Genomic DNA, 71,227 nt, shown 5'->3' with positions numbered 1-71,227 from the left:
CTGCCCCGGCGAGGGCGAGGGGATCTGGGAGCCAGCGAGCGAGACCATGGCGGGCGGGCGGGCGGGAGGGTGGCGAGTGGTGGTGATGATGGGTAGGGAGTCTGCCCTCTGCCGTGCACAGTGCAGTCCGCAACAAACAAGCAGCAGCAGCAAGCCCGGCGGGCGAGTGCGGTATGGATCTTTGTAGCAGCTTGTGAGAGGGTAGGTTGACGGCCGGACAGGTGTCTGTCTGCCTGCGCTGCCATAGACCCATAGTGCCATGCCGGCTGCTAGCCAACCCCTAGTTATCCCAATGACACATGGGACCGGTAAAGCTGTGTGCGGAGCTGTCAGTGGGTTGGGCTTGGATTTTTTTTTTTACAACAAGTTGGGGCTTGGATCGGACTGCCAGTGCCGCAGTGAACGCTTTGGCTGGTGGGGCCCCTGGGTCTGTGTGCGGGCTGAGGTGAGAAGTGAGGACGGGGAGCGAGCAACGGAACGGAGCAAGCAAGGAATCGCTTTTCCGTTTTGTTCCTTGTTCCGTTTCCGGCCCGCGCCAGGCTAACAACAATCCGACGATCCTGCCAGGCTGCCAACGCGCGCGGCTCCGGCGGTAGCGTTCGTCTGTCGTGACTCGTGAGTCGTGGCTCCGGAGCCCGGAGTTTGGTGGGGAAGGGGACGAAACCGACGGTTGGATTGGATGGCCGTGCGCACGGCAGGGGAGATCCGCGCTCCACCTTTTTTTTCCACCGGGCAACAGGGGGCGGCGTGCCGGAGCATTTGGCAGATTTTTGTGGAGCGGTGGACGCTTTGCACGCCTCGTGTCCGCGCGTGCTCTCGAAAGGGATTCACGCGGCGTCGGCGTCAGCGTCGGTCGCGCGTCCATCCAAACAAAGCCGGGGGCGGCAACAAAAGGAGGTCAGGACTCAGGACTCAGGTCACTCAGGTGCGCCGTGCGCGTGGGGGCAATGATGAAAGCCCGGGAGAATGGCGCAAAGTAAGGCCCCGTTTAGTTCCAACCCAAAAACCAAAAATTTTCAAGATTCCCTGTCACATCGAATCTTGCGGCACATGCATGGAGTATTAAATGTAGACGAAAAAAAAAACTAATTGCACAGTTCATCGAGAAATCGCGAGACGAATCTTTTAAGCCTAAATAGTCCATAATTGGACAATTTTTGCCAAATAACAACGAAAGTGCTACAGTAGCCAAAAGCCAAAAATTTTCGGAACTAAACGCGCCCTAAAGGGAGGAACAGAACTACGGAAGATGAGATGATTGGCTGTGTCGACTGTCGAGTTCTCAATAGAAAGGAGGGGGTCGACGACCCGCAATGTGGACTGGTGGTTTTGTGGTCAGAACGTCAGGTATAAGGTGACCACACACACGACTGATGTTTTTACACTGCGAAGGAAGATGATGGCGGTGAGAACGCGCGATTTCAAGCTACGTGATTGACAATAATCGGTCGACATTGATGGCTCCGTTAGGCCCGGTTTGAATCTCTAGTACGTAGACTAAAAGTTTTAGTCCACTTTAATCCATGAACTAAAAGTAGATTAAAGTGATATTCGGTTCCTTGAACTAAAATGGACTAAAGCGGAGAGAGATGACAATAAATGAGAGGCATGAGTGTCCCCAACATCTTTTAGTCTAGTTTTGTGGACTAAAGGACTAAAGAACTAAAATATAGATTTTAATCCAAAATACTTTAGTCCATGTAAACCAAACACCTTGCTTATGCAAACCGGTCCTCCATCGGTAACGTCTGTCTACCGACTGTTGGATTGCTGCGAGAATCGGCCTTCATTACCTTGGGGTTGTTTAGTTACCCAAAATCTAAACTTTGGCATTATACAAAAAGAAGATTCTCCGTCACATCAAACTTGTGGTACATGTATGGAGTATTAAATGTTGACGAAATCAAAAACTAATTACACAGTTTGGTTGTATTTTGTGATATGAACGTTTTGAGCCTAATTAGTCAACGATTAGACAATTATTATCAAATACAAATGAAACGTTATAGTGCGCTACAGTGATTTCGACGGCGTCAACTTTGGGCAACTAAACCAGGCCCTTGTCTGTGTCTGGTACTGCAGATCAGCTCACAGTACCTATCTACTGTACAGTACCAATATGGATGGAGTAGTAGTGACTAGCGAGCAAAGCGCCACATTTTGTTTCCGTCCCTCACATGTCCCGTCATTTGTTGCGTGGACGATCCAAATCAACCTTCTTATTAAGCGAAGTCATTCTCTTCGACGGTATGCCGACAATTTCGTACTCAATGAAACGCTTTGCTTCCAGACAAGTTTTTAATGATACGACTTTTTTTTCCCCAGAGCTACCTGGCAACGCTATTAAGTCTTCATTGCCCGGCATGTAAATAGGCCCATAATGGATCCCCGTTGGGCTAGTCGGGCCTAAAATTAGCGCCCAGATTGCTTTGCCTCCAGTAAGCCAACTGAGCCCAACCCAGCCGTCCAAGAGTCCAAGCCCACGTACTCGATCTTGCAGTTTTCCAGGGATTGGCTGGCCGCAAACTCAAATGCACCCAAGTTAATCATGTTTGATTTGACTTGACCGCCAGGATTTTGTTCATGTGTTTAGTCACCCCGGTTGCTACAAGAAGGCGATCAATATCTGTACATGTACCACAAAAGCTATGGCACGCAAACCAATTTCAAATGACTGGGTTTTTCAAACGTTAGACGAGAAATGCATAACGCCAACACGCCGTTGTTCCAATGCCTTTGAGCGAACACATGATGATATCGATTTTAGCATTTAGGAAGATCGGAAGTTGGGAGCAGAAATGGCGCTTTTATTAACTACTGCAGTGTAAACAAGGAAGAAGGGGTTTCACTATGTTCACTAATCACTACACCAGGAAACTTTTGGGAATATAAATGCTTGCTTAATCAAGAGTTCTTCCTTTTTTTTGCCGGAAACAGTACACTCTCCGTTTCTTTTTCCAGAAACAGCCTTCCTTTCCCTTTTATCAAGGCGCCCGCGCTCTCTATGATTCAAACTTTTTGATTTTTGGCCTAATTGCCTACCTCGGTTTCACAATATTTGTCCGGTTCATATGCCTAGAAGGAACAAAAGCTATGTGAACTTTTACCAAAATGAGTGATTCTTTGTTGTACTGCATAAACTAATCTATCTCAAATGGACAAATTTGACTATTATGATTAGATTCATATGTCAAAGTACGATAATGTCAATTTTGTTATGATAGCAATAAAATGGAGAATACAAAAGACACATATACCCTTACTCTATTTCCTAATTAGACACTATCATCAGCATGATTAATGAAGATTGGTTGATAAATGTCAAATAACAATATAATACCTATCAAATGTGTGCTAATATTTAATGCAAAACTATCTCTTAGGTCTCCTAAAATCCCTTCCATTTGGTTAATACGGTTTTTTAATACTTAAATGCACTATATTACGAACGGAGGGACGGACTACAAGAGATATTAACGGTTAAAACTTAAAAGTGTGGCCTTGAAGACGTGTGCACTGTATTAGGATGGAGGGGGAGTACAAGAGATATTAGCGGTCAAAAAAGTGTGGGCCTTGGAGACCACGCTAGACCAAACAAAGTATTACATTTTGAAATATAAATTTGGCAAGTGTCCCTGCTAAGGTGTTTGGATCAGAGACTAAAGTTTAGGAGTTATCACATCAGATGTTCGGATACAAATCATAAAACTAATTATAGAAGTCATGACTAATTCGCGAGATGAATCTATTAAGACTAATTAATCCATCATTAGCACATATTTACTGTGGCACTTGTCAAATCCTGCTACTTCTGGAGCAGCTACTTCACAAAAGAACAGGGAAACAAATGCTGTGCAAATATGCATAATCAAGGCAAAAGATCTATAACAAAATTCCGCAAAAGAATTCGCATGGCACAAAATGGAGACAGTACATGTATATACTTTTGGTGGCTTTATTACTGGGTCTCAATATGGCTTTGTACCCCAAATAGTTTGAACAAGCCAAGCAACTCTCTAGTATACAAATGGAATGGTTAAAGAGAATAAAAACAAGCAAGCTAATGTAGCCATAAATGGGCAAAGATAATACAGCATTCCTTTGGTATACAAGTTTATCCTTCCGTATGACAGAATTCCAGCTTATGTTGGAACACTTCTAAGTATGTGCCGCAATCAACACTGCACATCTCATTCAAAAAACAAAGGCCTAATAGATGTAGAAATTAAACTAAAATCTGAAAGCTTCACAAAATGTTTGTATCCGCTCCTCTAGCATTTTTGGTGTTGTAAACCACACCTCTGGTTACCTAGAAACAAGCAACTAACCTGTATATTAATCTGACATCACCAATTCACAGTCATGCACCTGAAAGCCTGATATAGTAGCGGGTGTTTCACCTATCCCAAGTCATATAAGAATATAATAATACTCTCCCTAGGAAGTGATACCTGCAAAAGGATACAACAAATTGTAGTCAAGTTTAAAGTTCTATAGCTGTCCTAAAAAATGTTTTAAGAATATAACGAGTGTATTTCAGGCACAGATTGGTTGATGAAAAATAGCATTGCCAACAACAAACTTATCCAGTGCAACAATTCCAATTTAATTAGAAACAACACACGCATCCACTTTTCGATTTAATACAAGTGTCTTACATCACTGACTAACCAGCAAAGTTTGCAAGATGATTAGAATTCGGACCTTAATCAAATTAAATTATTGTTCATAAATAGGATTAATTTATTGTCAGAATACTGAACACATGCGACTGCAAAATAAAATGTTAGTTTGTTACAAATTTCATCAATTAACTATATGAAATGGATATTCTTTCAGTAATTCAGGATACAGTTTTACATAATTATCCAAAATAATGGTGTAGCTTCACAACTTTTAACTGCAAAGATAAAATGGTACAAAATTTCAGAAGGGGAAAACATCCAGCATTAGCTTAGTGAACCTTAACTATGATTAACATTAACACATAACCACGTAAGGGTACTAAGTTACCCTTTATTTTTATTTTTTAGAAAGGAAAGAACTTATAAATATTTAAAACATTTGGCACTGACTGAGGCATGCTCAAGTAAACCTAGCCTGTTTCCCTTGTTTTGCAAAGCATGTGATTGATGTGAAAAATAACAAAGAGAAAATGCTGTCAAGAAAATCTAGAAGAACAAGAAGCATAAGCGTTGGCATGGTCTTATTGCCTAATGGTGTGTTCAGTTGGCTCTTTCTTATTGTTAATAGCCATAGGTGGAGGACAGTTGTCAATATACATATTCAACTTGGATAGTGAATTAGTAGGAAGTGATGCGATCATCTTAAGTCAGAACATAACTCAGCTATTGATTGATCCAAAATTTGACTGTTCTCTGGATGGTTCCTGTTGTTGATTTAATAATGATTGTCTTATACGTGCAAGATAACAACTAGCACGATGATACCGCGGCTTCTCTTGATATTTGACTACATGCTATAATCCAAGATTAAAAGGTAAAACAATTAAATTGAACGCATCCAAATTGCATTTCACCAAAAGAAATATTATTGGAATGATCGTGTTGAGATTGGCAGAAAAGAGCTTGTACGCAGTCAAATATCGTTGATTAAAAACTAACCGAATTGCAACACAAGAAAACCCTCCATCTATTTTAGGGGAAATGGGAATGTCAAATTTTGGTATTGATCATCATTCACAGCTCTACAAGTTTCTGCAAGTTGATACTCTAGTGCATTGGACTGCACAACTCAATGCTAAATACAAGTGCTAATGTAACATGTGAGTCCCACAGTGTTATTACATAATCATAATATGGTACCTACTAGTGTCAATAATCTATATTTAAGTTTTTAACTGATCAACCAGGAGAGAACTCAAAAAGAATTTGTATTTTATATATCAACACACCAGAAGGCTTAACTGATAAGGTATCACATGCCTGAACCATGAATAAGGCTTTAGATAATTAGATCCCCTAATAATATTACTCTTGTTGAAGATGTATTTATTTGTTATAAGTTCTACTTTCCCTTGGCTCATGTGGGTTTCATCTCTAGGCTACCCCAGTTTGTTTGGGACTAAAAAGGCTTTGTTGTTGTTGTTGACTTGTTGATCTTGTTGCAGTAGTAAAAAAGTGCAAGACCTCCCTTGAGGCATTAATGGAAAGGGAAAGGTAGAAGATTCTCTTCTGCTGGGTCGAGAAAAGACAACGAACACCGGGTATTTAGGACATGCCACTAATGGCGAGGACGTGCCTGCGGCCGCGTATCAGCAATCTGTTATCAGATGCAAGTCCCAACGCGAACGAGAAAGAGGCTCGGTTGGTTGGGCACGCTCGGTGGAGCGCCCACCGCCCGCGTTCGAATGCTGCTCAGCGTAGGTTTTCGCACAGGGGATTTTCCCTAGTTTTCTTTGCAGCCTCAAGCTCGGATGCTCCAGAATGGTCAAGGTGTCGTGTCCGGCACGCTTGGAGTCTGATGATCTTCAAGTACCTCTCAGCCGCGTATGTCTTTAGGTATAGGTGTAGATCTAGCTTGTGCACAGTGTGTGCACGGTTGCGTGCGTGTGGGGTGTGGGATGTGAGTTTGTGCTTAAGTTCAGATACTACTATAGCTTGTACTTGAAGTATTGAGGCATCAGAAAAAAAGATGCAAGTCCCAACAAAGAAAATAGGATATATGCCAAATTTACATGATCAATCTTGTATTTGGTAATAAATGTAGAATCAAGAGTGTTAGTCAAGTACATCACTTGGAAGAATGGGTGATAAAACACAAGATTTGGTTAACGCAAACTAATAGAGTTCACAACATAAGTCCTGTGCATTGTAGTTGTCCTACAAGAAAGGTCTGTTAATGCTGCTACGTCATAATATTTATCCAAAATAGATTAAACTTTCTTTTCCAGAATCAATAGCTACATTCCAAAAGTGAGGAAATGAGGACTGCACTTTGTATATGTTTTTCAGCCCTTCAAGCATCTAACTTATTTATGCAGCACATTTCCTTTCTAAAAGAAAGAGGAAACCATGTGTAGATCATAGCACAATATTGAAATAGCAACTGACCTCTGCTTGTCTGATTATTATTAACAGTATAGTTGCCCATATAGCTTGCCGATATTTCTGATTTGATATCCGGATCAACATTTCCAAGATCATGACCAAAAGGAGGCATATCAACCTCAGATGAGTTAAACCTCCAGGTTGAGTCACCATAAATAGAGCTGCTGCCATATGCACCTGGATTGTTCGATTCATATGCATTGGCTGATGCAGAAAATGGCTCACCAATTGTACCAGTTGAATTGCTCCTCACATAGTTTCCAGAAGGCAAACCAAAGTTGTTATCTCCGGTTCCACGGACAAGGTTTCCCGATCCAAGGTTTGAAATGTTGCCCATCCCATGAGCAGAAGTAAGGCTTCCCCAACTAATTTCATCACCAGGAATACCCCCACCACTTCCAGGTGGAGCAAAAGAATTTGTGTTCGTAGGGTTGCCTGTGTAGTTCAGATTTCCATTACCCCAGACATTTCTAGACATTGAACTCAGTATTGATCCTGAATCATCATTAAGGCCAACATACCCAATTGGACTACCTAATCTGTTTGAACTACCATTGAAGTAAGAACCTATTTGCCGCCCATTGGAGCTATTGACAAAACCAGAACTTGCACCAAAATACCCACTCATTCCACCTTCAACATTCATGCCCATTCCATAACCTGGACCAAACGAAGAGAACCCATTCCGTGCACCTGTAAGGAGACCATACCTTCCATCCACCCTCATGCCATAACCACCAAGGGGGTTAGGGCTGTAACCCTGGTTGAAGCCATTTAGGAAGTTATGAACCCTGCTCATAGCATAGTTCTGCCCTCCCGCAGGTGAACGTGCAATAGGTCCAGGAGACTGCTCCTTTGGTACAGCCCTCTTGACCTCAACCATTTTACCATTCAGCTCATGGAAGTTCTTGTGCAGTGCCTTATCCACTGCGTCTTCTGAGTCATATGTGATGAAACCAAAGCCCCTAGGCCTCTGCGTGTTGTGGTCATACATCACTACCACATCGGTTATCACACCGAATTGCTCAAAGTACCTTCTAAATTCGACCTCGGTAACATTTGAAGCCAGACCTCCAACGAAGATCTTTCTAGTGCGTCCTGGTCCAGGTGACCCTATGCTGCTGCCATTGTTCTTGCTCGCAATACTCTGGTCGTCCCTGGGAACGGCCTTCTTTGCTTCCACCTAAATCACGAACAGACAATTCAGCTCGTACATTGAGAAACAGCTCCACAACAGAATTCCCAGCAAAATGCACGTCAATGCAACAGCAGAGGAGGAGGCGACAGCATAAGACAAGTACCATGCGCCCGTCGATCATGTGCTTGTCCATGGTGACGCGCTCGGCGATCCCGTAGTCGGCGAAGACGACGAACCCGAACCCACGGGCGCGACCGGTGTTGCGGTCCCGCATGATAACGGCCTCGGTGACCTCGCCGAAGCGACCGAAGTACTCGCGGAGGCGGTCCTCGTCTGTCTCCCAGGAGATGCCGCCGACGAAGAGCTTCCCGGAGTCGGCCTCCATCGTGTCCGTCCTCCCCTCCCCTCCTCCTCCCCCTGCAATCCACAAAAGCTGGCCCAGTTTCATACCAGCCAGCCACTGCCAATTGCGGACAAAACCCCGACTTATCCACAGCGTTCACCACAGAAACGCACGCGGGACATCAGACAGATCCGAGCCGCGATCGGGGCCACGAGCGCGCGCGCACACGCGCGCGCGCCCACACGGGGCAAAACGCCACCGCCCTCTCACAAGGCCACGGAATTGCGCGGCCGCCGCGAGATCCGTACCAGATCCAGCCGCCCCCGGCGCGATCCGGCACCGATCGGCGCTGCGAGGAGCCCGCTGCACGCGACAGTCGAATCGGAAGGAGGCTTACCGGTCGGTCGGTCGGCGGCGGCGGCGGCGACGGGCGGCGAGGAGGGATCGGGGGGCGCCCGCGTCCGCGTCGCCTCTCCTCTCGCTGTCCCGCTAAGATCTCGATGCGGGCATGGGAGGGAGGTGGTGGGGGGAGGAAGTTGCTTGGGTTCGGACGGCACGCCTCGTCTCCTCCTCTCCTTTTTATCGAGCTTTTGCTTCCCCCTCCGCTCGGTGGCTGGCGAGCGATGCCTTGCCTGCCGCGATGCGGTGGTGGTTGTTTGTTTTTACCTTTGCGGGAGGAGGATGCCTTTTTTAATCGCTCCCGGTGCCCTGCGATTGCGGTGCTCGGCTGGATTGGGAAAGCGGAGGGTGAGGGACGCGCAAATGTATAAATAATAATAATAATGGAGAGGCAGGTCGGCGCCGCGCTGGAGGCGACGCAAGCGGGAGGCGATGGAGGATATGGGCTGCTGGCTGCGTGTGCGGTGCACGGGGAAGGAGACGACGCAGGGGGTAGCAGCGGCTGGGCCGTGGCTACTACGTGCGCGCGTGCGTGCGCGGAAGGGAAGACCGGAATGGGGAGAAGCGAGTGAGTGAGGTGGAGCCGACGAGGCAGGCAGGCAACCGAAGCGGGCGGGATGGGTTGGGCTCCCGTGTCGCCGCGGCGCACTGGGGGGCGCGGGCGTGCGGCCCGTCCAATCCTCGCGCGGCGGAAGAGGTGCAGCAGGCGTGCGGTGCCCACCCGGCAGTGAGTTGCTGTGCTGCGGTCAGTGGAAGACGTGGAGGCACGTAAAGAATTTTTCTTTTTTTTCATGCTTTATTTACTACTCCCTCCGTAAAAAAAAAACATGTGATCATGTTGTTTAAATCTTGTCCCCAAAAATATGTAAATAGATAGATTGAAGATAGGCTTTATGGTGGGACCTACTAATAAAAAATACACATCAATTGAAAAATCATGTTAACTCTACACTTTCAGTGAAGGTTTTAGATGGTTCTTTTGAGTTCTAGGTGTGTGTTGAGGAGACAGTAGGGGCACATGTGTAATTTCATATCTTCACTAATGTGGCCTTAAAAAGCGAGATTTACATGTTTTATGGGATTGGAAGAGTATTATTATAGTGGGGGTTTTCCTCGACAATTATCTTGCTCGTTATACTCGTTCAAAAATAATAAATTATTGTGCAATTAAGTCCGTGATGTATAGGAAACTTCAGGATTTTCTAATCCGCAGACTTTCGCACATCACGTCAATATGTAAAGTACCGTTTGTGGGGAAACCAAAGAAACGGCCTACATAAATGTACAGTATTAGAGCATCTTCAATACTCCCTTGTCCTAGAAATAATACAATTCTTACACAGTATCATATTTTATTATCTTAAATTTGGCCCCCCGGAGGATGAGGACCCAGCGGTGGTCTCCTGTGAGATGCGGACACCACCCCCGCGCCCCATTCAGTGGGCAGTGAACTCATCGAAAACACACACGGAGCTCAACCACCCGCCAGGCTTCGGACCAGTCGACCTCACGGTGGATGCTGACCCTCTCAGTTCACCACCGGTGGATACCTACCGGACTGTGGACAACGACAACTCAGCCAAACGTCGTCTCGATAGCTTCATCAACAAAGTGACGCGTAAGAGAAACTCTCCGCTGATCCGTGAGCCTCCCAAGCAGCCTCCTGCTAAGGCGGTGCTGCCGTGGCAGAGCAGGCAGTTGGCGGCTCAGAGCCTCTCCCGAGTACCAGCTTCCAAACGAGGTGAGATGTTGATCATACAGCGTATGAGCTACACCAAGGGTCCATCAGCGCCATCGATGTCAGAGTTGGAGGCCTTTGACAAGCTCTTCGACGGCAACCTGACTGCGTCCAACGCCGACGCGCTCTTCCCGGCCATTAATAAGGGCTCGTCCAGGCAGCCGCGAAGACGCAAGGCCACCTCCTAGGTCGCAAAGCTGTGTTGGTATTGGTTGTTTCTTTTATGTAATATCAAAACAAGAGGTCTTTTGCTAGGATGATCCTACTTCGGTTGTGTTAGGTCGGTCTCCTTCGACGCTGGACAGAAGTGCATTATATGTTTGTTTAAACTCTTCTACTTAATAAAATGATACGTAAATCTTTTGTGTATTCGAGAAAAAAATTTGACCAATGTTGACGGTCACTAACACCAATTATAAACCATCAACATAACTTGCATTTATATTTAATTCTATCATCAAACATAGGTATAGAGGTTTAAACTAATGAATTCCATGAGCTTTGGTAAATATTTGTATGCAGGAGGATTTATCCAGAAAAAGCTCTCAAGACCACTGTCATACACTCCAAACAAGCAAACCGACGACAACAAGTGATTCAACCCGTGAAAACTGTGAAATACAACTCTAGAAGGTTTCAGAAGACACCACGCCAAAGCTTGGTGAAAGGTCCTAATATGGCTAGAGGGGGGTGAATAGCCTATTTAAAAATCTACAAATCAACTAGAGCAATTTGATTAGTATAACAAATAGCAAAATACAAACTTGCTCTAGCTCTACAAGGGTTGCAAGCCACCTATCCAATAATTCTAGTTGCTATGATCTCTAGACACACAATTTGCTATGTCACTACTCACTAAGAGCTCTCACACTTGCTACAATAAAGAGCTCCACTAGATGAACTTAAAACAATAAAGCAAGCTCTCAATTCTAATTACACTAAAGAGCTTGCTATAACTAGTTTGCAAGAATATAAATGAGTGAGTAGGGTGATTATACCGCCATGTAGAGGAGTGAACCAATCACAAAATAAATACTAAATCAATCACCGAGAGAATACCAAAGGGCAAAAGATAACCAATTTTTCTCCCGAGATTCACGTGCTTGCTGGCACACTAGTCCCCGTTGTGTCGACCAACACTTGGTGGTTCAGCGGCTAAGAGGTGTTGCACGAATCTCATCCACACAATTGGACACCACAAGAACATACCCACAAGTGAGGTAACTCAATGACACGAGCAATCCACTAGAGTTATCTTTCGGTGCTCCGTCGGAAAAGGCACAAGACCCCTCATAATCACCACGATCGGAGCCGGAGACAATCACCAACCTCCGCTCAACGATCCTCGCTGCTCCAAGCCGTCTAGGTGGCAACAACCACCAAGAGTAACAAGTGAATTCCACAGTGAAACACAAACACTAAGTGCCTCTAGATGCAATCACTCAAACAATGCACTTGGATTCTCTCCTAATCTCACAAAGATAATGAATCAATGATGAAGATGAGTGGGAGGGCTTTGGTTAAGCTCACAAGGTTGTTATGTCAATGCAAATGGCCAAGAGAGTGAGCTTGAGCTGGCCATGGGGCTTAAATAGAAGCCCTCATGAAATAGAGTCGTTGGCTCCCCAGTCCACTGAAAAACGGGACAACCGGACGCGTAGGTCAGATCGATCGGACGCTGGACCCCAGCGTCCGGTCGCGCGATGTGGGCCACGTGTCCCCTGCTTCAAACGCTGATCGCTCGATCTCAATTGGTCATCAGTATATTTAAGTTGTGACTGGACGCGCTGCTTCAAAGTGATCGGACGTAGGACCTCAGCGTCCGGTCGTTTCCAGTAAGCATCCAGAAGCGAAAAATCACGACCGGACGCGTCCGGTCATGCCCGACCGGACTCACCCAGCGTCTGATCACTCAACGTCTCCCCTGTGCGCCACATATGTTATCATACGTCATACTGACCGGATTCAGGCCCTGAGCGTCCGGTCAATTCTCGCACCAGCGTCCGTTCAAGAGACCGAGGGCGGACTTCACTACGCCACTGATCGGACGCAGGAGCCCAGCGTCTGGTCCCTGCGCCACCAGCATCCGATCACTCTGTGAACCCCTGTCTTTTCTATATAAGGCACCGGTGAAGTTTCTAACCCTTGCTCAAATGTGTCAACCACCAAGTGTATCACCTTGTGCACATGTGTTAGCATATTTTCACAAATGTTTCAAGGGTATTAGCACTCCACTAGATCCTAAATGCATATGCAATGAGTTAGAGCATCTAGTGGCACTTTTGATAACCGCATTTCGATACGAGTTTCACCTCTCTTAATAGTACGGCTATCGATCCTAAATGTGATCATACTCGCTAAGTGTCTTGATCACCGAAACAAAATGGCTCTTATAACTTATACCTTTGCCTTAAGCCTTTTGTTTTTCTCTTTCTTCTTTTCAAGTCCAAGCACTTGATCATTATCATGAAATCACCATCATCATGTCATGATTTTCATTTGCTTCACCACTTGGAATAGTGCTACCTATCTCATAATCACTTTAATAAACTAGGTTAGCACTTAGGGTTCATCAATTAACCAAAACCAAACTAGAGCTTTCACTTAGGCCAAATGGCCACAATAGTGGGTCAGCCGGCCCACTAGGGAGGCCGCTTAACTTGTCACAGAGCCCGCTCACCCTCCGCCGCCTTATACTCCTTCCTACGATCTACATCATTGATTTTAAGGCGGTTTTAGGTCGGTTTATCCAACGGTGGTCGAGGGAGTTGACGTGGATCGATGATGTGGCGATTCATTGCCCTCTACTCCACCTTGATTCCTTGCCCCCTACTCCACCTCAATTCTTGCCCCCTACTCCACCTTGGCCTATATATAGCAGCCCCTACCCCCTCCCTGGAGGCCATCCTGAAACCCTAATTCATATTCTCCTCGTCAGGATCAGAGCCAGCTATCAAGAGAAGATTAGTCCTCCATAGGATCTAGTCTTATAAATAGAAATAGTGAGATAGAGAGTGAGGGAAGAGTTTGGAGGAGGCGCCGACCAGTCGGTGCTCTCTCTATGGCTTATACCTTGGCGGATCCAAGTTCTATCTGAGCTTGTCTCTTTCTCTGATAATCAACTTCTGATTCAAGTAAGCTTCTTGTTTATATTATTTACCAGGTTCACAATTTGTTTGAGTGCTTTATTCTTTATCCAGGAAGAGTAAAGTAGTAATTGTAGTGTAAGCGTGGTGCTTAGACTCTGGTTACTTGTGGATGCATTCTGCATTCCGGATCGGTGATAGCTCGTGAGAGTGACTCTTATAGCCTCGTTGAATCATCTGTAGTCCACCTCCCATTTGTAAGGGCAAGTAGGACGCAGTTGGGAAGAAAATCATCCTCTACTGATGTTTTTACCTAGTAATGTCCTTAGTTGAATAGTAGAAGACATAGCTTACCTAAGTTAGAATTAGAGAACCTTAGTTTTTCTCTCTACGCTCCTATTTATCCTAACCTTGTTACTATCCTTAGTTAAGTTAGATCGTAGTTAGTCTCACATGTTTCCCTATGGATACGATATTTAGAATACTTTTGGGTAAAATCTACAGCAGTATCCATGCGCTTGCAGATTTATCTGTGTGCGTTAAAATATACCAACAACCAATTATAAATAAAAAATATTAATATTTATGATATCAAATAAATATCATTAAATTAATTACGAAATATATTTTTATAATAAATTAATTTAAAGCTATAAATATGAATATTATTCACTACAAACTTGGTCAAAGATAAAACACTTTACGTGACACGGAACTCATAGTCACATTCTTTTTGGGATGGAGGTAGTAGATTACCTATCTTACATCTCCAAGAATATATATAGTTGATCTTTTATTATTAATAATGTAGCTCTTTTTCTCCTCCAACAGATTACTTTGATGTATAATAAATACCATTAGAATGAGTATTGAATATACTTTTATAATAAACTTATTTGAAGATACAAATGATGATATTATTTTCTATAATCCTAGTCAAACTTAAAAAAATCAACTCCTCGAAAAACAACATGTGCATTTATACTAGGACGGAGGGGTATATAATACTTCACCTCCAGCCATGGCACATAGGGCTCAGTGCCTCCGTCCCCTTCCTTTCCTCGAGACAAGAGATGGTGTCAGCCTGACCATCTCAGTGGACGGAGCGGACGCCATCGCTGGCATCTTTGTCGGCGATGGCAATGCCACAAGAGATGGAAACGTAGTGGGTGACGGCAACATGGTGCTCATCGGAGTATCCCTGGATATCTCCTGAATGGTGAGGCTGTCCAGCGATGGCCAGCTAGTCGTGAAGGGAGCTCTCCATGGTGCACTACTCAACGTTGTCCGTGTCGGTCGCGGTAGGGTTCTCCCAGGTGCCAATGGCGACGGTGAGGGCATATGTGGCCACATTGTCCATGACGACGGTAATGTATTTGTTACCGGTGAGAGTAGGACCATTATGGTGGATGTGAGGATCTTGGAGAGGTTGACGGCCGGCGGCCTGATTGTGCACGGTGACAGGGAGGCGCTGCATGGCGACCGACGTGGCTGCTGTGCTAGCGTGGGACTGTAAATCCTATTTCGCTGGCCCCTTTGGCCTCTAAATCCAAATGGATTGAGTGGTTCGATTCCACTTTTAGAACAAGACTGAATGAAAGAAAATGCAAGTGAAACGAGACGAGAATCGAAGTGCACTGAACCCACCCACCTAAAACGAATCACAAAAAGTGTTTAGTATGTGCCAATTGGAAACGTCCTACAGTTCCTCGATGCATTTACGGGGAAAATTTGGTTTTAAGATGGTGATTAGGTAGGCTCTCGATTGTTGATGGTGTTGCAATGAATCCACTAGATGGCGAGGTCATTGGACGTCGTGTTGATGCCCCCATGATGTGAATGTTGTCGTTGATGCGAAGCAGGTGCAGAATGACAAGAAAGTGAGTTCGACGAGCTTCATCTTTTCCCATTCATTTTCTATATAAATTCCTTTATGTCTTCTCTTCCTTTTTAGCTCCTATCGAATATCCGTCTGGTCATGAGTTTCTTGTTGGTCTTGGCTGGGGTGCCTTGAGTGCATGTATTGAGCTTTCTCCATCATCAGGATTCAAAATAGTAAGTATAGTATTGAGCTTTCTCCATCATCAGGATTCAAAACAGTAAGTATTGTGCTTCTGGTTTCGTTTGTGTGCAATGGTCCAATCCTCCTAAACAAGAACAACAGTGGTTCCTCTCGAGACCAAAGGTCTTGTGCATTGTTGTTTGTTTTGCTCTTCCTATGTGTGTCTATTCCTAAGATCTATGGTTGCATCTTCGGAGTTCTCTTAGTGATGATTATGATAGTCTTTTAGGGCTACAACTACACATGTCCTAAGGTTACGTTTTTTTTCTTCCTTGTAACTCTAGTTATATTTGTTTAGTTTTTAAGCACTAACGATTCTGCACACATGCTAATTTCTCAATAACTTGATGACATGCTGCCATAACAATCGTGCTCTACTGCCACACTGAGAACAACTCGAGGAGGAGGAGGAGCAGCTGCCTGAGTGGGCAGAGGGCAACCAGCAAACCGGCGGCACTGAGGGTGACCTGCAAGATAGCGACGTGGAAGGCCAACAAGGCGGCATAGAGGGCGAACAAGAAGGTGGCGCAAAGGGCTAGCAAGACAGTGTCCACAAGGAGAACCTCGGCCAGCACCTCTAGGTGCATTGATCCCATGTGTGCAAGCGCCTACGCCGCTACGTGGCCCATCGACTAGTCCTGTCTAACACTAGTGTAGAGTAAGTATGGCCGTAGGTGGATGGGATTGTTTTTTAGACTAACGTGTCATGTCTGTTCTAGTGATTTGGAGTAGTATTAGTAATGTGTTGCAATTCAGGCTTCACTACAGGATTGAAGGCTTGACACCTTATTGCCTGGCTTGCAATGAAGCTATCAAGAAAAAGAAGTCTTCGATAAAGCAAACAGATGAACCCAAGGCCAAATTTGTTAAAAGGAATGTCTAGCATGCAAGACTCAGTTGTCGAACATCAACATGAGAGAGGAGTACAGAGTGAGAAGGAGAGGGTGACAAATGAATCAAGGGCCAAACCCCCTTCCACCTTCCCCCCTCTCCCCTTTTTATAGGGGAGGTGGGATGGGAGGTTTTCATTATTTTTTTCTAGCAGGGCTTGTATTTACAAAAGAGCCTCTAGGACCTACAAATGGACCCTAAATATTATCTCACAAGCCTCTACACTATGTAATTGGGTCATGAACACATTAGTGGGGGTCCCCAACAACTTTAGAGTAAGTAATAAAGAGGAGGTGGGTTTCCTACATTTGAGGGAGAAGGGGTGGATTTTGAGTAGTTACTTAAAGCTTATAAAACTTTTGGATATTGAGGATATGAAGAGTAATTTGTTGGAGCAATAATAATCCCTTATATCGTACTTTTGGTATTGGGGATGAGATAGATAATTTGTTGGAGATGCTTTTAGCTGTCGTCGCGAACCATAGTGAAGCTACATATTGAGGAGTCTATGCGGTTGAGTTAAATGCATCAGCGGCCCTCAAACTTGTAAGGATGTGTCACTTAGATCCACAAAATTTAAAAATACATTTTTGGGTCCCTAAACTTATTAAGTGGTGTACCGCAGCCAAATGCATGTTTCTTGCTCATGCAACATCAACATGGCATGCTTTTTTTATATTTAACCCTTCTTTTTCCCTCTTCTCTCACACTAACCCTAGTCCGTCCAATGCCACGACTGCCCACGGGCTGCAGTCGTCATGAGAGAAGAGAGAAGCAAGGAGAAGAAACGATCTATTCGTGATAGATGAGGAAAGATGAGCGCTTAAACGTAGAAAAATATATCACGCTGGTATGCCACATCAGCAAGAAATGTCCATGTGGCTAGCTTGGACTTGTAGTGCACCACTTAACAAGTTTAGGGACCAGAAATGTATTTTTAAAGTTCATGGACCTAAGTGGCACACCCTTGAAAGTTTCAGGGCCGCTAGTGCATTTAACTTGTTTTGTTTGCCAAACTGCTACAGCAAGCACCAAAAGTTACAATTCCTTCTATTTCTTTATGAAAAATAAAGGATCATATAATCATGATTCAATTAAGTTTCAGTGAAAACATGTGTATAGTATTTCATAATAAAGGTCAAAACCAAAATATTTTCCTTAAATATGGTTGGAAGCGTCCTTTTGGCTCGACTATAAGGACATGACCAGATGAATCAGGAGGATGCTTACCACGCCTCCATTGCACATGTATATAAGTACTTTGTCATGAATTGTCGATGTAACCAAATTTGATGGACAATAATTGCTAGTGTTTAAAAAGTAAGCTAAGAGTCACATGTTGTGTTCAAATGCCCTAGAACTTAGAGACTCAGGGGATTATACTGATTTGGATAGCGAGCCCTATGTTTGGTGGTGATCGGATCATGTTCCTAAGCATCGGTGCTTTATGTTTGTAGTAGAGATTACAAATGGGAAACAAAGTAGAGAATTCAGTGTGTCAAGAGAAGACGGTCCCTGTGAAAGCTCTAGTTTGGTTTTGGTTAATTGATGAAATCCTAAGTGCTAACCTAGTTTATCAAAGTGATTATGAGATAGGTAGCACTACTCCAAGTGATGAAGCAATGGCGAAGATCATGATGATGGTGATGGCATGGTGATGATCAAATGCTTGAACTTGAAAAGAAGAAAAAGAAAAACAAAAGGCTCAAGGCAAAGATATAAATAGTAGGAGCCATTTTTGTTTTGGTGATCAAGACACTTAGCGAGTGTGATCACATTTAGGTTAGATAGCTGTACTATTAAGAAGGGTGAAACTCGTATTGAAATGCGGTTACCAAAGTGCCACTAGATGCTCTAACTCATTGCATATGCATTTAGGATCTAGTGGAGTGCTAACACCCTTGAAAATGCTTGTGAAAATATGCTAACACATGTGTACAAGATGATACACTTGGTGGTTGGCACATTTGAGCAAGGGTTAGAAATTCCACCGGTGGAGTGTCCGCCCATAGAGTGTGGATAGTCCGATGGTGCCACCGGCGCCCTATACAGAAAAGACAGGGGTTCACAGAGTGACTGGACACTGTGGTGCAGTGACTGGAAGCTGTGTTCAGAGTTCGGTCAGTGACAGCAGTAAGCACACGATCTCGGTCTTGTGACCGGATGCTGGCATGTAAATTGACCGGATGCTGGTAGGGTGCGTCCGGTCAGTGCTGACGTACGCTGGCATGAGGCGCACAGAGGAAACGTGGAGTGACCAGACGCCAGGTGAGTCCGGTAGAGCATGACCGGACGCGTCCGGTTGTAAAATTTCACGTTTGGAACCTTACTAGAAATGACCGGACGCTGGGGTCCTGCGTCCGGTCACTTTCTAACTGACGCGTCCGGTCATCACTTGACCGTTGAGATCGGGCGATCGGCGTTTGAAGCCGATGACACGTGGCAAGCATCGGGCGACCGGACGCTAGGGTCCTACGTCCGGTCGAACTAACCAGAGCGTCCGGTCACCCCGAGTTGTACCCAGTGAAGGGGTACAACGGCTCTATTTCATGGGGGCTTCTATTTAAGCCCCATAGCCGGCTCAAGCACACTCTTGGCCATTTGCATTGACATAGCAACCATGTGAGCTTAGCCAAAGCCCTCCCACTCATCTCCATCATTATTTCATTATCATTGTGAGATTGGGAGAGAATCCAAGTGCATTGCTTGAGTGATTGCATCTAGTGACACTTGGCATTCGTGTTTCGCTGCAGGATTCACTTGTTACTCTTGGTGGTTGCCGCCACCTAGATGGCTTAGAGCAGCAAGGATCGTTGAGCGGAGGTTGATGATTGTCTCCGGCTCCGATCGTGGTGATTGTGAGGGGTCTTGTGCCTTCCCCGGCGTAGAGCCGAAATGTAACTCTAGTGGATTGCTCGTGTCATTGAGTTACCTCACTTGTGGGTAGGTTCTTGCGGTGTCTAATTATGTGGACAAGATTCGTGCAACACCTCTTAGCCGCCGAACCACTAAGTGTTGGTCGACACAACGGGACTAGCGTGCCGGCAAGCACGTGAACCTCGGGGGAAAAATCGGTTATCTCTTGCCCTTTGGTATTCTCCCGGTGATTGATTTAGTATTCATCTTGTAATTGGTTCACTCCTCTACACGGCGGTATAATCACCCTACTCACTCATTTATATTCTTGCAAACTAGTTGTGGCAAGCTCTTTAGTGTAATTAGAATTGAGAGCTTGCTTTATTATTTTAAGTTCATCTAGTGGAGCTCTTTAGAGTAGCAAGTTTCAGAGCTCTTAGTGAGTAGTAACATTGCAAGTTGTGTGCCTAGTAATCATTGTAACTAGAATTGTTAGATAGGTGGCTTGCAACCCTTGTAGAGCTAGAGCAAGTTTGCATTTCGCTATTTGTCATACTAATCAAATTGCTCTAGTTGATTTGTAGATTTTTAAATAGGCTATTCACCCCCCCTCTAGCCATATTAGGACCTTTCACCCTGCCATACCTTTAATAGCTTGGAGGTAGGGGTACAAACTCATAGGTCCCCTCATGGAAAGTCATAGAGCCAAAGATGACCCTCCACACCACTATCACATGGAGTCATATAGCCATGCCCTTTGAGATCCTGATGATGCCAGGATGGAGGTGTCACGGTTGCCCCTTACGTCAGGTTGGTAGAACAGAGGTGCCATAGTATCACTACAACGATGTGTAGTGGCCACCGTGGCCGCCCACTACGCACGGTATAGCTACAAACCTATAGTGCAGTTCATGGCGAGTCATGTGCACGTATCATCTTGTATGATGGTTGACCAATGGGCCCAAGCCTTGGGAAGCTATGCCAAAGCTTTATCCACCTTGACTAACAATTTGGAGCCGCCTTTGGGGCAGCAAAGAGTCAAGTCATGGAGGTCGAATGCATTGATTGAACACTCCAGTGTAGGCAAGAGAGTCCTCCCAAAGGTTCGATGCGGGCCTCCTAACCTCAGGACAATCGAGTCAATGGGGGCGCAAGCACACCCACCGAGCATAGTCCCAAAGCCCGTGCATGACTGATCTGAGTCGGGCAAAAGCTTAGTGATCCTTAGCAGTTATGCGTAATTGATGAGGGTACCCGTGGTACAAGCACACGTCAATAATCTTTACTACACTTGTAATAAAATAAAAGGTAGAGGGAAAAGTGGAACTTAATCTTTGGCATGGAGAAAATCGGATTCTAGATGAAAATGATAAGAAAATCCCACCTAAACGACTAGGTTCATCATCGATTATTTGGGCCGCAGTGGTGAAAGAAATGGCATTTCAATAATACCTTGTGTTTTCTGTACCATGAGCCAAAGCTTATGTTTCTTCCACCATGATGATTTTTCCTTTTGCTGACCGTTATTTTCAATGCTCGACTGCTCCCCTCTCCACGCTCCCCCCCTCCACTCAATATCAAAGGTAGTGGTAGTAGTGGATCGATAAAGGAGGCATAGGAAGAGGTTCTAGTGGCGAGGACAATGGGGGATGCGATGCTATTGTCGGAGCCTCAAAGAGTCAAGTATATCCATGGCAGATACATTAGAAGAAGCATTATCTAGAGTAATAGAGAAAACCTTGTCAAGCATAACATATTCCTCAACTACAATAGCAATACGTTTAGCAATATTGATGCTAGAACGAGAAACTTCAGTAAGCCCGAGGCATATTATTATCTTTTGTATTTCCTAATTAATAATAATAACATAATCAACCACACTAATGTAGTCCTCCTTAGCATTGCCAGACCAAAAATCATAAGCTAAACCAACGGAAGAAACACCATGCAACAAACACTCCTTAAGCTTATCATAATGTTCTGAGAATAACTTAGCCAAGTCTCTAGTTGTGGTTTGCCTACAAACTTTAGAAAAAACAAGGATTATGTGGATGTTGGATGTACTTCTCAATTGCATTTGTCTAACCTATTTCTAAAGGATGGTCAAGCTTAGCAATCAAGCAACACAACTCAAAATGAGCAACATCGGGTGTGTCATCCCAATCACAAACAACATCGGTAGGATTGATGAATGCAAGCATACTAGACTTTGGCAGCTTGGTCAAGACTTTTATCTATATGCCTTTTGATGCCTAAGAAAATGCCCAATACCAATATAAGAATGAACAAAGAGCTCATGCTTACAGATTTTGCATTTAGCAGAAGATCAAACTCTTTTACCTTTGATAAACTTAAAGACCTGGGTGGGGAATGAACAAGGGTTGGAGTGGGGGAGAGGGGGTATATCTCCTCGGTCGCTGGGCTGACATCAGGCCTGCCATTAGTTGGCAGTCCGGGCTACGCCATCCAATGTGCATGGGGAGCAGCCCAAGCACCGCACTACCTGTCGGGCCAAGCACACCTGACACCATGCCATGTTGCCAGACCAAAAAGGTGAGCTTTGGGGCGAGCTATCATGGCAAGGACTTTCTGTACACCTGTACCAAAGACAGACCTGACCAAAGACAAGCATAGAAAGAAGCTCAGGGAGGAGCCAAGAAGAAGATGCCCTAGGCGAAAGTGCCCTCTCCTCCGTTGCCAATGCCATCCTAGCTGCTACAGGAGCCTCCAGTGGCGGTGCGATGCGAGGAGATGAGAGGTGGCACCACTGCGTATCAAGTCCGCCCACGTCAGCCCATGATAGTGGCCACATGGGCCTACAATCATGATTTGTGAGTAATAGAGAACTTGCCTTAATGATGCCGCTGTATGAATGGTTCTTATAGGCTAATTCACTTGCAACTTCGTCTCTCTCTTTCCCAGTTTGGCAGTAAATGCTTACTCTAATCTTTTCACGTTTCAAGCAACACTCCTGGCAAAACGCCAGACCTCAATTTCAATGAGCTAAAGATACCTTTCAAGACACTATACTTTTGTCTAGCTCAATATTCAATGCAAAATATGTTTAGGAGGTGCTTGCTGAAGGAAAGCACAAATTCTTGGTCCGGTCCTTGTTCAAGCAAACATTCTAACTGTTGATAAATTGCCAGGTTAAATTTGTCCTACAACCCTTTGTGTGTCTTATGTGATCAGGGGCATAAAACAGCGACATATCTTTGCCTCTATCCATTTGCTGCAAGGAGGTTTGGACTCTCATGAGTTCATGGGTAGGATGTACACTTCTCGCGCCGGCTAGTAACGATCTTACTGTAGAGGAATGGCGTGCCTCAGTGCTGCAAGGAATGTACTTCAACTTAACAAAGAACTATCGTGGACTTCCTCATGTATACAAAGATGGAACATCTGGAAGGAGCAAAATCGGAGAATCTTTGATGGAACGACGCTTTTGCGTATCAAGTGTTTGGCTTGATCAAGGAAATTAGGAGAAGGTGGATCTGAGGAGGCGTGCGTGTGGACATCCTTGGGTAGATTAGTTGGCTCCATTACTGAGAATGTGTATCAAGGTTTATCTATTATGTAAAGTTTTTTTTTGTAAAACTATGCTTGCTTCTTCTCCTTAAATAATATGGCAGCGCTCTTGTTGTTTCTCCTACAACTAAAAAGAACAAAGTGTGGATATTTTTTTGTGCGACATTTATTTTGGTTCATCCGTCTGCCCATGCTTACGATCCCACGACATCTTAATTACTGATTGATCGTGTCATTCTCCTTGATTGAATATTGTCTGTTATGTGATAGAGGAATCACGACAAAATAGAAGTAGAAAATTATTGTGCTATCCATATACACATTGCATGTTTGCATGCACCAGCATACATGGCAACGAGCAAAAGAAAAGAGAATTAACACAAAAGGAAAGAGAATTAAGACAAAAGGAACCTCTTTGTATTTCTGAGAACCTTGTCAAATATGCCTACATTTAATTACTTCCCCTCTTTGTATTTGCAAAAGGGACAGCTTTTTCCTCCTTTCATTTGGTTTCACGCTCACGTGTTCCATCGCCCTCGCTGGTTGTTTCTTGCGTGAACCATAGTTGATGTCATCTGTCTTCCATGGCTCAGCCTCCCAATCCCAAGAGAAGGTCCCTACCTCTTCCTGATTGGAGATCCGGCCAGCCAGAGGATCTCCTCGAGTCCATTGGCCAGCGTCTCGCGTCAGGCCACGACACAGCGTCCTTTCGATCCGCTTGCTCCCCATGGCGCGCCGTCGTCCCGTTCGTGACCTTCGGGCCGCTCTTGCTGCTCCTGTTTGACCCTGACTCGGACTGCGTTGGCTTCTACTGCGTCCCGAAGAAGAAGGTCTTGTCCAAGACGCTGCCCGACATGCGCGACAAGGTGGCGTGTGGCTCCTCGTGTGGGTGGCTGGCGTTCATGGATGAGGCGGCGTTCGTGACGCTCCTGAATCCATTCACCGGTGCTCGTGCCCCCCGCGTTGAGCTCCCGCCAGCAGGCGAACACATCGTGGCGGCATCCTCATCGGAACGCGTGTCTAGGGTCCACGGCCGGTGGGTCCTCCATCCCACCAACGACTATGGAGACGCGGATGCCGCAGGCAGAGCCATCAAGCTAGAAGACATGAGGGACGTGTTCTTCCATGAGATCGTGCTCTCGACGCCGCCTGACGCCGTCGGCCGTGAGTGCGTGGCCATGGCCATGCTTGGGTGCTCTACGGAGGTCGCGTTCTGCCGGGTTGGAGTCGACAGCGCATGGACGCTGCTCGACACCAAACTGGAGTTCTCCATGGAGTCCATCGTCCACTGCCAAGACAAGTTCTTGGCGATCGACTGCACTGGAGAAATCTCTGTCTACAGCAGCAACGCCGCCGGCGCTACTCCAACCGCGACGCTGCTGCCATCGCTGTCGCCACCTACGAGGCTCTACCACCGCAGCTACCTAGAATCAAACGGTGAGCTACACATTGTGGGTGCCATGGTGAGCACGTTCTACGAGACACAGAGCTTCACCTACAGCAGTGCGATCTACGAGTGCAACCTCCACGACCGTACGCCGGAGTGCTCCAGGGTGAGGGACATCGATGATAAGACACTGTTCGTGTTTAAACATTTCAATGAAAGCTTCAGTGGAATAAGTGTATCCAAGTACAAGGAGAACAAAATCTATATGTCTGAACCATTGTATGGGGATCTATACGACTTGGTCCATCGATTAGAGATCGTTGATATTGCTACCGGCGCATCCGAAGTGAAGCCCGTCCAGAAAAAGATGCAGGGATCCGAGGCTAGGGTTCCGAGGCTCTATGTTGGATTCGACCCAATCTCTGGAAGCTCTAGAGTTTGTGAGCCTGTGACGCCGCGCACTCCGTGACTGTGTTAAATTCATAAACTTTACTTTTTAGATTAAATGTCACTTTAACGTTGATATTTAATTTAATAGTATTGTTATCTTATCATGCGATCCGTGTGTTTTTAGTATAAATTGTTAGTTATCCCGTAGCAACGCATGGGCATTTACCTAGTGTATAGTTTAAAAAATACTTTCGCAAGAGCATGATTGCATGAGAAACACCATTTTCCGACCAAGATGCAACGCTTGAGCTACTTTTCAGTCATAGAACGGTACTTTTCTCTTACAACATTTTAGCATAAACATCAACATAAGCTAAATTTCGGCATAAGCGAACAGGGTGAAGACCTGAAATTTTCACCTAGCATAAACAATTCAGAAGTTCAGAGTTGGTAACCAAACAAAGTCATTTGTCCTTTTTTTTACTAAACAAAGTACTTAGCTTTCGAGCGTTTCTATTGAAGTACTGAATGTCCACCTGACAATAACTACCTCTTCAGATCTTTGACATTGCTAGCAATATTTACACACAAAACCACTGCTTACATACATGCTTCCCAAATCTACCGTAACATCTGCACGTTCTATTCCACAAGTAAATGATTCCATTTTCTCCTCACCTCACGTGTGCTTATACTTCTACTGTTCTACGTGCAATTTGGCTGCTCTGTTGCTGCGCTGCACTTGCTCTGCTTCCCCCTCGACAACCCCTCCCGAACACGGCTAGCCTCGCGAAGACGCGCAGGATCCTGCTCGCGCACCGGCGCTGCGAGCCCCAGCGCATGGAGCCGATGCAGCTGCCGGAGACCGTGGTTCGGCGTTTGATGATCGCCGGAGTGCCCGCGTCCGCAGCGACCCTGAAGCTCGGCTCCTTGCCCTCCCTCTCCCTGCGAGCCGAGGCCGAGCCCTTGAGAGTGTTGTGCCGCTGCAGGGTCTGCTTCAGCGAGATGATCTCCTGCTCCAGCGCCTGGATCCTGAAGCTGGCCGTCTCGTAGTCCGACGCGTCGTCGCGGGCGCGGAGCTTCGCGTCGCGCGGGCCGCGGTGGCTATCGTACGGGCTGCTGCTGCTGAGGGGCTGACTGGTGGGGATGGCGGGGCACCCGGGGCTCGGCGTGTACCCGCCGCCAGCGCCAGGGACGAGCTCCCCGGAGTGCATGCACCGGAACGAGTCGGAGCACTCCGTGAAGGCGCGGTGCGTGTGCAGCTGCTGCACGAACAGCGCCTGCACGATTAGCCGGAGCGGCATCCGCTCGTTCTGCACGGCCTGGATGCACGCCTCGTGAGACAGCTTCCGGCAATCCAGGTGGCCGCACAGCGTCGCCTTCTCCTCCCCGGACAAGCCCCGATGCTCCTACAGCATGACAAAATTGGCACCCTCTTCTTTGTCAGCAAAAAATTCAAACACGTCACAGTCGTGGGCATGATCGATCGAGCATTGAACTCCTGTCTTACCACTAAATATGTGTTGATTGCTTCGTACAAGTGGTTGTGCGTCTTCCGATCGCCGGCCGGAATGACTCCGATCAGCTCAGCTAGCCTTTCCGGCCGGAGCTTCGGATCGCCAGCGAACTGCACGAGGTACCGATCCCACAGCTCGGAGACGGCCGCCGCGCCTTTCCTTTGCACGGAGGCGGCATGGTTTGACACGATGCTCTCCATCGCCCTCACCTCCCTGCTATCAGCGATGGACCGGTCGGTTTCTTCCTCCGGCAGCGGCAGGTCGTCCACGCGAGCGAATTGCAGATTCGATGCGACTTGTTCTCGCAGTTTTGTCCGGCTTTCGTCGCTCAGCTCCAGGGTTAGCGATCGCGACAGCAGAGCGAAGTAGAACGCCACAGGAATGGCGCCACCCGCAGCCACTGCCGCCGACTCGGCCGGGAGCAGCCCGATGACGCCCTCTAGGATCGCAGCGGCCCTCCTGTTGGCGTCGGTCTCGCCGTCGACGGCCTCGTCCGTGGTGGCCCAGAACTTGTGCGTCTTCTTGGAGAGCACCCACTTGTTGGCGTAGAAGAGCACGACGGGGCTGACGTACTTCTCCTTCATGCCCTGCCGCCGCAGCGCCTGCACGATCCGCTTGAAGAAGTCGAACGGGAGCGCGACCAGGTCCTTGATCCAGAGGTCGCGCGCGGCGAGCTCCTTGACGAGCTCGGCGTCCCACCGGCGTCCGACCAGCGCGCGCGTCGCGGTGCCGGCGCCGGGCTGCAGGTCCCGCCGCTGCTCCTCCGGGTCGAGGATCTCCATGCACGCCATGAACGCCAGCGACTCGACGCAGCGGCTGACGATGAGGAGCTCCTCGGCGACCGGGAGGAGGGGCTGGCACCGCTGCAGGACGATGAGCGCGTCGTCCCAGCTCTGCAGCACCACCTGGTTGATGTACAGGTCGCAGCGCGCGCCGAGGCCGGCCACGCCCAGGAACTCCGCCGCGCACCGCACCGCCGCGACGTTGAAGGGGTCCAGCGCCACGGCGTCGCCGTAGCAGAAGAGCACGATCGCCTCGAACGCCTCGCAGACCCCCGGGAAGCTGGCCGGCAGCTCGACGTCGTCGTTGCCGGACTGGAGCGACGCCGACGCCTCGCTGAAATACTTGCACTTGGACACTAGAGGATCCTGCCATCGGTGTCACAAACTTGCTAATCTGCCCCTCGATCGAAACAAGATGACAAATTTCCAGCAAAGCTCGCTCTTACCTTGTGCAGGTCGAAGCTTCTGTCACCGAGGCGCACGCGGACCGTCGCTGGAGACCCGGTCTCCTTGGACCTGCATCGTCAACAGAGCTGTGATGAGTCTGCCATGGGCACGGGTGAAGCTCTCGAGCTCAAGCAGCCATACCATGCCACGACTCTCCTCTGCAACAATAAGGCGGTGCTGGGGCTGGAGTAGGGGCTAAACACGGCCACCTCCGACTTGGCAGCCGGAGACAGCTCCACCTCCGTCTCCAAATCCACCCCCATCACCAGCTTCATCGCGACGAGCACCGGCAGCAGGTCTCCCCGGCAAACTCCAAGCCTCCCTTCCGGCGGTTAGGTAGCAGCACCGTACCGTAGCAGCCAGCAGCGCTGGCCGAGAATATTATACAGCAGCGCGTGGAGTGTGGGAGGAAGTAACATAGGGAGGCGTGCAAAAGGGTACAATGGCTGAGGGCGCACGAATGGGAGTTGAACCCCAGTTTTCAGGCTGGAAATCGGATCGCCCCCTCGTGAGGCACCGCCGGGGCTGTGCGACTGCGAGGAGGTGGCTGGGCTGGCAGCGGCGTTTCCCGTGCTCGCTGCGACGGGGGCAGGCTTGTAAGGATCCGAGGGGGTCAACACTAGTTTAACAGCGCGACGGAGCTGGATGCCTTCCATCCAACTCAAATGGTTCACCAACTTGCGCTGTGACGTGTTTGTCTTGGAAATAAAAAACTGTCGATCTGCTCCCTGATTTTGATGCTCGGCTCGGCGCGGCGGGCTGCTTTTGCACTGTACAATGCTGAATTATCCATACCCAGGTGCTCAATATTCTCAACCAGACACATATATGCTCTTCCGGTCGTACCAGAAAAGCTTTGTGAAGCGTGGACAAGACGGTCGTCGCAGCGCCAGCCAGTATAGATCATATATTCTCCTACGACGAATAGATGCCACGAAAGTCCAACAAGCTGAAGAAGCGATGGAGGGAGTTGCAGTTGCTTGGAGGGAACAACCAGCTAATAAGCCTCGTCGTCACTTTAAAAACTGCCCCAGGACTGGGCACCCGGCTATTCCAATCACCTGACGAACTCCCTCGTAGAAACTCCAGGACGACGGAGCCGTACCAGCCCCGGCCGGTGGCATAATCCTGACAGCTCCGCTTTCCATACGCCTTTTTAATAAAAGGGCGAGCGTGCGGATTGACGAGCGGAGCCACGAATAGCGCAGCGAAGATCGACCGCGTCCCTGTCATCGGATCCGTTCAACGTGTGCTGCTGCCTGTTGCATCGTGCGTTCCTTCACCAGGCGCGCACGGCAGTAACTCTCTCGGCCGGCCGGAGCCGGACGTGGAACTGGAGTGAAATCGTCCTGTATAAGCTCGAGCTCCGTGACATGACAGCATGACCGGCTGGTTGACTGACACCTTGCCTCTCAACGGAGTGGAATGCATCAGCGATCTGGCCGGGGATGGCCCGGGAGCAGCCTCTGGAGGAGGGCGTTGGTTTTCGGCGTTGCATGGTCAGCGCGGCGCTTCAGGGCACGACGATCGCCATGGGTAAAGGAGAATGTCGGTAATAAACAACTGGGTTGACGTGCATCGGACGCCGCCGGAACGGAGAGTGAGAGGGTTGGGGAATTTGAGGTCGTCGTCGACGTCGTCCATGGTATAATACTGTTCCGCCGTGGAAACCCGGGTGGGCATCGATCGGGAAGCCGCCAAACTCCCGTGCGCCTGCCTGCTCCTCCCTGATTGACCGATCGATTTGCAGCGCGTGGAGTGTGGGTGAGACGGTGAGGGAGGGTGACCACCCGCCGCCCGCTCGTGTCGAGACTTCTCGAGGTCTCGTGGCGCTCGTGGGCCATGGCAATGGCGTATTGAGATCGGCGGGGAAACTTTTAAGCCGGCTTTGGTTTTTGTTTCGTTTCGGTGGAAAACGACTGACCGGCGACGAGACGCCGGGTCGCAAGACGGCTGCGACGCCCGTGATTGTGATTCACATCTCAGTGCTTTCGGGTCTACTATATACAAAAGCCATCGCGTATTGCGTTCAAAAAGAAGGGCGTCGCGTTCCAACTTCCTAAGACAGAAAAGGCTACCGACTATAGAATGAATTTACCATGAAACTTTGATAACTTGTGTCAGTGTATTTTACCGTCAGATATTTAGTTCCCGTTTGGTGCGAAGAACAATCACAGTAGAGACACACGATTTATACTGCCCCCCCCCCCCCCCCCCCCCCGAGTAGAGATACGTGATTTATACCGGTTCAGGCCCTCGAGAAGCGAGTAAAAGCCTTACGTCCGGTTGCTACTTGTTTGTACTTTGTATTCGGCAAGATCATAGGTACAATGTGGCTATGCCTATGAAAGATGGGATATTGGATAGATTACAATAGGAGTATTGCCAGCTATTTATATCCGGGATCAACTTGCCCTACAAACTAAGAAATCGTGCCTTAGTGGAGTCTTGGCGCCCTCGAATAGGGTAGTCATAAGCCTTTGGGTCTTCTTCGATCTGGAGTTGGGAGTCGCCAATTCCAGTAGTCGGGATACCCGGGGTATGGCATCAACACCTTGATTTCTTTTTTCGATAATGATTAGATTCGAGCGTTTGTCCGTCCGGACGTTGCATGCCCCACTCCGCCTCGCTCTGCCGCCTTCCCCTGCCACGTGCCCCATCCTGCGCAGCCGTTGCGTGCCCCACCCGCGCCTCTCGCTCCTCATTCCCGCCTGTCGTGCGCCGCTCGCTCTCGCGCCGTCGTGCGCACCACCCGCCTCTGCTCTCCCATTCTTGCTCTCCCCACCTCTCGGTCTCTCTCTCGCGTTCGCTGGCAACAGAGCACCTCTCCGCCCTCTTCCCCAACCCCTAGTCCCATCAAGATGCCTCGCCGCCGTGGGCCACCGCCGTTGCCCCTACCGATGGCCGTAGGGCGCACATGCCGATGTGCCTCAGGTCGTCTTCGATCGAGCCAAGAGCACCCACAAGCGTGGGCGGTGTTGGTGGAGCTCGCTCACTGTAGGCTCCCACCCTGATGACCGGAATCGACCGGACCCGGCCTCACCTCCCTTATCTTGCAAATGCATGTTTTCAAGTGTTTCAGATATTTCGAAGCTATGTTAAAAGTGTTTTATATGGATGTTGCAAATGTAGATCAGGATGTTGCAAGTGTTTCAGATGTATGTTGTAAGTGTATGTTCCAAATATTTAAGTTGTTTCAGACGTATGTTGCAGCAAGTGCTTCATGTTGCAAGCTGTTGTGTTGCAGCATGGATTGTGTTTGGTTCAACTTTAAAAAAAAGCTTGTGCTATAAAAAAAACAGAACGTCTACCAAATGTATGGCATATGAAGTTGCTGAAATTGCTTTCACATAGTACATTTTATGAGCGCCATGGACCATATTTTTGGTTTTCGCATTTTTGTTTTCCAAATAGCTAGAAATAGAGTGATGTATCCCATCCGATTCAAGACATTAGAGAAAGAGGGCAGATTTCATAGTTGCTCTAACTAAATACTCTTATCTTATAATTTTTTTCACACCATATAGTTCACAGTAGCTTTTTTCATAACTTACAGTGAACCAAACAGACCCTTCGACCTAAGAGCGAGGACAAGCACTCGTGACGACGACCACCAAGGAGGCATTCATCCATATATCTATATTCTGAGTCAATGTTTTTATCGATTCATGTAAACTCTCTGTTCAACATTTTTGAAGCTGATTTGGAAATCTGTAAAAATCAAGCTTAAGTTTTGTGGAACAAAATTAAAACGTTTCGGTCAAATCATGTAGGAACTTATTTTTTTATAAGATGAAAGTTTGTCCGATCTAGCTGTATACATACGTTGGAAGATTTAAATGGAAAAAATTAAATTTAATAAAAATTAAAAATGGGAACAAGGAAGGATCACTCCGCTGGTCACGCGAGATAGTAGTTAGCGGTTCGCGTGAATCATTTATTCCGTACCTCAACTCCTAATATAACCGCGTTAGATCATGCATGATTAATTTTACCAATGTCGTGCTAGGTCCTTCTATATTAGTTTTCTTGTGATTCCACATGAGGCTACTCTGATGCTTTTCTTTCTGTTTTGTGATGACTCCACTGCACCTTTTTCTTTTGTTCACCATGTTTAATTTTTCAAATACATATTATTATTATTATTATTATTATTATCATTATTATTATCATCATCATCATCATCATCATCATCATTATTATTATTATTATTATTATTATTATTATTATTATTATTATTATTATTATTATTATTATTATTATTATTATTATTATTATTATTATTATTATTATTATTATTATTATTATTATTATTATTATTATTATTATTATTATTATTATTATTATTATTATTATTATTATTATTATTATTATTATTCAATACAATGTATTTGTCATGCATCTAACTCGACTTAGACCCTGTTTCAATCCATTAGCTGGTGATAGTTAGCTACTTCCTCCATTCCTAATTATAAGACATTTTCACTTGTCTAGATACATGATTTTTGATATGTACTTAGATATACACTATGTCTAGATACATAGTAAAATCAATCTATATAAAACAGTCAAAGCGTCTTATAATTTGCAGCATAAGGAGTAGCTAATAGCTCATAGCTAATATAGCTAGCTAACTAGCTACAATTAGTTGGTTTGGCCCAATTGATGAGATAGTTATTAGTTGGTTTTTCACCTAACAATTAGCTAAACTATTAGTTCGATCGTTTGGATCAAAGGAGCTAATTATTATGAGGTAGATATGCCGCGACCCGTCGCGCAATAGCACAGCGCCTGACCCATCCACCGCGTCTTCTTTCTCGCCTCTCGTCTACCTCGTGCCCTTCCTCCCCCACCCCCGCTGCCCCGGTCAGCAGCGGCCTCGTCACATCGCCGCGCCACCCACCTCCCACCCCGCCCCTCGACTCCGCCCACCCTAATCCCAAGGTGCTGGACAGCTCTGTCGCCAGCCCCGCCCAACCACCATCCCCCGCCGTCGTGTCGCCCCTCTCCCCCATGCCCCCCAACAAACAAAAAACTTCTTCTAAGCCCGTTTGAAAACTACCCTTTCTTGTCCATCCATCTTGCGAAAAAAACAGAGTAAAAAAAAGAACAAGAGCATGAGTTACGTCTGTGATTCCTGTTCGAGAAGCGGTTCCAACTTCCGCCTCAGGGTCTTGTGATAAAATTGATATAGGATTTGGCATTGCTGTCCTCCAGGGTGCCTGGCTAAGAAAAGAGAAAGGTCTCTCGCCACTCCAGTGATTTTATTAGACATCCTCTTTCCTCTACTTCCCAAGCCCGATTTCCTACCAGCATTTCTACTCAACCACAAATCCACCTAACTCTTCACCAGAGAAAGCCTGTCTTCTCGGACATCCTGTAATCAAATTGGATCAGGCAAAAAAATCTTAGATAATGAAAGAAAGCAGGCGCGGGCGTGTGGGAGCGGGTCACGCTCCAACGCGACAGTCATGTATTTGCGTTTCCGTAATTATTAGCTCTATATGGACTAAATAGGGTCTTAATTAATATATATGCATCAGATGGAGTCATGGAGAGTATGCTGAATTCTATCTAGGCCAGTCATGACCTTACAACAAGCCATTCCAATCGGCCCACCCGAGCTGTTATTGGATTTGCCTCAAGTTAGCTAGTCAAAACAATCATACTTGTTGGTCCAGCTAACACCCAGCCCGGTATGTTCCCAGCTGATCAGCCCAAACCGCCCAGATCATGCAATAGTTTATCCGAGTTTCTTTTTTTTAGCATCAATAGTTTATCCGAGTTAATCATGCTATAAGCTTCGCAGTTGACCTGCAAAAGGCAAAGCCGTGATGGTCCCTTCAGGCTTCAGCTTTCACAGGCGACAGGTAAGGAAGGACAACAGTAAGGACGATGGCCCACAAGTAGATGGCTCCATTTTTCCAGAAACGTGTGGGGAACTGGATTTTGAGTGTCACATCCAGCCTCTCCCGGTGCAGGATTGCTTGTGCATCTTGCAGTCACAGCTGCCCATGAATCCATGATGTTTCGATGCGTCAAGGGACGTGAAGCTCAAGAAGGTCGGTAGGCGACGCTTGGCTTGCGGCCATACCGTCCATGCCCTCAGGTCCCCCGGCAGATCCAGGCCAGGGCGCTGCCCTCATCTCATATCAGATGTTCAGTATCCCGCCATCCATGGCGGTATCCGTTTAGAGCTCCGGCGCCATGAACTCCGGCGTTGCGCCACGTGCGTCTTGTCCACGATCGCCGCCAGCCCGAGGTCGCCGATCTTGACCTGCACGCGCGTGCGTACCGTTAGATTTAGCCCGAGGTTCGAACACGCATCGTCATTCGTATGGATCGAAAGCAACATCTACCGGACGCGACACTTTCAACCAAAAAAAAAGGCAGGCAGTCAAGCAAGCAGCGCGTGCGGAATCTCGTGCGGCGCCCGCGCGCCGACGGCTCCTTGCTTGCTGCTGCTGCTACTTATGGTAGCTTAGCTGGATTGACAAGAAAGCGATCGATCGTGTCAATATAAACCAGCGCGCCTCCCCCAGCGTGCATGCCTTGGGAGGCTTCTCCTTTATTCCAAAGGCGCAGCCAGCACAGGAGCAGCGTATGAGTGTTCCGCTGACTGTATGGCTGATTTTTATGGCTGATTTGTATGGCTGATTTTGTGTTAATTTGTATGACTGATTTTTTAAGAGTAAAAAATACTATACCATAACTTATAAGCCAGCGAATAAGCTGGCCGATAAAACCGGCCGAACACTCCCGCTCGTGAGATGCTTTCAGATCGCTTGACGCGGAGGGAGAGAGGTACAAGTCGTCACAGAAAAGAAGCGGAAAGGGCAGCAGATAGGGCCCGCCACCAATCCCCTAGTGCCCTAATGCGCCGGTCGGTGTACATCTCGAGCAGCTAGCAGCGCCACCAACCAGCACCAAATGACGGACCCAATTCAAAATTTAAATCTAATATTTAAATCTAATATGTATGTATGCATATCCTATTTTTCCATTAAAATTCCTAAAATTTGGCCTCATCGCGTTCTAATTGAATAGAACAGAATCGCGCAGATAGCCTCCATCTAACCCGATGAAAATATCTAGAATTGACGAAATAAAGGATTTATCAAGCATTGAAGCGGAGGGAGGGGGATTGGGCAAGGCGATCGTATGTAATCTATCTATATACCTGGCCGTTGTTGCCATTGATGAAGATGTTGCTGTAGTTGAGGTCGCGGTGGATGATGCAGGGGTCGTGGGTGTGGAGGTGGTTGAGACCCTCCAGGATCTGGCGCGCCCACTTCTTGAGCGTCTTGACGGAGACGTGGCGGTGGCGGTACTCGCAGAGGCTCCCGGAGGTGCAGACCTCGGTGATGAAGTTGAGCACGCTGGTGTCGCGGTTCAGCCACACCTTGTGGAAGCCGATGATGTGGTCGTGGCTGAGCGAGCGGAGGAGGCGCACCTCGGCGTGGAGGCGGTCCACCATGCCGGGTCACGGTCCGCCAGCACGCGCAGCCGAACGCGGTTCCACGCCACCTCGATCCCCTCCTCATGGTCAAACCCACGGTACACCTTCTTGACGGACCCGAGCCCCAGCACGTCCGCGTACCGCCCGAACCGACCCGTCGGGTCCACCTCCTCGAACGCCTCCTCGCCATCCACGCGGTCCACCGCCATGGCCACCGCTACCTGCCCCGACGCGACGGCGGGCGCTGCGGCGGCGGCGGCGGCGGCGGTTTTCGTGGGCACGGGATGCGACGCGACGCGGCGTGCCGCGGTGCGGCCGTGCGTGCGAGTTGGGGCGGGCGGGAGGCAAGAGGAGGGGAAGGAGCGGACCATTGCGTCGGTGCCTATTTATAGCGGTGAGGGAGGGGATAGCCGCGGATAGGGAGGAGGAGCCGAGGAGGTTGGTTGGCGTGGAGCGGCGCGGTTGGGCCGCGGCCCACAGGGGCGCGGCGTACCGTGAAGAGTACGCGCCTTAGGCGGAGCCTGGACGCGCGGGTGGGCGGCTGGCCGAGGGGGCTACGAGTCGGGACGCATTCTGCTGCGCTTGTGCTACTCATGCCTTCTGCACGTATCGAGGATTTGACCGGCTTCTTTGCCGCGCTCGCTGCCACTGGGCCGCACGGCGCGCGAGTGACGTGGTTTTTGAAGTCCTCGTGTGGATTGGTGGCCGTCGGGCGAGTGCGAGGGGGTGTTCTCATGCACTAAAGTATTCTGAACTAAAATCTACACTTTAGTTGGACTAAACAGCTAAACACTTGGATTAAAAGTGGACTAAAATCATTTAGTCCTTTAGTCCATAAAACTGGACTAAAATGAACTAAAAGGTGTTGGAGACACCCATGCCTCTCATTTATTGCTCTCTCTCTCCACTTTAGTCTATTTTAGTTCAAAAAACCAAACACCACTTTAGTCAACTTTTAGTTCATAGACTAAAGTGGACTAAAACTTTTAGTCCATAGACTAGAGAACCAAACAAGGCCTGAGCTGCTCCGGTAGGTTTCGTTATCTCGTCTGTTTTGATTGCGCCTTTGACCAAAACTCAGTAAACCGATTCGCAGTTTGTTTGTCATAGCCACGCAGAAAGCTACCACAAGAGGTGAAGGTGAGAGCATCTCCAAGAGACTCTCCATATCATTTCTAATTATTAGGAATAGAGATTTTGATAAAAAACTAATCTTCAACAGTTTTTCTATATGATCATCCAAATATAGCCGTCTTCTATTCTGGATTTTTCACTAGCCAAAAATAGAAGACGAGAATGACTCTCTAGAGTGTGCATAAGATATAGAAAAACTGTTGGAGACTGAAAAGATATAGAAAGCGATTTTTATGCAAATGGCTCTCCAAATGATGATTTAGAGAGTGAGATTTAGATAGGCTCTTGGAGATGCTCTGAGGCAGGCTTACCTGGTTAGGGTTGCTTTGGGCCTCTTCAACAAACTTTTCAAAGGAACTAGAGAAGCCGAGTCCCACGATTTTCGGCAAAAAAACGTGCAACTATGGCCCTGTATAGATTTATCAGGGCAGGCACTCCCAGGTCCCAACCTCAAAACCATAGTGGTTTCCATAGTCTAAAGAAACTACTTATAGAAGTTACACCTCACAACTCATACATTTATCCAGTGGATGAAAGGTCATAATGGCTAGAGGGGGGTGAATAGTCTATTAAAAATTTCTACAACAACACTTAACAAACCGGTTAGACAATTATGAGGCGAAGCAAGTGTTGCGCTAGCCTACTAAAATAGCAAGCCACCTACCTCAATTCTAGTTTATATAGTTTCTAACCACACAATAGCTATGACACAACGCTAAGTTAGTGTGCTCTCAAAAGCTAACTAAAGAGCCACACTAACTAAACTAACAAGCTCTCACAACTAGCTACAGTAAAGAGCTTGACGACTAGTTTGCGGTAAAGTAAAGAGAGTGAGCAATTTATTTATACCGCCATGTCGAGGAAGGAGCCAATCAATCCAAAGAATGAATACCAATCACCTCGGAATCAAATGATGAACACAATGATTTTTTACCGAGGTTCACTTGCTTGCCGGCAAGCTACTCCTCGTTGTGGCGATTCACTTACTTGGAGGTTTACGCGCTAATTGACATCACACGTAAAACCCTCAATAGGGTGCCGCACAACCAACACAAGATGAGGATCACACAAGCCACGAGCAATCCACTAGAGTACCTTTTGGCTCTCCACCGGGGAAAGGTCAAGAACCCCTCACAATCACCATGATTAGAGCCGAAGCCAATCACCACCCTCCGCTCGATGATCCTCGCTGCTCCAGGCCATCTAGGTGTTGGCAACCACCAAGAGTAACAAGCGAATCCCACAGTGAAACACGAACATCAAGTGCCTCTAGATGCAAACACTCAAGCAATGCACTTGGATTCTCTCCTAATTTCACAAAGATGATGAATCAATGATGGAGATGAGTGAGCTTGTCAATGATGAATCAGGGCTTTGGCTAAGCTCACAAGGTTGCTATGTCAATGTAAATGGCCAAGAGAGTGAGCTTGAGTTGGTCATGGAGCTTAAATAGAAGCCCCCACGAAATAGAGCCGTTGTACCCCTTCACTAGGCACAACACGGGGTGACCGGACGCTCCGATCATATCGATAGGACGCTGGACCTCAGTGTCCGGTCACGCGATGCGTGCCACGTGTCCCCTCTCTTCAAATGTTGATCACCCGATCTCAATGGTCAAGTGACGACCGGACACACTACTGCGAAGTGACCGGACGCTGGACCTCAGCGTCCGGTCGTTTCCAGTAAGCATCCAGAGACGATTTTTCACGACCGGACACGTCCGGTCATGCTTGATCGGACTCACCCAGCGTCCGGTCACACGGTGACTCCCCTGTGCATGACCATGTCAGTGTGACCGGACGCAGCCAGCCAGTGTCCGGTCGTTTCAGCGCCAGCGTCCGGTCGACGACCGACGCTGCGCTTCTTCTGCTGCTACTGACCGGACGCGCCGGTCCTTTAGAGACCAACGTTCGGTCACTTACAGTGACCATGTTCACCTAAGTTTAGGGCGCCGGTGGCACCATCGGACTATCCGCACTCTACGGGCGGACACTCCGCCGGTGAAGTTTCTAACACTTGCTCAAATGTGTCAACCACCAAGTGTATCACCTTGTGCACATATGTGTTAGCATATTTTCACAAACATTTTCAAGGATGTTAGCACTCCACTAGATCCTAAATGCATATGCAATGAGTTAGAGCATCTAGTGGCACTTTGATAACCGTATTTTGATACGAGTTTTACCCCTCTTAATAGTACGGCTATCGAACCTAAATGTGATCACACTCTCTAAGTGTCTTGATCACCAAAACAAAATAGCTCCTACTATTTATACCTTTGCCTTGAGCCTTTTGTTTTTCTCTTTCTTCTTTTCAAGTCCAAGCACTTGATCATCACCATGGCATGTAACACCTCGGGTGTTTAAATATTAAAAACGGGACATGTCATCATATGCATTGCAAGGCATTTGGTTATATTGCAAACTTTGATATGCATTCACTAAAACAAGTTTACATTTGTGTTATGAGTGTTGAATTGAATTGTTTGAATCTAGTAAAAATTTAGTTTGGATTTGAATTTTCGTGGAAACCCTGATTTTCAGTATTTAAATCCTACCCTAAAAACTCATTTCAAAATCTAAGCATATTTTGGGGTTGAGCCCAAAAGCAAAAGTGTAGAGCTTGTCAAGTTATACAAAGTTTGTTTTTGGAGTTTTCAAAGTTGTTATGAAAAATTTGGAGTAATTCGAAAAGGCGTAATTCGTTAAATATTCCCTATTTGAATTCAAAAGTTCATTTCAAAATGTAGACCGAATTAGGGGTTGGTTATAAAAGCATAGTTGTAGAACTTTTAATTTTGAACAACTTTTATTTTTGAAGATTTTTGAGTTGTTACACAAATTTGGGAGTAATTTGAATTTGAAAACGAAGGGCAATTCTGTAAATTCTGTGAACAGTGTTCACCGCTCTAGCTACACCGCCGGTGACCTTCGGTTCGCTTCCAGGCGCGGTCGTGGCCGTCTTTGGCGTCGCGCTGGCGCGGTGAAGGCCACAGCACAGCTTCCTTGCGCTTCTGAGCCGCTCTACTTAGCCTTGGCCGTCGCCGTTTGCCTCCGCTCTCTTGCTCTGTTTTCTCGACGCCACGACCAGAACTTCGGTGAGCTCTCACCGTCGCTTTAGCGCACTCCAGTCGTCGCGAAAGCTTGCCACAGCTCCGCCTCATTCTTACGCGCCCAACCAATCCACTAATTCGGCTTGTCTTCTGTAACACCCCGGTGTTACATTGTAATGTTTTGCTAAAATATCGCAGGAGCATCATGTATTTGTGCATATGTGTGTAAATTGGAGTATAAATCAATATACGACATTTGAAACGTTATCCGAAACGGGAAATAAATGTTAAGTTTCATGTCGCTTTATATTGTCTAGTATTCTAAACGAATTGTTATGAAATAAAAATGATGTAGAGCGTGTATGAGAACTTTATTAAAAATTTGTAGTACGTACTCAGTAGGCGACAATGGAACAAGTAAGTCGGAATTGGAATTCGACGCGAAACCGTTCGAAGTTTAAGTCATTTCGCGTAAGTTATAAATGGGTCGACGAAGCCACTTTTGGTAATTTGTACAAAACCCGTGCACGTCATCTGCTTCGGACAAGCCATCACTGACCATGGTCACCACTGTGCTTTGGTTGCCTGCCACCGCACGCAAGCACACTGCGCACGAGTCCTATCAGCTCTGCACTCGCGTGGGTCGACCGCACGGACAGTCGCCTGGGCACGTCTCACTGTCTTTCGTCGTCATGTGCACGCGTACCTTGTGTTAATGATCATGGATGTGCCAACGCCTCTGTCTCCGCTGAAGCCATGGCCAACGGTACCTCTTGCTTTCAATTCGACGTGACCGTAGAGCGTTAATGAAATTCGTCGCATCCTTGGCTCCGCGAGACAGCCAGCAGCTTGATTGACACCACCTTGCCTATTGTAGCACCTCACTGTGCTTCAATTTTGGAAGCACAGCTCCGCCTGCTCCATAAGAACGAGGTGAACTGCGCCGTCGTCCATCCACTGAACCAGAGCATACCATTTCAATCCACCGCACTGCTAGCTTCTCCTTCAGCCATGCATCGCTCTGCCCACTCATTCGAAGCTCCACCGCCCAGTAGCATCCTCTCCGTGGCCGGCGGAACCACGTCCCGAGCAGAGCAGAGCAAGCAGAGCAGCGACGGTGCGTTACTGCTGTTATTAGCTTGTTGATGTCATCTTGACGTCACCCCTACGTCACATGTGTTTTGTGGCCGCTTTCATGTAGGAAAATAAAGCCGTAATACGTTGAAATACGCCTCTGGGCCAGTTTCCCGCGCTTGCAGCCGCGCTGGGCCGGCCTGCCTGCCACTGCCGCGCTGCTCGGCCCACTGCTGCGCTGCCTGCGTCCGGCCTGCTAGCCGCTGCTGCCTGCGTCCGGCCTGCTAGCCGCTGCTGCCTGCGTCCGGCCTGCTAGCCGCTACCGCGCTACCGCGCGCTTGCTCGCTGGGCCGCGCTGGCCGCTGGGCCGCGCTGCTGCTGCGCTGCTGCTGCCGCGCGCGCTCGGCCGCTGCTGCTGCGCTGCTCGTTGCCGCGCTGGGCCCGCTGACGCTTGCTGGCCGCATCGCTCGCCCGCGCTCGCGCGCCGCGCGCTCGCGTCCACCGCTGGCTGGGCCGCTGGCTGGGCCACGCCCGCCGCTGCCGCGCTGGGCCGCGCTCGCTGCCGCGCTGGGCCGCGCCCGCGCTGGCACTGCTGGGCCGTGCTGCCGCTGTGGGCCGCGAAATTGAATTCGGTTTCTTAAGATCCAGAAGCATAGAAATGATTATTCAATTTAGTTTCAAGCTAAACTTCGATAATTAGTAGTAAATTGCATGGTTGTCCAAAAATAGTGAAACCAAGTTTGTTAGGTTCACAAAAATACCATCTACTTATTAGTACAGTTAGATTGCAGTTAGCTATTATGATGATAGGTTCATAAATTTTAATTAGCGAGCTTAGCATTATATAGATTAATAATTGTAGGAATTATTGTGGCAAATCGGTAATAGTTTTATCTTTGAAAATTTTACAGTAGGTTCACTAGGATATCGTGTACTTGCTGTAAATTTTATAGCCTTAGAACGAGTTGTTAGATAAAGTAGCTATTGCCTTTGCTTTATCGTATATAGCGTAAACTAGCATTAGGGGTAAGAATAGCGGTAGTTGCTATAACAATAATGATACTTCGAAATGGTTATCGGCGACAATAGGTAGCCTAGTACCGTGGTTGATATCCATAGCTTAGTAGCTAAATCAATGTACTTTTATTTTAAGAGCTGTTGTTGTTATATTCCTAAGCATTGCATCATCATTTCATGCATGTAGATCACGAGCTGGTAGACTTCGTGCCCGTCGTCGAGCCGGAGTACGATGAGGTGATCGAGGAGTACGAGGAGGAGATCTTCGCACAGGAGGAAGCCCAGGAGCCTGTTGGTGCTGACCTTGTTGACCCGGCACCTGCCCAAGGCAAGCCCCGGTGCATAACCCCTATTTTTAAATGATCACTGAATATATTTATATGATATGCATTTACGTTACAGGCATTTTATGGAAACTACATGCATAGATATATCCACCATGAGTCCTACTAGTGCAGGTCGAGTAGCTGCTATGCTCAGGATGTCGGTAGCGTGAGTAACCTGCCGTTACTCGTAAATAGGTGATTACACTATGATATCATGATGAAATACTGGAAAGGAAAAATGGTGACCGGACAGGGATGTGGATGTTGGTACTGGTGGGTGTGAGGGGTTGTGTTCTGCGGCCAACAGGGCATAGCTCGGTTACACTTTTTCCCTGTCTGTGTCGATTAAGGACCGGTCGTTGCATATGACTCTAGGCAAGTCACAGACTATTGTCCCGAGCACATACTTGGGTATGGGCACAGGGAAGACTTGCTGCTCTCTTGTCGCGGATCCGGCTCTTTCCAGACCGACTGATGGGAAGAGGAGGTGGTGGAGGTCCTTGCGCCGCACTGAGTCCAGGATTCAGAGGCGGGGGCTTGGAGTCCAAGTTTGGACGGGGACCTGGACACCCGGGATAGGAGAGTGGTGGGTTAGTCCTGCTTGTGCCTGGGGTACAAGCGGGGCGTGTGTCTTCGGGGCACCCAGCTGGGTACATTGATTCGCGAATCGCCGGGTTATCCGGTATGGCTTGTCTGCGGTTTAGCACCGTAGTAAGAACTGGAAGTGAAAAAGGAGAAGGAACAATATCGATTGCTCAACCCTTGCTTGAAAATAGAATAGGTGCTTATATAGATTGACTAGAGGAAAACTTAATCCGGCTGATGATAATAATATATCAATAAGGATTCACTATTAGTATTGCTTTTTGCTAAAAGAGAACCAGCAACCATAAAGCCTAGCATATTCCTTGGAGTCGGGAAAGTATTCCCACTGATCGGATAAGTCTTGCGAGTACATTGTGTACTCAGGGTTTATTTACCCCTGTTGCAGGTGATGCTTGAGGAGTTCCTTGTGTGGAGGATCCATCTGGTGGGCTCAGACGGAATCCTCGTTATCTTATCGCTAGATGTTATCTTTTAATATTCCGCTGTTTATCATTCCGCACTCTGTATTTGGTATTGTAATAATGTACTTTTAAGAAACTCTAATGTATGAGATGGACTTGTGTTGTAACTCGTTTTCATTATTGGATCCTTGGGATAAATGTGGATCTTTCGGGTTCTCCCTCGGGGTGTGCCCGACGGATACCGCTCGTGGTAGTGGCTTTCGGGGTGCTTAGTGTCTGGTGGAAGATGAGCGCCTCCGTAAGTACGCTATTCCGGGTGGTTCTGCCACAGTTGGTACCAGAGCCAATAATGGTCATGAGTTCCTCACTCTGTTACAAAACTAAAAGTTTGACCAACAAAAGTTTTGCGAAAAGTAGGATGCGATTAAGTTAAGTTATATAAGTATAAGCCCTAGCTATATGGTGTATCTAGGATAGCGGCACTGGTTTTATCTAATCAGTTTTCTGCAGGTACACTGACTTACGTGGCGTAAGAAATCGCTTAGTATACGGAAAGTGAGTGTGCGATGTGCCAAAAATGTTACGAATGCCGCTATATTCCGGCTTGAGTGAACGTATAGGTCGAAGCATGCATCATATAGTAGCATCTTACTTGATCTAGAAATCCCCCTTCACGTATAATGAAAGTAGTAAATTGGTAGAACTAACTTAATGAATGCTTTAATAAATGTGCTGCCATTTCTTTAATCTCTGGATCCTATCAGGAAGGTGTCCTAATGGTTGGTTCGTCTCTCTTACAGATGAATCTGAGGTCCGGACGTGGGAGCACTAGTTCGGGAGCGGCCAACGAGGGCCATGGTGACAGTGGTCGGGCTTTTGAGCGTGACGACGAGGGAGCTCGGGAGGTTCCACCTTTGGTTCCTCATCCTTTCCCGCCGCCGCCACCGCCTCCACCGTTGTCCGCCGCGGAGGTCATGGTGGAGTTGTTGGCTGCTCGTCAGGAGACAGCTCGTGCCATGGAGATTATGGCACAGGCCGTCGCGGGTCTCGCCCGTGGAGGCCCCGGGGGTAACGGTGGGAATGGGGGTGGTGCTCGCCGTCCTGAGGGACAGTCCTCTTACCAGGACTTCCTCAAGACCCACCCGCCCACGTTCACACCGTCGGATGATCCGTTGGAGGCGGAGCACTGGCTTCGCACACTAGAGCAGAAGTTTCGGCTGCTTGGAGTGGCCAACGAGCAGAAGGTGCACTTTGCGTCCCAGCAGCTTTTGGGGTCCGCAGGTGCCTGGTGGGAGACTTTCCAGGCCGCGGAGCTGCCGGATCACCCGGCAACGTGGCAGGAGTTCTCCACCACCTTCCGCGAGTTCTTCATACCTGCTGGTGTTATCCACCAGAAGGTGACCGAGTTTATGGAGCTGCGTCAGGGGAGCAGGACGGTAATGGAGTATGTGACCCAGTTTAACCACTTGGCTCAGTATGCTGGCAGTCAGGTGGACACGGATGACAAGAAGAAGGATCGTTTCTTTCGTGGTCTCACTCCTGCTCTTCAGGAGAAACTGTACCTGGGGAACTATCAGACCTTTGGGGCTCTGATGAACGCCGCCATTGCTCTTGAGGGTTTTCAGCGGGCATCTCAGGCGGATTGGAAGCGAAGGAGGGTGGCAGCTGGATCCTCCAGCCACCCTCATACTCAGAAGGTGCAAATTGTTAGGCGGGGGCCCTATCAACCATCCGGCGGGCCTCCGTTCTGGTCACCCCAGCAGACATCACATACTTCTGCTACTCAGTACAAGGCACCTCAGCAGCAGGTGCAGCCCCAGCAGACTTAGGGACAGTAGGTCCCACCTCATCAGGGATTTGGGAACAAGCCTGGTGCTTGTTTCAAGTGTGGCAAGGAGGGCCACTATGCCAGGGAGTGTCCTTAGCAGCAGACAGCTCAGCCGTCTCAGCCATCTGCAAATTCCAGGCTGATTAAGAGGACTTTCATCAAGAGGAAGGTGCCCAGCAGATCTGGTCAGGTGCACTTCACGGATGCTTAGCAGGTTGTGCAGCAGGAGACAGTCATGGCTGGTATGTTCACCATCGAATCCCATCCAGCTTTGGTGTTGTTTGATTCTGGTGCATCACATTCCTTTATGAGCATGGGGTTTGTAGAGCGGCACAACCTATCACTTGTGGCTATACCGTATGCCTATAAGATCTGTATTGCGGGTTCTCAGATGTTCATCAATACCCGCATGGATACAGTAAGTTTGGTATTAGCCACCCACACTTACCGTCTACAGTTCATGATAATGCCTGGGCAAGGCATTGATGTTATTCTTGGAATGAACTGGTTGCGGGCGTATGGGGTAGTATTGGATATGAAGAGAAGAAGTGTAGAGTTACGGCTTCCGTCTTCTGAGGATAGGATGTCTCTCATCATACCCTCAGAACCGGTCTTACCTGTTGCTGCCCATGCTGAAGCCGTTCCTGATCTTATCTCCATTCCAGTAGTATGTGAGTTCCCAGATGTTTTCCCTGAAGATCTTCCTGGATTGCCACCGGACCGTGAGGTAGAATTCTCCATTGAGCTTGAGCCTGGTACTGCTCCTATCTCTAGGCGTCCGTACCGTATGGCTCCGAGAGAACTGGCAGAAATGAAGAAACAACTGGAGGAGTTGATGGACAAGGGTTTCATCCGCCCAAGTTCTTCACCTTGGGGTTGCCCTGCAATTTTCGTGAAGAAGAAGGATGGTACTCTGCGGATGTGTGTGGATTACCGCCCTCTCAATGCGGTAACAGTTAAGAACAAGTATCCCTTGCCCCGCATAGATACTTTGTTTGATCAGTTAGCTGGTGCCATGGTGTTCTCGAAGATAGATCTCCGATCGGGCTACCATCAGATCAAGATCAGGCCACAGGATATACCAAGGACAACTTTCTCTACTAGGTATGGGTTGTATGAGTACCTAGTGATGTCTTTCGGTCTCACCAATGCCCCGGCTTTCTTCATGTACCTAATGAACTCAGTTTTCATGCCGGAGCTGGATAAGTTTGTGGTAGTTTTCATTGATGACATCTTAATCTATTCCAAGAATGAGGAAGAGCATGCCCGTCACCTCCGGATAATACTAACTCGACTTAGAGAGCACCAGCTGTATGCTAAATTCAGCAAGTGCGAGTTTTGGCTTGATCGAGTGCAGTTTTTGGGACATGTGTTGACACCTGAGGGCGTTTCTGTGGATCCCAGCAAGGTGCAAGATGTATTGGATTGGAAGTCCCCTAGGTCTGTACACCAGATCCGTCAGTTCCTTGGGCTAGCTGGATACTATCGACGTTTCATCCCTGATTTCTCCAAGATAGCCCAGCCCATGCCTAAGCTGCTCCAGAAAGAAGCTAAGTTTGTTTGGAGTCCAGCCTGTGAAGAAGCTTTTCAGTCCCTGAAGACTTTTCTGACCACTGCTCCTGTATTGGCTCAACCTGATATTGAGAGGCCCTTTGATGTTTACTGTGATGCCTCGAAGACGGGTTTGGGGTGTGTGCTTATGCAAGAGGGGCGTGTGATAGCTTATGCTTCGCGCCAACTGAAGAAGCACGAGGTGAACTACCCTACCCATGATTTAGAGCTTGCGGCTGTAGTTCACTCTCTGAAGATTTGGAGGCATTATTTGTTGGGCAACAAAGTGCACATCTTCACTGACCACAAGAGCCTTAAGTACATTTTCACTCAGTCTGAGTTGAACATGAGACAAAGGAGATGGTTAGAGTTGATCAAGGACTATAATTTGGAAGTCCACTACCATCTAAGAAAAGCCAATGTGGTAGCTGATGCCTTAAGTCGTAAGTCGCATTAGGTTGAGGAAATACCCTTGTCACTTCACCACTCAGAGGTACTAGCTCATATTGCATTGACATCAGAATTGCTGGAGCAAATTATTCGGGAGCAGAAGGAAGACCCCGAGGAGATTCCTCACATCAAGAAGTTGCTAGCTGAAGGACGTGGACCTCATTTTAGCATTGATGAGATGGGGGTCGTGAGATACAAAAATAGATTGGTGGTTCCGTCTAATGAGGAGCTGAAAAGGAAGATTCTAAAAGAAGCCCATCATTCCAAGCTATCTATCCACCCTGGTAGCAACAAGATGTACCATGATCTACGTCAACTGTACTGGTGGTCTTATATGAAGCAAGATATCACCCAGTTTGTTGCAGAGTGTGACACTTGTGGTAGAATCAAGGCAGATCATATGCGTACCCCTGGATATCTACAGCCCTTGCCCATTCCTGTTTGGAAATGGGAGGATATTTCCCTGGATTTCATTGTGGGTTTACCCCGCACCTCCTCTGGCTTTGATTCTATTTGGGTCATTGTGGACCATCTCACCAAGTCTGCCCACTTCCTTCCGGTGGACACTAGATACAATGCAAAGAAGTATGCGGAGTTATACTTTGATCGGATTGTGACCCTACATGGAGTTCCTCTCACCATCATCTCTGATAGAGGGTCAGTTTTTGTCTCTCGTTTCTGGGAGAAACTCCAGGAGTGTTTGGGTACTCGTCTTCTCAGAAGCTCGGCATACCACCCACAGACTGATGGTCAAACTGAAAGGGTGAACCAGGTGCTCGAGGATATGCTGCGGGCTTGTACCATCTCTTTTCCTGAGAAGTGGGATCATTGTTTAAAGCTGGCAGAATTTTCTTATAATAACAGTTATCAGGAGAGTATTCGCATGGCGCCATTTGAAGCTTTATATGGACAAAAGTGTAGGACGCCACTAAACTGGGTTGAAGTAGGAGACCGTGGGTACTTCAGGCCTGATTTCATAAAGGAGGCCCGAGAGAAAGTAAATATAATTCGTGAACACTTGAAGGCAGCTTAGAGTCGACAGAAGGCTTACGCAGACAAGCGAAGAAGACCTTTGGAATTTGCAGCTGGAGATTTTGTGTATCTCAAGGTATCTCCTATGAGAGGGGTACATCGGTTTGGTGTCCATGGTAAGTTAGCCCCTCGGTATGTGGGTCCATACGAGGTGTTGCAGCAGTGTGGTCCCGTTGCTTATCGTCTCCAACTCCCAGAAATTCTCTCGGCAGTTCACAATGTATTTCACATCTCGCAACTGAAGAAATGCCTACGAGTTCCTGAAGAATCTGTGGAAATAGAAGGACTTCCGCTCCAACCTGGTCTGTCTTATGTGGAGCATCCTATAAAAATCTTGGATGAGAAGGAGAGAGTGACCAGGAACAGGGTGATAAAGTTTTACAAGGTGCAATGGCAAAACCATTCAGAGGACGAAGCCACCTGGGAGCAAGAGAGCTACTTAACAAAGCATTACCCCCATCTCCTCTCTGGGTCGGATAGTTAGTGTTGCGCCAAATATGTTTCCCTGTCTCTTTCTCACACTAGGCACATAAATCTCGGGTCGAGATTTTCTTTTAGGGGGGTAGGTTTGTAACACCCCGGTGTTACATTGTAATGTTTTGCTAAAACATCGCAGGAGCATCATATATTTGTGCATATGTGTGTAAATTGGAGTATAAATCAATATACGACATTTGAAACGTTATCCGAAACAGGAAATAAATGTTAAGTTCCATGTCGCTTTATATTGTCTAGTATTCTAAACGAATTGTTATGAAATAAAAATGATGTAGAGCGTGTATGAGAACTTTATTAAAAATTTGTAGTACGTACTCAGTAGGCGACAATGGAACAAGTAAGTCGGAATTGGAATTCGACGCGAAACCGTTCGAAGTTTAAGTCATTTCGCGTAAGTTATAAATGGGTCGACGAAGCCACTTTTGGTAATTTGTAGAAAACCCGTGCACGTCATCTGCTTCGGACAAGCCATCACTGACCATGGTCACCACTGTGCTTTGGTTGCCTGCCACCGCACGCAAGCACACTGCGCACGAGTCCTATTAGCTCTGCACTCGCGTGGGTCGACCGCGCGGACAGTCGCCTGGGCACGTCTCACTGTCTTCCGTCGTCATGTGCACGCGTACCTTGTGTTAATGATCGTGGATGTGCCAACGCCTCTGTCTCCGCTGAAGCCATGGCCAACGGTACCTCTTGCTTTCAATTCGACGTGACCGTAGAGCATTAATGAAATTCGTCGCATCCTTGGCTCCGCGAGACAGCCAGCAGCTTGATTGACACCACCTTGCCTATTGTAGCACCTCACTGTGCTTCAATTTTGGAAGCACAGCTCCGCCTGCTCCATAAGAACGAGGTGAACTGCGCCGTCGTCCATCCACTGAACCAGAGCATACCATTTCAATCCACCGCACTGCTAGCTTCTCCTTCAGCCGTGCATCGCTCTGCCCACTCATTCGAAGCTCCACCGCCCAGTAGCATCCTCTCCGTGGCCGGCGGAACCACGTCCCGAGCAGAGCAGAGCAAGCAGAGCAGCGACGGTGTGTTACTGTTGTTATTAGCTTGTTGATGTCATCTTGATGTCACCCCTACGTCACATGTGTTTTGTGGCCGCTTTCATGTAGGAAAATAAAGCCGTAATACGTTGAAATACGCCTCTGGGCCAGTTTCCCGCGCTTGCAGCCGCGCTGGGCCGGCCTGCCTGCCACTGCCGCGCTGCTCGGGCCACTGCTGCGCTGCCTGCGTCCGGCCTGCTAGCCGCTGCTGCCTGCGTCCGGCCTGCTAGCCGCTACCGCGCTACCGCGCGCTTGCTCGCTGGGCCGCGCTGGCCGCTGGGCCGCGCTGCTGCTGCGCTGCTGCTGCCGCGCGTGCTCGGCCGCTGCTGCTGCGCTGCTCGCTGCCGCGCTGGGCCCGCTGACGCTTGCTGGCCGCATCGCTCGCCCGCGCTCGCGCGCCGCGCGCTCGCGTCCGCCGCTGGCTGGGCCGCTGGCTGGGCCACGCCTGCCGCTGCCGCGCTGGGCCGCGCCCGCGCTGGCACTGCTGGGCCGTGCTGCCGCTGTGGGCCGCGAAATTGAATTCGGTTTCTTAAGATCCAGAAGCATAGAAATGATTATTCAATTTAGTTTCAAGCTAAACTTCGATAATTAGTAGTAAATTGCATGGTTGTCCAAAAATAGTGAAACCAAGTTTGTTAGGTTCACAAAAATACCATCTACTTATTAGTATAGTTAGATTGCAGTTAGCTATTATGATGATAGGTTCATAAATTTTAATTAGCGAGCTTAGCATTATATAGATTAATAATTGTAGGAATTATTGTGGCAAATCGGTAATAGTTTTATCTTTGAAAATTTTACAATAGGTTCACTAGGATATCGTGTACTTGCTGTAAATTTTATAGCCTTAGAACGAGTTGTTAGATAAAGTAGCTATTGCCTTTGCTTTATCGTATATAGCGTAAACTAGCATTAGGGGTAAGAATAGCGGTAGTTGCTATAACAATAATGATACTTCGAAATGGTTATCGGCGACAATAGGTAGCCTAGTACCGTGGTTGATATCCATAGCTTAGTAGCTAAATCAATATACTTTTATTTTAAGAGCTGCTGTTGTTATATTCCTAAGCATTGCATCATCATTTCATGCATGTAGATCACGAGCTGGTAGACTTCGTGCCCGTCGTCGAGCCAGAGTACGACGAGGTGATCGAGGAGTACAAGGAGGAGATCTTCGCACAGGAGGAAGCCCAGGAGCCTGTTGGTGCTGACCTTGCTGACCCGGCACCTGCCCAAGGCAAGCCCCGGTGCATAACCCCTATTTTTAAATGATCACTGAATATATTTATATGATATGCATTTACATTACAGGCATTTTATGGAAACTACATGCATAGATATATCCACCATGAGTCCTACTAGTGCAGGTCGAGTAGCTGCTATGCTCAGGATGTCGGTAGCGTGAGTAACCTGCCGTTACTCGCAAATAGGTGATTACACTATGATATCATGATGAAATACTGGAAAGAAAAATGGTGACCGGACAGGGATGTGGATGTTGGTACTGGTGGGTGTGAGGGGTTGTGTCCTGCGGCCAACAGGGCATAGCTCGGTTACACTTTTTCCCTGTCTGTGTCGATTAAGGACCGGTCGTTGCATATGACTCTAGGCAAGTCACAGACTATTGTCCCGAGCACATACTTGGGTATGGGCGCAGGGAAGACTTGCTGCTCTCTTGTCGCGGATCCGGCTCTTTCCGGACCGACTAATGGGAAGAGGAGGTGGTGGAGGTCCTTGCGCCGCACTGAGTCCGAGATTCAGAGGCGGGGGCTTGGAGTCCAAGTTTGGACGGGGACCTGGACACCCGGGACAGGAGAGTGGTGGGTTAGTCCTGCTTGTGCCTGGGGTACAAGTGGGGCGTGTGTCTTCGGGGCACCCAGCTGGGTACATTGATTCGCGAATTGCTGGGTTATCCGGTACGGCTTGTCTGCGGTTTAGCACCGTAGTAAGAACTGGAAGTGAAAAAGGAGAAGGAACAATATCGATTGCTCAACCCTTGCTTGAAAATAGAATAGGTGCTTATATAGATTGACTAGAGGAAAACTTAATCCGGCTGATGATAATAATATATCAATAAGGATTCACTATTAGTATTGCTTTTTGCTAAAAGAGAACCAGCAACCATAAAGCCTAGCATATTCCTTGGAGTCGGGAAAGTATTCCCACTGATCGGATAAGTCTTGCGAGTACATTGTGTACTCAGGGTTTATTTACCCCTGTTGCAGGTGATGCTTGAGGAGTTCCTTGTGTGGAGGATCCATCTGGTGGGCTCAGACGGAATCCTCGTTATCTTATCGCTAGATGTTATCTTTTAATATTCCGCTGTTTATCATTCCGCACTCTGTATTTGGTATTGTAATAATGTACTTTTAAGAAACTCTAATGTATGAGATGGACTTGTGTTGTAACTCGTTTTCATTATTGGATCCTTGGGATAAATGTGGATCTTTCGGGTTCTCCCTCGGGGTGTGCCCGACGGATACCGCTCGTGGTAGTGGCTTTCGGGGTGCTTAGTGTCTGGTGGAAGACGAGCACCTCCGTAAGTACGCTATTCCGGGTGGTTCTGCCACATCTTCATCGGAAACTCGTGGTGCGCGCTCTTCTTCCTCGCGGCCGGCAACGTCTCCGTCGAGCACGATTCGTCGTGGCTGGAGCTTCACGGTGCGTCTTTGTCATTGCTGAGCGTACCGTCAGCTTCACCTTGTGCCCGTGGTACTTTATCACCGGTTGATTGGTCCTTTTGTCCACTACAGTCGCTAGAGCATCATCATCACCGTCGTTTGCGCCGCCGTGGTTGCTGTACACGTCGACTCACCTCTCCATTGCTCCTCCGGTCTCGGTCTTTGCTCCAACGTATTCAGGGTGAGCTACTAATACTTCTCATGCACTTTGTTCAAATGCTACCAGGCTCCTGTCGCCGGCATAGCACAGCCATGCCACCACGTCCGCCATGGCCGGCGAAGTGCTCGGTCCTGGCCACGTTTGGTCTCGGTTGTGCCATCAATAGTTACGCCTAGTTGTAGTGATCATAGTGGTACCTTTGTCTTCGCTGTTGGCCTCACCAACGGTGAGGAATCGCTGGTCAGCGCACGGGTCACCGGAGTCAGCGCTGGAGGTTGAAGATGACAAGTGGGACCCGGATGTCAGTGACTGTGTAGTTCAAAATGGATTTTTCTATTTTCAGAATTGAATGAATAGTATCTGTTTTTGTTATTTTTGTGTAAATTTATTGAAAGCTCCAAAAATTATGAAAATTTTTGTGTGACTTCTCTGTGATGTATAGTATTTAATAAAAATATGAAATAATGTTTTTCAGTACTTTTTGAATGTGATGAAAATTGCTCAATTAATTAATAAATAAATTTCCATGATTTTTCTAGGCTTATTTATTTATCCAAAAATTATGAAAATTGTTTTGCCACTTAATTATCATGTGATAAAAATTTACAAAAATTTTGAGGTCAATTGGAACAAGTTGATTTATTTCATAATTCTTAATTAATTAATTAATTCATAAAAGCAAATAGTAACCTTTAGCGATTTAGGTTTTGTTTGAATTTTTGATTGAGTGATGTCCTTGGGTCATTGTTAGAAATGATCTTTGGCAATTGATGTTAGTATTCTGGAAAGGTTTAGTTAGTTTGACTTGTAACTATACCGCGAAGGAAAGTTGTATTCCAGTTGTTAACTTTTGCATCCATCATCAAGCATCATGTTTCGTATTCTGCATCATGTCAAACATGGTATTGCTACTACATGTAGTGAACGAAGGTGAACACGTGATAGTTAACCAAGTTGCTGAGGAAGTTAGTCCGTCTGTTGAGGTCGGATCGAATACTTGTGGAACGTCGCAGGAATCGAACTTTTCTGTCAACGAAGGCAAGCCCCGGATGCATACAACCTACCTTGTGTTTTACAAATTAATTTCACTTTTGCTTTTCTATACTGTATCAAGTGCTTAAGAGTTAAGTAAAAGCCTAATTGATGCATTACCAACATTGTTTTTCCGTATATACCTTGTTACCAGTTTTACGTCATAAATGTCTAGATATGCTTAGTCATGCTTAGTCGGGTGATTACCTATCACCTGCGAGTTTTAAATTGATCTTTGGTTACTTATGTTATCATGAGATATGAGCATGGGAAGAAATAAATCTAGACCGGGCGGACTCGGTGTGTGAGAGCCACAAGACATGGAGGTCTTATGAGCGGCTTCTTTCCGCCTGTGTCGATTAAGGTCCGTCCGTTGTTGAATTGCATGAGGTGAGACTTTGTAGTACTAACCACATACTCCGGTAAGCCTTAACTTGGCGATTCTAGTACGAGAATGGCTACTCGCGCACTGGGAGTGGAGAGATGGCGGGAATAGCGTGTACCCACGTGGCCATGGGCTGGAATGGTGGAGTACTGTATTCTCGGGTGGCGCGGACCCGTTCTTGTTTTAGAAGACCTGAGGGTAGGTTGGTACATGTAGGTCAGGACCTGCATATATCGTGTGGTCTGGAATTCCCAGCTAGGTTTATAATCGGTTCGAATCGTCGTTGCTCCTCGGTTATGGAGACTCAACTCACTGTTCATCATCGTAGTTTAATAACTGAAACTTGAGAATGGTTTGTGAAGGTGTTGGATATGAAGTTTCATGATCTCTATACAGATCATGTCATCTTTATATATGATTTTATGAAGTTTTAAATGTCGATTTAAAGAATTTTGTTAAAAAGCTTTTACGCAAAATAACTTTGATTATTGCTAACACCATACCTTGAATCCCTGAGCCTGCATTCCTGAGTTTATAAATTCTTATTTCGGTTAAGTCTTGTTGAGTACTTTTGTACTTAGGGTTCGTTGACCCTTGTTGCAGGTGAGCCTCATGAGCAGATCTGTTTTGGACCGTGCTGCATGACGGTTGTTCCTTGTGATGACGATGAGAAGTAAATGTGTGGCCCTTGGGCAGGGCAGTTTCATTGTGTGTTTTGTATTATATTATAATGCCACTCCACTATTTCATTTTGTAATAATCATCGAACTTAGTTATGAGGTTTGAAACTACTGTTTTGTAAATTATGTTATTGTAAGACTTCCGTTGTTTTTACTCTGGTGTAGATATTTGAATAAACGTTGTAATACTGCATTGACTCTGTAATGTGATCCTGCTCAGAAATCGTGGATGATTCGGGGTTCCCCGAGGACACCCGACAGTCTTCTTAAGTTAACGGAAACATATGCATAGATGTCAAAGGTCATCGGACAGTGACAGGTGCATGTGGGCCCTATAATTTAGGAGGTTCTGCCACATGGCATCATCATCATCATGTTATGATCTTCATTTGCTTCACCACTTCGAATGTGCTACCTATCTCATAATCACTTGATAAATTAGGTTAGCACTTAGGGTTTCATCAATTCACCAAAACCAAACTAGAGCTTTCAGTGGACCCTCAACCAAATAGCAACACTCTCTCCTTTTCGCTTCCCGTTCTCTCGTGGCAGCGCACGGAGCGAGCGCGCATCAGTAGACAAAGCTGGGGCCTGCGAGCCTACAGCGAGGCAACGACGGACAGTGCCAGGTCGACAGTGAGTTCACAGGGGCCTATGAACACGTGACAAATGAACAAAGCGGGGGCATGCGAACGTCTAGGAGTGAGTGACAGCAGACGGTCCAAGACGGTGGTGAGTGCAATAGCTAAACGTGGGGATTGCGACCGTGCGATGTCGAGCGCAAGTGCTTTGCAAGCGTGCGACGAGGTTAGTCCCAACCAATCGAGGACTTGCACAGAAGCAAAATCCGGCCATAGTTGGGCGCCAACGAGGCTGGCTGCGAAGGATCATCCAAGCACGGGTGCATCCATAGTGAGGAAGAACCTAACCTCGTGGAAGAAACGACTCCTTCGTCCCACAATAAATCCCTCGAGTCTTTCGTCGTCGGACATCAAGCCAAAGAAACAATTTCCTCCTCTTTTTCTCACTAAATCACTTGCCACAAGAGACTTTTTGCTGACATGTTAGGCTATCAAATGCTATAGAAACTATCTAGAGTCTCAGATTGAAACTGGCCTTACCTGCTAATTGTGACAACCCAAAAATCCACACACCAAAAATTCCAACTACAAAATTTTTCTTTCTTTAAAACCCTTGAGTGATGATGTGGCATGTAGGAAACCCCTAACCTTGCACTAACTAAACCTATATGACTGGCATGAGTATCTCACCTCATCACCTAGAATTTATTTTACCACATAGCATACATCAAGTTGCATTATATTCAACATGGTGATTTGGATTTTATTTGATTTATGTGTTGATTAAATAAAAGCTAACAAATATGTGTTTATAAATAAATGAACTAATATGGAATTAATATCCCAATAAATACTTTGACCAATGTTTATCACCATGGAACATTTTATCAAAGGAGAAATAGGCCACTTTGATTTATATACATGAAAGAAGTGTAACATTATACGAAGGGAAAGAAGAGGGAGGCAGCAACTCGACCGGCCCAGCCTGCCTCGACCGGCCCAGCCAGCCAGCCTAGCATCACCGCCCGTACGTGCACGCCACTGATGAGCCGGACCCTCCCGTCAGCCGTCACGCACCACACGCCGCCGCATCAGGACAAGTTGATAGATGGGCCCCCTCTGTCAGCCACCCAGCTACAGGATCATCTTCTTCCCCACGCCAGCCTCATCTCTCGACCGAGCCCTGACCAAAGCAGCAGACGCGGGCCCAGGTTCACGCACATCGCATGACCCTGTCCCCCACCTTAGCGCCGCGCCCACGCAACCGCCCCCGCGCACGAGAGCCGTCCGATGCGCTCGGCACATCACCAGTCGTTCCGTCATCCGCCATGGGAGCTTAGAGCTCCGGCTATAAAAGCCACGACCCTCTGTTGCCCTAGCGTTCGCCCCATCGCCTCACCGCCACTTGGTGGCCAACCACTTCACCGAGCCAGAGAAAGGAGAGAAAGAAGGAAGAGAGAAGGAGAGGTGTGGAGAAGGACACCGCTGCCGGAGCAAGAAAGGAGAAGCGGAACCACGCCTCGCCGGAACCAGGAGCGACGCCCCGATCAGCTACATTGACGTAGCTGCTCAGCACGGCACTGCATCGCCTCTACACAGCCACGACTCTCCACTGCACCGCCATCCTATCTCCCACGACACCTACGGTGAGCGCTCGATTTTTCCCTGCTCACCGCCGGACTCTGCTATTCCGGCCATGGCGCCCCACACCGTGAGCGCGTAGGCCGAGGCCATCTCCGGCCTCTGGATACACAAGCACAGCATCCACGACCACACCGTAGACCCCTCCTAGCCCCATGGACGCTGTAGCCGAGCACCCTCATGCCGCGCTCACGACGCCACCGCCATGGCGCAGCCACCACCGGCTCACCCGACCACCTCGCTAGACTGGAACGTAGCCGTAAAGCATCATCGTGACGATTGGAAGATAGCTGCGTAGACCGAGACTCCATTAGCAGGCCACAGCGCCCTGGCCAAGAGCACCGGACCTCGGCCGGAGCTCCGCCGTGCACCACCACCGCTCGCGGACTCCACCATGCCTTTTGGTCACCGTCGTTACTTCACCATGTCGCCTGCTAGCCGTCTGAACAAGGAACGAGGCACCAGGACCACTAGAACAGACCACCGAGACTCCGCTTCGCTTGTAGAGGCCACATGTAGAGGCCACATGTAGAGGCCACATGTAGAGGCCACACGTAGAGGCCACATGTAGAGGCCACATGTAGAGGCCACACGCAGAGGCCACACGCAGAGGCCACACGTAGAGGCCGCACGTAGAGGCCACATGAAGAGGCCACATGTAGAGGCCACATGTAGAGGCCACACGTAGAGGCCACATGTAGAGGCCACATGTAGAGGCCACATGTAGAGGCCACACGTAGAGGCCACATGTAGAGGCCACATGTAGAGGCCACATGCAGAGGCCACACGCAGAGGCCACACGTAGAGGCTGCACGTAGAGGCCACATGTAGAGGCCACATGTAGAGGCCACACGTAGAGGCCACATGTAGAGGCCACATGTAGAGGCCACACGCAGAGGCCACATGTAGAGGCCACACGTAGAGGCCACATGTAGAGGCCATATGTAGAGGCCACACGCAGAGGCCACATGCAGAGGCCACACGTAGAGGCCACTTGAAGAGGCCACATGCAGAGGCCACACGTAGAGGCCACATGTAGAGGCCACTGAGACTTCGTCTCGCTCGCCGACGCCACATGCAGAGGCCGCTGAGACTCCGTCTCGCTCATAGAGGCCACATGCAGAGGCCGCTGAGACTCCGTCTCGCTCGCCGAGACCACATGTAGAGGCCACTGAGACTCCGTCTCGCTCACCGAGACCACATGTAGAGGCCACTGAGACTCCGTCTCGCTCGCTGAGACCACATGCAGAGGCCACTGAGACTCCGTCTCGCTCGCCGAGACCACATGTAGAGGCCACTGAGGCTCCGTCTCGCTCGCCGAGACCACATGCAGAGGCCACTGAGACTCCGTCTCGCTCGCCGAGACCACCGTGGACTAGTCACAGTGTAACACGTGTCAGCCCATGATTAATTTAGCCTTTTCCATTTTTAGAAATGATTTAAACTTCGGAAATTCATAACAAATTCATACGACCTCAGAAAAATATGAAACCAGGACCAAAATTCATCTAAAATCGAGCTCTACGCAATGAACCCATGTTTGAGTGCATTTGGCTCTTTTGAATTTTCATTGCTTCTTTATGCTATTCTATAGACGTCGCTGACGCGACTATAATACGATCGTTGCAGACTCGGAGGAGAACCTGACAGACGAGGATCGTGAGTACCGAGAGGAGTACGGAGACGACTACACTGAAGGTGCCACATCCCACCCAACTTCGTAGCACCTATTATGCATGGCTAATATAGAACTGCTAGTGCTTTACTATGTTGTTATATTCACACTATGATAGGACTTGCATGGTAGTATGCCTTCTTGATGGCCTTTACCTTGACGCAACCTTGTCCCTGCTCACCCAGCTGTTAGGCTAGTCACACGCTTGCTACTATATTTCATTGCTTATTACTTCTACTACGCTTGCACTACATTGATGCGTGGTGGAAACTAGTATTATGGGGAGAGTGCTGCGTGTGTGACTTGGGTGCATGGAGGGTGAGGGTTGTGTCGACCAAGTTGGAGTATACGACGAGCCTAGGGCAAGTCTTGCCGTAGGGTGCTACCTGGGCACCCCTGGAATGGATACCTGTGGTGGGTAAATGGATACCTGTAGTGGGTAAATGGTATACGAGGTGGCCTTGGGTGTGAACCTATGGTGGGTGGAGCCCCGGGTGGAGGTGCTGTGGTGGCACGGTAAATGGAAACCCTGATGGAGACATTCTGGCTTGGTCATCCCTAAGGACTTACTAGTACTCAGATTCACCGGGAAGCCTTACGTACCACTCGCCCTATATGGTGCGGGACGGCCGGACTACTTGGTAGGATATTGCCACTACTGCTAGGTTGTTAGCGGACAGTGTAAGGAGGTACGGGGTACGAAGGATCTCCCCCACACCCTTCCAAGACTTCATGGAGACCTTGTGGACCTGGCTCATGACTCACAGTTTCAGCCACCCCAGACCGGACTTGGGGTGAACCAGGGCTGAATGGTAGAGTGGCATTATCCTAGGCTAGCAAGCGGCCGGAATCAGCCCAGTTGACGACGGTCAGCGAGGAAGGCGGATCTTGTGGTTATGTAAAACCTCTGCAGAGTGTATGGTTGATCGATCGATACATGTGCCGACTTGTCGGCTATGGACCTTTCCTGGGTTTCGCTTAAACTAGATATGAGATGAGTCCTTCTCTTCTTCCCCCAGGGAGTGAGTGTTCGGTCGTAGCCAGGGGCTACGGGCCTTGAGACAGTGCCGAGAGGGAGTTGGCCTGTCGACTGAGCGATGGTATGGGTGTGGTATGGTGAAGGTGTGGAGATGGTGGTATATCGGTCCCAGGGTCGAAACCTGGCTTTGGAATGGGAATGGGGTGGAATGGGTGTGGTAACGGTGTTAAAACCTGACTATACTATTACATACTTGATATGCTAATACATAGGAAACCCTAGCCTTATAGGTTCCTTTTGAATATATCCGACTTGCATCCAATTACCACAAAGCAATGCTCATAGGATTGGGAGTGGCCAGTACAAATCGTACTGATAAATTTTGGCATACAGGTTCTGCTGAGGAGTATAGCTCCAAGGAGTTTGACGGTTGAGGGATTCGTTCCTACGCTCGAGTTTGGCGATCTTATCTTCAAGCTGTTCTGAATGAATGCTACTTTTGATTCCGCCAATGCGGCGATGTAATAATTTATGTAATTCCGCACTATTTGTACTCTGATATTATCGATGTATGGATGTGATCATCGACTGGAATTTGGGTAATATGATCTACCACGGTCTTATTACACTTTGACTCTGTAGATTTCCCATCGTGGAAATCGGGGTTGTTTCACTAATAGTTAAGTAGCTAATGGTTCATTGCTAATATTAGCTACTGACTATTAGTTGCTATTAGTTGGTTTGGTCCAAGCAGTGAGATGGTTGTTAGCCAGATATTCAACTAATAATTAGCTAAACTAATAGCTGAACTTGTTTAGATTCAAAGGAGCTCATTCTAGAACTCTATTAGCTCCGTGAATTCAAATAGAACCTAAGTCGTGCTTGTAGCGGTATCCTGCCCTCAACATAGAAGTCTACAAACGTTAGTGGTGACATTTTCAAGTGCCTTGTTGCGAGGTTTTAGTCGTCCACCAATGGAAAACGCCAAACGGACGTGATCGTTATCGAAGTTATATATGCGAAAGGTGCGATGCTGGTTGCAACTTGGAATTGGAGAAAAACTCTGATTGGGATAACAACCGTCGTCGCCCCTTCAGGTCTCTTGGTGTCGTCGCCTAGTACTCCTCTCTTTCTTTCTCTGTGACGAATATGCCGGGTAAGGGCGTCCTCAACAGTTCAGCCAAATAGCTAGATGACGTGGACATGCGATCAAATAAAAAAAAGAGAAAATTTAAGGTGCATAGTATACATTGAAGAGAGAGACAGACACGGTGTTCTTAGGAACTCGTGCGAGCTTAGAGATTTGCTCATCGCTAGTTACTGCAATTCTCATGCTCTCTCTCCTCTGAATACTATAAAAAATTGTGATGCTGGCTATTTCGACAGCCCGTTGGGCCGCCCTAAGAAGAGGGGAGCTATTTTTTGTTTACAACAGTTTTTTTAATTTAGGCCTTGTTTAGTTCGCGAAATTTGGATTTTGGGACTACTGTAGCACCTTCGTTTTTATTTGGCAAATAGTGTCCAAATATTGACTAATTAGGCTTAAAACGTTCGTCTCGCAATTTCCCACCAAACTGTGCAATTAGTTTTTCTTTTCGTCTACATTTAATGCTCCATGCACGGGCCGCAAACATTCGATGTGACAAGTACTGTAGCAACTTTTTGGATTTTGGGGTGGAACTAAACCAGGCCTTAGTTTACTTTGGTTTAGTCCAAATAAATTTACCAGCAAAATCAAATGATTTTGGTCAGGAGTTTGTTACCTGTAATGACTTTGATGATGGCTACAACGAGTAGAGATGAAAACGGATGAAAATGGGTGGAAAACACCCTCATGTTTTTATTTTCTATAATTTTTTGAAAGAAACGGGATCATGTTTGAAAAAGTCGGATAAAAAACAGAATCGTGATATGCGAACAAACAAAAACAGACAAATACAAGATCACATGATCTAATGTTCCCGAGTATGCATGTATAAAGTTACACAACAATATACACGTATGAAGATTGGTCTAACATTCACTTGCTGACATGTGTGTTAATACATTAACATGCATAATGGGTGATTAATAGGTATATTAAAATAACACAAGGACATGTAATTGTTAGACATTTCACGCATAAACGGGCAGCTCACAAACGTGATGTCCTGCTATAAGTAAAGAGGGTTAGTTCTTGGGCCTCGTTTCCGGTTATAATTTGGTGGGCCATACAAACAGCTTAATTGCCCAGCATTCTTATTTGTGAAATCCAGGTCCGGTTCTGGAGCCAAATGGGCCCAGCTTTCCATACGGATACCGAGGAGTTCTCGGAGCGCTACCGTTATACAGCGTGATCCCCAAAAGGCCTAAATATATGTTTGGTAAATGGATTTCCATCGCGTTTAATCTTCACCATCACAATAAAATGCTGAGGAACCACTACGACAAATGTTCAGGAATAATTTACACAGTTGGAAAGGTCTGCTGGACTCAATAGCTGATCAATTTCTTCAGCTACCAGCCTTCTTTGAGCATCATGCTCTTCTCCAGTATATACTTTCCTTCTTTATATTTCTGGTCCTCGTTATAAGCTTTCTCCTGCATCCAATGGGTAGAGGACTCATCATGACATTAACATGGTTCACAGAAAAACCACAAAACATCCACGGGGGAATGTGTAGGAAACATCTGAATGAACTAAGCATTGACTGACAACTAGGCCAAACATCTCAAAGCCTAGCAGACAGGCTTGGTTGATCACGTGGCAATGCCAACTAGCATGAACTAACAACTCGTGAAAGGAAAGAAAACCATGGCAAAGAAAAGGTGGAAGAATAAGTTAGAACATGTGTTCCTCGGTTAGCAAGTACTATTCCATATTGCTATGAACTAACTGTTAACCATTTTTTGTATTTTTCTAAGTTGTTTAGACTGCCTAGGGCAAATCACATAATGGTAAAGGATTACTATTAAGTATAACATCTCATGTACTCTAGCTATTGAGCTCAGGGCTGGAGCATGTGCCTGATTATGATTAATCACATTAAATAATGCAATAACCCCATCCCTAGTTTAAGATACACCTTGAACACTAAACATTGCAAATTCTGTGCACCTCATGATTCTCATTCGTGTGAATAACAGTGAGGGATGTCACAACAAAACCCAAACCTGTAAACTCATGAGACCCAATGCAATTATAGGCATCCTACAGAAGATGCAGCAATGGTTCATCATTCAGCCTTGCAGCTGGTAACATCAACCTATGAAATTCTAATATGTGAATGAATGAAAAAAGGGCTTGCATTAAAAAGTAAGTAATTTTTCCCTTGATGAATTCTCAGTTAACGCATGTATAAGTGTATTTTGTACACTAAAAATGTTGTTAATATAAAGCAAAGAGGTACTAGGAAATAGAAGTGCCCATAATCATGTCGTATCCATGAATAACTGAATAACTCCACAGAACAAGTATCCACACTTGAGTAATAAGCAACAGAGTTCTATGTATAATGGTCCTCTAGAAGTGCTGCGATTATTCCTCACAGCCATCTACACATTATTTATGGGAATAATGCTTATGAGATATCTTGTTTCAGAACACATTAGCAGCATTCAAGAATTGTTCAATTGGGACATCAAGTCACATATAGTTTTGTAAGACCTATCCTCCTCAATGTATAAACACCTAACTTTGCAATTTTCAATAAATTTTACAGCACAAATGACAAATTGGTAACTTACATATCTCCAGCCAAGGAGTTGTTGGCAGCAGCTACAGTAGATATCATTCACTGTATGCAACCCAGTCATGAGATAGCGATCCTCGTCGGGACCAAGGCTCACATTCACCCTGGATGCGACATTGACCCCGGATCAACATGTAAACAAGAATTCGCAATGGATAGTTGTTCAAATCGTCAATGAACAATTATACTATATAATACTTAACTCATTCTACCATCTGCAACTATCAAATGCTAATAACCAATGTGGACAATTACATGTTTGTTCGATTGGATGAAAGTGAAACCGATGGTTAACTTCATAACTCACATCCTTATCTAAAAAAACTCCATAACTCTCATCGATTGTATTCATTAGGGAAATAATGAATGTGCAAAGTGGACGAAATGCGATTTACAGGTTCAATTGATTCCAGTCCTTAAGGATGCCTTCACAAGTCATTGGTGTTAATGCTCTACAAGTCATTTGTACTGGATCATGGTTTAGCACCAAAGAGCAGAAAATGGCCCTGCTTCATGGTCTCAATCAAATGGCCCCGACCAAGCTCTCTAAGGTCATATCTGAGTGTTCATCTCTATTCCCTATCGAGCAGGGTCCTGTTGACCATGTGAAATCTGAAATGCTGTTTGTCTACATAGCCTCCAGACTCGTAAGTTTATAACCCAACACCAACAATTTCTAGTACAGTAGTAGTAAAGGGCAGACCCAGTGCCAGAGGCTCCCACATGAGTGGGGTCTGGGGAAGGGAAAAACCAAGGCAAGCCTTCCCCCCGTAAAATCTGCGGAGAGGCTGCTTCGATAACAAGAACAAACAAAATGTTGATTCATGTAACGTCGTGTGTTGCATAACTCATTTATTCACATCCAAACAGGAATAGAGTCCTCCCATCCATTAACGATACGACCTAAGAAACAGTGTCACATGCCCTTAACCACATTCATACCTTATAGCTTGATTGCACAAGGCATCATTTGATAACCATCATCCCTCTACCAACGACCAACAGGATTCAGGTAAGAATAACATTTTTCAGACAGTGTTCAATGCAATTCAGGCAGCTAAAGTCGATGCAGCTCTAAAAAGTAACAGTGCGTGGCGACAGCTAGCAATCTTATATTCGATATATACTAGCTAGTTAGCTCGGAATTCCAGTAACTGCAAGAGACTAAACTACCGGCATTGTAGCCATCGCACAATCCACGGTCAGAGAACCGCGAGAAATCAAAGTGCGGGGAACAGAGAGAGAGGGACAGGCCCAGCTCACACGCTGTCGAAGAGGTAGGCGCGGCCGTGGCGGCCGCGGAAGTCCTTGGACAGGATGGCGTCCGGCGACGCCGAGTGCACCCTGCAGTACTTGCACCTGAACACCTTGGGCCCCGGGAGCGACTCCACGAACAGGAGCCCCATCCCCGCTCTCGCAAAACCCGCCCGGCGAGCTCAATCCACCGGCGACCCGCACCAGATTCCCTGGATCAACCCAGCAACAACCCACCAACCAACTAAGGCCTCTAAATCTCAATGTCCTATCAGCAAATCCCGAACAGCCGGAACGCCAGGGGGAGGCGGCGATTGGGCCCGATCGACATCGGCGGGGGAGGGGATCGGCGGGCGAATCCGGCGGAGACCGCGATGGGATTTGGTCGGGGGTTGGGGAGGGTGAGGGAGGCAGACGTGGGGTTGGGAAAGCGGAGACGACGAGGAAACGAAATGGAAATGTGGAATCGCTGCCTCTTGGTCTTTTTCGGACGAGTGTTTTTTTTTCCCTACAGGCTTTTAACCGTGTGTTATTATAAAAATCGATAATTATCCACGAGTCATTAAAAAAATTGAGTTCTCACATGTGCCACTGCTCTGAACTCTTTTGTCTTTCACGTCACTTCGGTCAGATTTGGCTCTAACGGTATCAAACTGCGGATGCAAAAAGTCGAAAATACCCTCAGATCTAAATATGCAATTATTTTTTTTAGCATCTTAACGGTCTCAAATGAAAAAACTCAAAACTAGAAAGAATACTTTTGTAAAAATTATCTTCATTTGATTCCGTACAAAAAATATGATTTTTCTAAGACATTAATAATATCAAATCATATTTTTTTACAGAATTAAATGAAGATAATTTTTATACAAAAATTGTAAATATTGTCGAGATCTACAACTTTCTAGTTTTGAGTTTTTTCACTTGAGGTCATTAAGATGTCCAAAAAAATTAATTGCATATTCAGATCTAAGGGTATTTTGGACTTTTCACAACCGCGGTTTGACACCGTTAGAGCTAAATTGAAGAAAGTGACGTGGAGGGCAAAAGAGTTCACAGTAGTGGCACATGTGAGAACTCAACTTTTTTAATAGCTTATAGATAATTACCGACTTTTATAATGTTATCCAGGATAAAAGCCTCTTTTTTCTACTCCCTGAATTTATAGAGTGGGACCACGATGGTCCTTGTCCTTGGTCCTTTGACGCCAGTGCCAACGGGTTGATTGGGTTCGGTGCGCGGCATTGGTTTTCTCGCTCTCTTTTGTGTGGTTCGTCGTGGGTGCGTAGTTCGGTCGGATCGCGCGGCTCCGCCGTGCCGTTGCGGGAGCACACGGTGGAAGAAAAGTCACCCGCCGAGAGACGAGAGCGATGCGAGGACGGCGGGTGCAAGAAAATGGAGGCCTCGGTGGACGAGCAACGGAGCTCCTGACAAGGACTACACCGGCAACGTGGAGCGTCCTTTTTTTTTTAAGTAAAGTTCATGGCCGGTTCTCAAACTTGTACCGGATGTCATTCCGATCCATAAACTTAGAAAATGTGTCATTTTGATCCTTAAACTCTATTAGGATCTCATATTCATCCAAACGGGTCTAGGCCACATGTCAGCTCTATCTGCCTCTGGGACGTCGTTCGGGCGGACAATCTAGCGCGTGCCGCTCGAGGCCGTCGTGGAGGCGCTCCCTCCCACCCACGACGCATCACTCGAGCGCGACCGTGATCTCCACTAGCGGCGGCAGATCGAACCAGCCCATGCTCCCCGGCGGCTGCGCAACCAGCCACGCAACACGTTCGTGAGACGGCAACATGGGTCTAGGGTACGCGGCCACAAGCAGCACGCTAGCGCGCGCACGACGGATACGCCTCCTACGGTAGCCATGTCACGGCCGTGCCTGTGTCCATCACCATGCCGTGCCTGATCCCGGACACGCCGACGTAGTAGAAGCTCGGCGCCTACGGGTTGCGCACGAGCGTCACCCACACGGCGCCCTCCGGCACCGCCTCACTTCGCCCGAGCACCAGCGGCCCGCCCACGCCCGCCCCCCTAAGGACACCTCGTACTCGCAGCCGCCGAATCACCTCACCCAGAGATGCGCAGCGTCCGACAGATGGCCGAGCCGCACGACACGCTGGAGAAGGTTGTCGACGTGTCGTGGTGGAAGAGTGGGTCCGCCTGCGTGTAGCACTCCCAGATGACGTCGCTGTCGGAGTCCACCACGAGGTGTTGCTCCGTGGGTGGCGAGCCCACGTCCACTTGGACGAAGTACTTGCCGCCGCTACCCTTGTTGAGGCCCGACACCACCTTCTCGACTCCGTGCCGAGAGAAGAAGTCCGTCGACTGGTACGTCGGGGACAGGCGTCTCACAATCACGAGGTACTCAGCGCGTGCACTGTCACGGGCCATGAGGTCAACCATCACGTGGAGACGCGCGGGATACGTCACGCCGGTGACTGCGTCAGGGGCTGCGGCGGCGACGCGTCCATGCGGCCAAGCGGCGGCGGCGGTTCGCCCGCGTGCCTGCGCCGCGTGGCGAGTGCTCGCTCGCGTGCCTGCGTGGAGGCAGCGGCAGCTCGCCCGCCCGCCTACGAGGTGGCCACGGCGATGGCTCGCCCGCGCCTGCCCAGCAGCAGCCGACGCGGCCAAGCAGCGGCGGCATGACGGCGGTATAAGGCAAAGAAGACGACTTTTTTTAAAAAAAGAACCCTCATAAAGTTTATAAATATTTGGGTTTTTTTGTCTAGGCGATATTATATATAAACCCGCGCTAATCTTCTATTTCAAGCAATTAAGTCTTTTCTAGGTACTCGGACACAGATCCATACCCGTTTGGATGAATACGAGACCCGAAGATAGTATAAGGACTGGAATGACACACCTTCTAAATTTAGAGACCGAGATGATATGCCCACACAAGTTCAAGGACCGTTTATGAACTTTACTCTCTTTTTTCAGTTTAACGGGAATGGACACTAGCAGCAGACAAGCGGGGTCCCTGCAGTGATGGGCAATAATGAACAGTGATTCGTCTCTCGTCCGACGACTGCTTTGTTGAGCGACTGCACGTGATTCATGTTGAGGAGCGTACCGACGCTACGAGTGGTACTCCCTCCGTATATGGAAAAAAAAATGACGTTTAGGACAGTATTTAGCATACTAAGAATGATTAATTAGGGTAGAGTTTTTCCTGTTTGACCTTATTAAATACTGCTGCGGGTGCATTTCATACGAGAAATTTTCCTAGATCATCCGGTTAGCGCATTGAGGCGTGAGGCTGGAGAGCCGAGTTCAATTTTTGGTGGTCACAGTTTTTTTTTTTGCTGCATGCTTCATTTTGCATGGCGATAGGTGCATTTTTGCCATGGAGCGCATAGGAGGCTGCATGGCACGTTTGTGCCGGCTCGTTTTTCAATTTTTTTTTGGCCTGGCGCTCGTAGCATGGCGCGTTTTTTGCATGCACGCTCGGATGGCTGGTGGGTGGCGCTCATTTGAAATAGGAAGACCGATGTTTGGGTTACCTGCTTGCCTATTGTATTTATGCACCAACTTGCCTTCTCTATTCTCCACGTCACTTCTTCTCTGGTTTATGGTACTGAGCCATCTCCTCTAGCTACATATGGCTGATTCATTTTCTATGTTTGATCTCAACGAGCCTGTATATGACGACGGCGATGGCAACGGTATGCACTTCTTCCTATCTTGTGCATGCACTTTGCTATCGTTTTCTCTCAATCGTTTCTTATATCATTGTTTTTTAACAGGATTTGATTTGAACTTGCCACTAGATGAACATGGTGCCGTAGATTTTGATTTTGTAGAAAACCTGACAGGTACGTAATTGTTTGATACAATTTGATTTTTTTTGTTAAGGAATAGCTATTATTTTTAATGTGCTTGTTTTTTCGTTTTTGTAGATCCTGCTTTTGATGCTCCCGTTCAAGCTAACCAACGAAGGAAAGACATGCCCGAAGAAGTCAGAAAGCAAGTTTATCTTTGTTGGCAAAAAGCAACAATGGGAAGCTAGGCAAGAAAGATACGACAGTTGTTGCTGCTCAGTTTGGTGTACACATTCGTGCAGTTCAGTGCCTGTGGAAGCAAGGTAAAATAACACTTGCAAATAACATTCTGGTTGACCTTGGTAGTCATAAGAGGGGTAGAGTTGGTCGTAAGGCATCTTCTGTTGATTTGGAACTATTGCGTAGCATTCCGCTCAAGGAAAGAATGACCATCGAAGATGTGTGTGCTAAACTTAACATGAGCAAATGGAATATTCAAAGGTATTTGAAAAAAAGGTTTGCTTAGGCGTCACTCTAGTAGCATCAAATCATATCTCACGCAAGCTAACAAGAGGTCTAGATTAAAGTGGTGTGTTGACATGATTAAGAGGGATTTGCTTGCTGATCTAAGGTTTAAGGATTTGTATGACTTTGTGTTCATTGATGAAAAATGGTTCTACCTCTATCAAAAATCTGAAAAATATTATTTGCTACCCGACGAAGATGAACCCCATCGGACTTGTAAGAACAAGAACTACATCCCTAGGCTCATGTTCTTGTGTGTTGTTGCTTGACCAAGGTTTAGGGATGTGGATTGCATTTTTGATGGTAGGATTGGTTGTTTTCCACTTGTTCGATATGAACCGGCTATGAGAGAACCGGTCGTGTCCGTGGAAACTTGGTTATGAAGCCCATAACTTCGATCACAAGAGAAGTGATTAGAGATTTCATGATCAACCAAGTGTTGCCTGCCATTTGAGCCAAATGGCCAAGAGAAGATGTGGGCAAACCAATCTTTATTCAACAAGATAATGCACCTAACCATTTGAAATTGGATGATCCGGATTTTTGTGAGGCTGCTAATCAAGAAGGATTTGATATTCGCCTAATTTGTCAATCACCCAATTCTCTGGATTTCAACATTCTTGACTTGGGGTTTTTTCGAGCTATTCAAGCAATTCAATACAAGAAGAATGCAAAAACAATAGAAGCTCTAGTTCCCGCAGTGCAAGAGGCAATTTGATCAAATTGTTGACACATGTTTCATTGTTTCATCAACTACAAATTTGCTCATTCATTCATTTGTTGCACACTTGTTTCGTAGACATTCATAGAGTACTCGGCACACAAAGCTAACCGAATGTTTGTAACACTGCAAAGTGTTTACATTGAAGCTATGAAGGTGAAAGGATGCAACAAGTTCAAGATTCCTCACATGAAAAAAGATACACTACAAAGAGAAGATCGGCTGCCAACTTTTATCCCTTGTGATCCATCTTTGCTAAATTTAGCCGAGGCTACTCTTGCTACATGAAATAATTAGATGGATGCTAGTTAGCTTAATTAGTAGAGGCATTCTTGTAACAATTAATTAGAACTAAGTTTAGCCGAGGCTACTCTTGCTGCATGTAACAATCTTAGTAATGCTTACCGATGCTTTGGCGTCATCCTTTCTCGGCAGCAAGTCCTTGTAATGCTGGATGAAAAGCTCGCAGTCCAACTTGACGAGGCCGACCATGGCGTCGATTATGTAGTCCGCGTGGACGAGACCACAACGAGAGTATGGCCAGAACCGCGAATGCGCACGGTTCCATGCTTGGCGGTCCTCATGGACGAGATGACAACGAGCGCATACAAAAGAGCCCGGCGGCAAGGAATCCGGCACCATCTCCGAGTCCGGCGCCATCTGCGAGTCCGGCACGAAGGACTCCGGAGTCATCTCCATGGCGCCAGAGTCCTGCTCGATGACGTCTTCCATCGCCATCTCCATGGAGTCCGGCGCCAACTCCTCCGACGTCGAGTCCGCCGGCGCCGCATCCTTGGAACGCGATGAAGCCATGCGTGCGAGGACCGGCGCGCGGAGAGGCGCAACGAACGGACTGGCGAGCAGGTAGGCGAGCTGCGATGCGAGCGAGCGGCGGCGCGGCGAGCTACGATGCGAGCGAGTGGCTTTAAGATACCGAACACGGACGAGCATACGAGAGGGAGAGCTGTGCGGCGCATGAGATTCGAGGCGAGCGACCCACGCGCGGCGCGGAGTAACTGCATGCGCGCATAGATCGATGAGGCAGGGGCAAAGAAGTCCAGCTTAGCAGCCGCATGGCTAAAACGACGTTTTAATCGCAATCCAAGAGGAGGCGTGACGTCATTTTTTTTTATACGGATGGAGTACGTAAATTTCATTCAGTCCATTTCAGAAGCGATGGATTCCCATGGTCAGGCCTAGAACCGAGTACTCTGTTCCTGAAGTCGTTCGAGGGCGCCTTCACATTCACGTACGTAGAAGATTGTGGCATAGAAATAAGAAATGTGTACACACGCGTTTCCGATTTGACTTGTCCAATTGTGCCCACGACGTACACACGTCATGGCAGGGTTTCAGTGCTTCCCAGAGTTACATGACGTATACAGGCCCGAGTCAGCGCCATGTAGACCCACGTAGACACTAGACATGTGGCTCGGTTCATGATGGGCTGGCTGGGCACGGCTCCGCTGGATCTGGTGCCTGTATAGGCCGACATTGGTATAACTTCAGCGGCCGTGCTGCACGACCTGACGGCCCGCACGTCTAGGGCTAGTCGTTGCCTGGTCGTGCTCGTCTACACGTGGGCCGGCACTTGAACGACAGCCAGTCTAGGCTCCTCAGATTGTTGCGTCGATAAGGTCAGGACGATTTATCTAGGGTGTGTTTGTTCGAGGAAGTGTGGATGGAGACATAGATATTCATGTTGTCTGTCTGGTTAGAGAGATATGATGAACTATTTTTCTATTTAGTTGGATAGATGAGATTGTATGGGATGAGAATACTAGATTAATTATATCTATTATTTAAAATAATAATAACTAATTATACACTAATAAATATGCACCGACACTAATCTTATCATTATAATCACTAATTAAAATAAAATATGTTAATTAGCACTAAACTATACTAATCGTCACATAAAACATGCGTTAATCAACACGTGGATATCCTCATCCGTCAGATTTTTTAGGGCCATGATATTCAGTATCTACTCAGAATATTTCCTATTGTGAATATCCAGGTTCAGCTTGTCCATCCAACCAAACACCTTGTATCCATGGATATCCATGATGCTGATATTCAAGGAACCAAACACACCCTTAGGGGTGAAAGTGGTGTGGATTTCTTCGCTCTGCTCCAATCTGAATTCGAATTTTAAGGATATATATGAGAACTTTTAATATTCATGCGGATATAGATAATCTGAATCCGATTGTGTGCGGATGCAGAGTAGGATATAGAATTGGTAAAATCTGTCGGATATGGATTATCCGTAAATTCTATACGAATTAT

At 47.3% G+C, this 71,227-nt stretch overlaps 4 protein-coding genes and 2 pseudogenes across 5 annotated transcripts in view; all 6 read right to left on the bottom strand.

The window, feature by feature from the left end:
- Positions 1–238, bottom strand: part of LOC136547031 (U-box domain-containing protein 4-like) — a 2,820-nt gene extending 2,582 nt beyond the window's left edge. Inside the window, exon 1 of the mRNA XM_066538996.1 lies at positions 1–238. This exon is cut by the window's left edge and continues 1,275 nt beyond it. Within this exon, the coding sequence (XP_066395093.1) occupies positions 1–48 (48 nt within the window). The 5' untranslated portion in view covers positions 49–238.
- A 3,688-nt stretch (positions 239–3,926) lies between these two features.
- LOC136542505 (heterogeneous nuclear ribonucleoprotein 1-like) lies at positions 3,927–9,493 on the bottom strand. Of its 2 annotated transcripts, none has more exons than XM_066534977.1 (4): positions 8,949–9,493; positions 8,372–8,668; positions 7,074–8,253; positions 3,927–4,451 (listed from the first exon to the last, which is right to left on the bottom strand). In XM_066534977.1, the coding sequence occupies exons 2-4, from the start codon at positions 8,654–8,656 to the stop codon at positions 4,438–4,440; spliced, it is 1,479 nt and encodes a 492-aa protein (XP_066391074.1). In that variant the 5' UTR covers positions 8,657–8,668; positions 8,949–9,493; the 3' UTR covers positions 3,927–4,437. The 2 variants fall into 2 exon arrangements, with proteins under 2 accessions (XP_066391074.1, XP_066391075.1); XM_066534978.1 differs by having other exon boundaries at positions 8,372–8,625; positions 8,949–9,492.
- A 15,850-nt stretch (positions 9,494–25,343) lies between these two features.
- On the bottom strand, positions 25,344–28,039 carry LOC136547030 (BTB/POZ domain-containing protein At5g48130-like; annotated as a pseudogene).
- Positions 28,040–33,156: 5,117 nt separating this feature from the next.
- On the bottom strand, positions 33,157–35,560 carry LOC136547029 (probable serine/threonine-protein kinase WNK5; annotated as a pseudogene).
- Positions 35,561–61,096: 25,536 nt separating this feature from the next.
- Positions 61,097–64,379, bottom strand: LOC136547028 (putative yippee-like protein Os10g0369500). Its single transcript, XM_066538995.1, has 3 exons — positions 63,923–64,379; positions 62,655–62,763; positions 61,097–61,508 (listed from the first exon to the last, which is right to left on the bottom strand). Exons 1-3 carry the CDS (start codon positions 64,063–64,065, stop codon positions 61,425–61,427), a joined length of 336 nt encoding a protein of 111 aa, XP_066395092.1. The 5' UTR covers positions 64,066–64,379; the 3' UTR covers positions 61,097–61,424.
- Positions 64,380–65,992: 1,613 nt separating this feature from the next.
- Positions 65,993–66,328, bottom strand: LOC136544479 (protein ASPARTIC PROTEASE IN GUARD CELL 2-like). Its single transcript, XM_066536631.1, has one exon. It carries the CDS (start codon positions 66,326–66,328, stop codon positions 65,993–65,995), a length of 336 nt encoding a protein of 111 aa, XP_066392728.1.
- Between the last annotated feature and the right edge of the window lie 4,899 nt (positions 66,329–71,227).

This window comes from Miscanthus floridulus, chromosome 3, assembly GCF_019320115.1.
Source record: "Miscanthus floridulus cultivar M001 chromosome 3, ASM1932011v1, whole genome shotgun sequence".
Classification (NCBI taxonomy): Eukaryota; Viridiplantae; Streptophyta; class Magnoliopsida; order Poales; family Poaceae; genus Miscanthus; species Miscanthus floridulus.
This window is presented reverse-complemented; position numbering and strand designations above follow the sequence as displayed.

Bases quoted from the DNA above. Each gene is read 5' to 3' on its own strand.
- LOC136547028 (XM_066538995.1), bottom strand. From the start codon at position 64,065: ATGGGGCTCCTGTTCGTGGAGTCGCTCCCGGGGCCCAAGGTGTTCAGG. The intron at 62,764-63,922 runs GTGAGCTGGGCC...TGTCGCATCCAG, and splicing joins GCCTACCTCTTCGACAGCGT to GGTGAATGTGAGCCTTGGTC. The intron at 61,509-62,654 runs GTAAGTTACCAA...CATTGGATGCAG, and splicing joins AACTCCTTGGCTGGAGATAT to GAGAAAGCTTATAACGAGGA.
- LOC136544479 (XM_066536631.1), bottom strand. From the start codon at position 66,328: ATGGTTGACCTCATGGCCCGTGACAGTGCACGCGCTGAGTACCTCGTG.
- LOC136542505 (XM_066534977.1), bottom strand. From the start codon at position 8,656: ATGAAACTGGGCCAGCTTTTGTGGATTGCAGGGGGAGGAGGAGGGGAG. The intron at 8,254-8,371 runs GTACTTGTCTTA...TTCGTGATTTAG, and splicing joins ACATGATCGACGGGCGCATG to GTGGAAGCAAAGAAGGCCGT.